At 39.9% G+C, this 71,409-nt stretch overlaps 8 protein-coding genes and 3 pseudogenes across 8 annotated transcripts in view; all 11 read left to right on the top strand.

The window, feature by feature from the left end:
* The window catches only part of LOC121570249, a 6,127-nt gene extending 5,903 nt beyond the window's left edge, over positions 1-224 (top strand). The window contains exons 9-10 of the mRNA XM_041881724.1: positions 1-12; positions 117-224. The exon at positions 1-12 is cut by the window's left edge and continues 81 nt beyond it. Of these exons, the coding sequence (XP_041737658.1) occupies positions 1-12; positions 117-224 (120 nt within the window). The remainder of the gene's footprint in view (positions 13-116) is intronic.
* Positions 225-4,732: 4,508 nt separating this feature from the next.
* Positions 4,733-5,710, top strand: LOC121570576 (interferon alpha-4-like). Its single transcript, XM_045221644.1, is given in 6 exon segments — positions 4,733-4,858; positions 4,955-5,011; positions 5,014-5,043; positions 5,157-5,306; positions 5,403-5,495; positions 5,600-5,710. Coding segments are annotated over 6 exon segments (564 nt in total). The 3' UTR covers positions 5,708-5,710.
* A 4,686-nt stretch (positions 5,711-10,396) lies between these two features.
* On the top strand, positions 10,397-11,390 carry LOC121570575 (interferon alpha-1-like). Its single transcript, XM_041882047.1, has 5 exons — positions 10,397-10,522; positions 10,619-10,705; positions 10,837-10,986; positions 11,083-11,175; positions 11,280-11,390. The coding sequence occupies exons 1-5, from the start codon at positions 10,397-10,399 to the stop codon at positions 11,385-11,387; spliced, it is 564 nt and encodes a 187-aa protein (XP_041737981.1). The 3' UTR covers positions 11,388-11,390.
* A 1,544-nt stretch (positions 11,391-12,934) lies between these two features.
* LOC121569710 lies at positions 12,935-13,931 on the top strand (annotated as a pseudogene).
* A 17,944-nt stretch (positions 13,932-31,875) lies between these two features.
* On the top strand, positions 31,876-32,565 carry LOC121570247 (interferon beta-like). Its single transcript, XM_041881723.1, has 4 exons — positions 31,876-31,914; positions 32,016-32,165; positions 32,262-32,354; positions 32,458-32,565. Exons 1-4 carry the CDS (start codon positions 31,876-31,878, stop codon positions 32,563-32,565), a joined length of 390 nt encoding a protein of 129 aa, XP_041737657.1.
* A 5,123-nt stretch (positions 32,566-37,688) lies between these two features.
* On the top strand, positions 37,689-40,811 carry LOC121569708. Its single transcript, XM_045221307.1, has 2 exons — positions 37,689-37,767; positions 37,924-40,811. Exon 2 carries the CDS (start codon positions 39,562-39,564, stop codon positions 40,726-40,728), a length of 1,167 nt encoding a protein of 388 aa, XP_045077242.1. The 5' UTR covers positions 37,689-37,767; positions 37,924-39,561; the 3' UTR covers positions 40,729-40,811.
* A 3,112-nt stretch (positions 40,812-43,923) lies between these two features.
* LOC121569702 (interferon alpha-1-like) lies at positions 43,924-45,040 on the top strand. The gene is made up of 5 exons (XM_041880845.2): positions 43,924-44,049; positions 44,146-44,232; positions 44,363-44,512; positions 44,609-44,701; positions 44,806-45,040. The coding sequence occupies exons 1-5, from the start codon at positions 43,924-43,926 to the stop codon at positions 44,911-44,913; spliced, it is 564 nt and encodes a 187-aa protein (XP_041736779.2). The 3' UTR covers positions 44,914-45,040.
* An 8,358-nt stretch (positions 45,041-53,398) lies between these two features.
* LOC121570574 (interferon alpha-1-like) lies at positions 53,399-56,108 on the top strand. The gene is made up of 5 exons (XM_041882046.1): positions 53,399-53,524; positions 53,621-53,707; positions 53,838-53,987; positions 55,677-55,769; positions 55,874-56,108. The coding sequence occupies exons 1-5, from the start codon at positions 53,399-53,401 to the stop codon at positions 55,979-55,981; spliced, it is 564 nt and encodes a 187-aa protein (XP_041737980.1). The 3' UTR covers positions 55,982-56,108.
* Positions 56,109-57,330: 1,222 nt separating this feature from the next.
* Positions 57,331-64,226, top strand: LOC121570572 (annotated as a pseudogene).
* LOC121570573 (interferon alpha-1-like) lies at positions 60,349-61,343 on the top strand. Its single transcript, XM_041882045.1, has 5 exons — positions 60,349-60,474; positions 60,571-60,657; positions 60,788-60,937; positions 61,034-61,126; positions 61,231-61,343. The coding sequence occupies exons 1-5, from the start codon at positions 60,349-60,351 to the stop codon at positions 61,336-61,338; spliced, it is 564 nt and encodes a 187-aa protein (XP_041737979.1). The 3' UTR covers positions 61,339-61,343.
* Positions 64,227-65,558: 1,332 nt separating the features above from the next.
* LOC121569706 lies at positions 65,559-66,547 on the top strand (annotated as a pseudogene).
* The last annotated feature ends 4,862 nt before the right edge of the window (positions 66,548-71,409 follow it).

Here is a 71,409-nt window from a genome sequence, read left to right as displayed (position 1 = left end):
CTAAAAGAAAAGGTAGGCTATAGGGTAAAAACAAAAAGACACATTGTTTTGATAATATCTCTATATTGGACAATATTACCCTATATTGCCCTAACAGTTTATTTTTATTTTCACAGAATTTCAGTTACTGCGCCTGGGAAGTGGTTCGAAAAGAACTCCTGTACACCCTACAGTTCATTCTGAAACACAACACTGATAGCCTTCTGTGGTCCAACAGAACATGAATTTGAACTTGCAGAACTTTTTTTACAATTGGGTTTTACAATTGTGCTTGATTTTAAAAGCCTACTATTCTACAATCATGTAATGTGCAATGTCAAACTGCAATATTGTACATGTATTTATTTATTTATCAAGGATATTTATTTATGTAGGCCTATTTATGAATGTATTTATTTATCTGTTTGAAAATCGTGCCTATATGTTAATATTCATCAAATGTTAAATTAATAAACTTTTTTATACTTTTGAATATTGTTAATCTGAGTGCTCATTCTGTAGCCAAGTCTTTCGGTGTGTGAACATTCAGATTTGGAATAAACATGCTCGGGACATATGCACGGATGGCAGTACAATTAATTGTATAGCCTACTAATCCATAAAGGAAAGCCATAAAAAACAAGTAAAATGTATCTTCTCAAAATGAAGTTATATTCAAAAGCCTTTTTTCAATTAAGTGTGTTTTAGTACTGGACAGGGTGGGCCTGTTTTGAACGTTGCACTTTGAGATCCTATACGAATTCCTTTCCTACCATAGAGTTCCTATTAAATTATTCGAATTCCTAATTCTATGGTTCCAACCCCCTCAGTGAAATTGGGTTCCAAAATCAATAACGTAATCGGAACAATATTAGCCGAATAGACTGAACAGGTGCACAGTGAATTCACAAGCAGTGAGGTAAAATGGTCGAACTTTAGCCTTCATTCAAAACTATCAGTCTCTCTATTAATAACATCTATTTTTATTTCAAGGATGTGCAATATAAACACTGAACAGCCATATGCTTCAGATTGCACTGCCTGATTAAAAGAGAGTCAACGGACTAAATGTGTGAGCAAAATGTGGTCTCTGTGAAACGCCTATTGAAACAATGGTTCTTGCTAACCCTACACAGAATCTGAAAAGTGTGGTGTGCAATGTCCACAATTTCAGCATATTTATATTGATCATGGCCCTCATTTAATAAGACAGAGCCATGCAACATTGTATTATAGAGTTATTCGTTTTTCATATTCAAAATTGCCTGCTGAATAACTGCTTAATGTTATCATTAAATGCATTGCTCCAATGCAATTATTAGCATAGACATGTATGAAAATGGTTCACTTGCATTATATTTTCCTGATTAATTTCACAATAGCATAATTAAGAATCACCCACTGAAAATTTGGGCTTATAAAGGGAAGCGAAAGCCTGAACCATGCTACCTTCTTCACCACGAAATATTTTTGTATACCTTCATGAAGCGATACTTGGGTGTATACTTCAGCAATGTAGGTATCATATCGAATCAAGATAATAGGTTGTTAATCATTTCTAATGTCTGTTGGACTCAATTTCTATCAAAAGAAACATGGCTGTATTGAAATTGTTGCGCATCTGTCTGACTATGTTCTGCCTAGACACAGCAGCATCCGATCCGTGCAGGTGGACGCAGTTTATGCACCAGTCCGCTATTTGGTGTGCACAATTTGATGCTCAATATATCTCATTTTTAGGCCTACATTTTAATGTATTTATTATAGCACATTTTATCTAACCAATGCTTTCACTCTCTGTACCACAATGTTTCATTTAAGGTTACTATCCCAATACAGTTCACTTATTTATATTGAAATGACTTTATTTCAGGGGTGGACAATTTCCAGCTTTGCGTCTAAAAGAAAAGTCGAGCGCATGTTTACAGCGCATGTTTACAAGAACACACGGGTAGGATACACTTCAGTATCATATAGCAAGATTTTGATAGCTTAAACTATAGTATATGATTTCTTGCAATTTCAAAGTGGTAAATTGGAAGTTTAACCATGTAATTTATGAGACACCCTAATGCCTAAAACTTTGTTTTCTTTTATCGAGGACGAGGACGTCTCTGTGGTTGCTTTAGAGGCTTTGGGATATATGGCCCAATTATTTAACAGCCCGACTTCTGTCACCTGGAACAAGGAAACACTGAGCCTGTTCAAAAACAGATTACCAGTTAAATTAAGAAATTAGAGGGATGCGTCAGTAAGATCCCTCATGGTGTAGCCTAAGCTATATTTGGGGGGCAGACAATAATTGGCATAGGTCTTTAATTTGTGATTTAATATCAACTATATATTTTCATAACCTGTCTTAAGACAGAATTAATTCACTCAGCACAATTTTATTTTGTCTCCAGGTCAGATGTGGTGTTGAGGTATCCTCTGGAGATGGAGGGTTGGTTACTTCAGGCAACGCGTCTTTGAAAACATATTTCGACAAGCTGAACACCGTCTTGAAACAGAAGGTGGGTCCAATATCAAATGCACTGGAAAAGAGGCTAAATTAATCAGAGGAAAAGTTATAGATCACCACAAATCGGATGAATTTCGCTGCCACAACTCACATATGCAACTTGGAACTTCCAAGCGCCGTTTTAGGGTCGTCGGATGCGCTGGTGCAGCACCTGCTGTGGTTGAGTTGAGTGAAAAAATGCATGGCTTGTATAAGTTCCAGGAACACAGTGCATGTGCATGGGAGATCGTATGAGCGGAGGTTCGCTACAAAATTGTGCAGTTTTAAAAATCCCTCGACAGCAGAGTCAAGCCGTGAGGAAGAAGCGGTCTGTTGGACAACCACAGAATCATCGTTGGAGACATGTGACATGATATATTTACTGACTGACTGATTTATATATTTATAATAGAATTAAATGAAAAATACATGCATCTATTATCATATTGTTTTTATTCATTCATTTATATATTCAGTCATCCATGCATTCATCCATTCAGTCTTTCATGCATTCATTTGTTTATAGACTTACTTTTTTAAAGGGGCAATCTGAAGTTCAAACAACACCATAGTGGACAGTCAACCACTATTTTGGTAAATAGCTGACGGATGGGGTTCAAGAAAAGTAACCACTGTCAGAGAGCTATTGATTCAAGTATTTACCGGTACCATCCAAGAGAACAAAATGATAGTTTTAACTAAATTTTGAAGCTATGCAGTGTTTGTTTAGATTTATATTGTTTCAAACAAAGTGTAGGCCTATTTGGGGTTCTGTTGAGGTAAAACAGTTGAACTAAGCTCATGAGGCTTTTAAAAGTTATATATTCTTCAAGAGTTGTCACGGCTGTCAGTGAGATGCGGTTGAAGAAGTCAGGCGCAGGACACGGAACTCTTGGAAACGTACTTTAATCCAAAATTGAAAAGATGAACACAGAATAACTCCACACAGGGAGGAAAATACCCGCTCACAAAACGACATACGTGAAGGGAAACAATCACACACAAGATAACGATGAGAGACAGGGGTAATTATAGGGCAACAATCAAACATAATGATGAACAGGTGTAAACAATACAGACAAGACAGACACCGATAACATCGATCGGCAGTAGCTAGTACTCCGGGGACGACGAACGCCGAAGCCTGCCCGAGCAAGGAGGAGGAGCAGCAGCCTCGGCAGAATCCGTGACAAGAGTCAATAGATAGCCTGTGTATCATTAATTTAAAAGTCCAAAATTTGATGTAGCAATCGCAGATATTGCCACTTTAACTAAGCATATCCAAGACGATGAAATGTAGTGCTATTAGGCATTAGGATTTAGGTCATTTTCTAATAAACCTACGATAATGTTATCACAACATATTGGCACATTGGTTTATTTATAGAAATGTGCCTGCTAGTCTCTCGTAAGGAATCACTAGTCAAATGTTAATGTTATCCTGATTATTCAGATACAGACTTCATAAAATGCCTGTTAATTTCTATTTAATCATTGTTATTATCAACAGTTTAATTCAAATGTATAGACATGAATGGGATTAAAGACAGAAGATGCAAACAGAAAGAGATCACATTAAATCCTCATCTCTCACTCCCTCTCTCTCACAGACACATACACACGCACGCAAACAAACAAACGCACGCACGCACGCAAACACACACACACACACACACACACAGAGAGAGAGAGAGAGAAACAAGCAAATAGCAGTTTTGTGATTAAAAAACAAACATTTCAGTAAGTGCCATTAGTTTAATATTGGTGTTAAAGGGTCGATATTCTCTCTCTCTCCCTCTCCTTCTCCCTGTCTTTCTTAGCAACGTTTCAGTCTTCACAAGGTCTGCTATGAGTTACACTTTTTAAACCTACTGAGGACAACGTGCCTCCCATGAACGATCACTCAAAACATGACGAGAGGGAAGTAGAGCACACGAAAAAGGAAATCCGGTCTTGCGGTTCACCAGGCAAAACTTTCCCAAATTCATTCATTTTAACTCTTAATTTAGTGAGACTCCCTTTCACTTTTTGTACATCCGTTCAATCCTCACTATTTAAGTGATAATCCGCAGATATGGGATCAGAACACAAACCACATTCTGACTGGAGGAAATTTGCAATATACTGGCAACAGGTGAGTCAACAACATGCTATCATTTGATAATTGCTTCAGGCTTCAATGAATGAATCATATTCAGGATTATATTCAACTAACAATGATTATCTGCTGCAGGTTATCTAACTACCCTAAGAATGGCACTTCAGGCTATTACTTGGATGAGCGCCTTCCTCTGCCTCGCACAAGTTTGCTCCATGCCCATGCCTTGCCACCTACAAGGAGAGCTGGTGCGAACAACCCACAACCTACTGAGAGACATGGTACATTTTTTAAATTACCTTTGACTTGAGATGTATTATCCAACTATGTTTAACTGAATAGCTCAACGTGAACACTATGTTTTCTCTTTCTTTCAGGGGGGTCATTTTCATCTGGAGTGCCTGCAGGAGAATGTCTTCATGACATTCCCGCAGCCGCTGCATTTGCAACCTCCGGCACGCCACAGGTAAGGGCAAGCGTTACAACATGAAAGAGTTTTTGCAACCGTTAGGATTAGAAAGTAGAAAACTTTAAACTGCCATTTATGTTATTTGAAATGATTGTTGTTGTCCGTTTCAGTTGAGCAGCAGTGGTGCTAAGGCTATTTATGATACATTGAAGAACATCGACTCATTGTTTGGAGCTGACGACCTGCCAACTAAGTGGGACCAACAGAAGTTGGAGAATTTTCAGAATATTATATACCGCCAGATTGAAGAGAGCAAATGTGTGAGTTGCTATGCCAACACAGATAGCTTAACTGTTTAATTGTGGTATGGTGGCATTTGAATGATTATTCATCACCTACCTCTTTCTTTCTGGCAGATGATGGGCAGTGTGGATACAAGTGATTATCCCATCAGGGCAGAGGGACTGAAGACATACTTTGGGAAGATTGCAGCAGTCCTAAAAGAAAAGGTAGGCTATAGGGTAAAAACAAAAAGACACATTGTTTTGATAATATCTCTACATTGGACAATATTACCCTACATTGCCCTAACAGTTTATTTTTATTTTCACAGAATTTCAGTTACTGCGCCTGGGAAGTGGTTCGAAAAGAACTCCTGTACACCCTACAGTTCATTCTGAAACACAACTCTGATAGCCTTCTGTGGTCCAACAGAACATGAATTTGAACTTGCAGAACTTTTTATACCATTGGGTTTTACATTTGTGCTTGATTTTAAAAGCCTACTATTCTACAATCATGTAATGTGCAATGTCAAACTGCAATATTGTACATGTATTTATTTATTTATCAAGGATATTTATTAATGTAGGCCTATTTATGAATGTATTTATTTATCTGTTTGAAAATCGTGCCTATATGTTAATATTCATCAAATGTTAAATTAATAAACTGTTTTATACTTTTAAATATTGTTAATCTGAGTGCTCATTCTGTAGCCAAGTCTTTCGGTGTGTGAACATTCAGATTTTGGTTAAAAATGCTCGGGACATATGCACGGAAGGCAGTACAATTAATTGTATAGCCTACTAATCCATAAAGGAAAGCCATAAAAAACAAGTAAAATGTATCTTCTCAAAATGAAGTTATATTCAAAAGCATTTTTTCAATTAAGTGTGTTTTAGTACTGGACAGGGTGGGCCTGTTTTGAATGTTGCACTTTAAGCTCCTATACGAATTCCGTTCCTACCATAGAGTTCCTTTTAAATTATTCGAAATCCTAATTCTATGGTTCCAACCCCATCTGTGAAATTGGATTCCACAATCAATAACGTAATCGGAACAATATTAGCCGAATAGACTGAACAGGTGCACTGTGAATTCACAAGCAGTGAGGTAAAATGGTCGAAATTTAGCTTTCATTCAACAATTTTAGTCTCTCTATTAATAACATCAATTTTTATTTCAAGGATGTCCAATATAAACACTGAACAGCCATAAGCTTCAGATTGCACTGCCTGATTAATAGAGAGTCAACGGACTAAATGTGTGAGCAAAATGTGGTCTCTGTGAAACGCCTATTGAAACAATGGTTCTTGCTAACCCTACACAGAATCGGAAAAGTGTGGTGTGCAATGTCCACAATTTCAGCATATTTATATTGATCATGGCCCTCATTTAATAAGACAGAGCCCTGCAACATTGTATTATAGAGTTATTCGTTTTTCATATTCAATATTGCCTGCTGAATAACTGCTTAATGTTATCATTGAATGCATTGCTCCAATGCAATTATTAGCATAGACATGTATGAAAATGGTTCACTTGCATTATATTTTCCTGATTAATTTCACAATAGCATAATTAAGAATCACCCACTGAAAATTTGGGCTTATAAAGGGAAGCGAAAGCCTGAACCATGCTACCTTCTTCACCACGAAATATTTTTGTATACCTTCATGAAGCGATACTTGGGTGTATACTTCAGCAATGTAGGTATCATATCGAATCAAGATAATAGGTTGTTAATCATTTCTAATGTCTGTTGGACTCAATTTCTATCAAAAGAAACAGGGCTGTATTGAAATGGTTGCGCATCTGTCTGACTATGTTCTGCCTAGACACAGCAGCATCCGATCCGTGCAGGTGGACGCAGTTTATGCACCAGTCTGCTATTTGGTGTGCACAATTTGATGCTCAATATATCTCATTATTAGGCCTACATTTTAATGTATTTATTATAGCACATTTTATCTAACCAATGCTTTCACTCTCTGTACCACAATGTTTCATTTAAGGTTACTATCCCAATACAGTTCACTTATTTATATTGAAATGACTTTATTTCAGGGGTGGACAATTTCCAGCTTTGCGTCTAAAAGAAAAGTCGAGCGCATGTTTACAGCGCATGTTTACAAGAACACACGGGTAGGATACACTTCAGTATCATATAGCAAGATTTTGATAGCTTAAACTATAGTATATGATTTCTTGCAATTTCAAAGTGGTAAATTGGAAGTTTAACCATGTCATTTATGAGACACCCTAATGCCTAAAACTTTGTTTTCTTTTATCGAGGACGAGGACGTCTCTGTGGTTGCTTTAGAGGCTTTGGGATATATGGCCCAATTATTTAACAGCCCGACTTCTGTCACCTGGAACAAGGAAATGCTGAACCTGTTCAAAAACAGATTACCAGTTAAATTAAGAAATTAGAGGGATGCGTCAGTAAGATCCCTCATGGTGTAGCCTAAGCTATATTTGGGGGGCAGACAATAATTGGCATAGGTCTTTAATTTGTGATTTAATATCAACTATATATTTTCATAACCTGTCTTAAGACAGAATTAATTCACTCAGCACAATTTTATTTTGTCTCCAGGTCAGATGTGGTGTTGGGGCATCCTCTGGAGATGGAGAGTTGGTTACGTCAGGCAACGCGTCTATGAAAACATATTTCAACAAGCTGAACACCGTCGTGAAACAGAAGGTGGGTCCAATATCAAATGCACTGGAAAATAGGCTAAATTAATCAGAGGAAAAGTTCTAGATCACCACAAATCGGATGAATTTCGCTGCCACAACTCACATATAAAACTTGGAACTTCCAAGCGCCGTTTTAGTGTCGTCGGATGCGCTGGTGCAGCACCTGCTGTGGTTGATTTGAGTGAAAAAATGAATGTATTGTATAAACTCCAGGAACACAGCGCATGCGCATGGAAGATCGTGGGAGTGGAGGTTCGCTACAAAATTGTGCAGTTTAAAAAATCCCTCGACAGCAGAGTCAAGCCATGAGGAAGTCGACTGCAGAGTCAAGCGGTGAGGAAGAAGGAGTCTGTTGGACAACCACAGAATCATCATTGGAGACATGTGACATGTTCCTGAGACTGGCTAATAGATTGATGGCTGATATATTTACTGACTGACTGATTTATATATTTATAATACATTTAAATGAAAAATCATGCATCTATTATCATATTGTTTTTATTCATTAATTTATATATTCAGTCATCCATGCATTCATCCATTCAGTCTTTCATGCATTTTTATTTATTTATTTATTTCACCTTTATTTAACCAGGTAAGCCAGTTGAGAACAAGTTCTCATTTACAACTGCGACCTGGCCAAGATAAAGCAAAGCAGTGCGATAAAAACAACAACACCGAGTTACATATGGGGTAAAACAAAACAAAGTCAATAATACAACAGAAAAATATATATACAGTCTGTGCAAATGTAGCAAGTTATGAAGGTAAGGCAATAAATAGGCTATAGTGCAAAATGATTACAATTAGTATTAACACTGGAATGATAGATGTGCAAGAGATGATGTGCAAATAGAGATACTGGGGGTACAAATGAGCAAAATAAATAACAATATAGGGATGAGGTAGTTGGGCGGGCTAATTTCAGATGGGCTGTGTACAGGTGCAGTGATCGGTAAGGTGCTCTGACAACTGATGCTTAAAGTTAGTGAGGGAGATAAGCATTCATTTGTTTATAGACTTACTTTTTTAAAGGGGCAATCTGAAGTTCAAACAACACCATAGTGGACACTCAACCACTATTTTGGTAAATAGCTGACGGATGGGGTTCAAGAAAAGTAACCACTGTCAGAGAGCTATTGATTCAAGTAATGACCATCCAAGATATCAAAATGATATTTTTAACTAAATTTTGAAGCTATACAGTGTTTGTTTAGATTTATTTTGTTTCAAACAAAGTGTATTTGGGGTTCTGTTGAAGTAAAACAGTTGAACTAAGCTCATGAGGCTTTTAAAAGTTATATATTCTTCAAGAGTCAATAGATAGCCTGTGTATCATTAATTTAAAAGTCCAAAATTTGATGTAGCAATCGCAGAAATTGCCTCTTTAACTAAGCATATCCAAGACGATGAAATGTAGTGCTATTAGGAATTAGGATTTAGGTCATTTTCTAATAAACCTACGATAATGTTATCACAACACATTGGCACATTGGTTTATTCATAGAAATGGGCCTGCTAGTCTCTCGTAAGGAATTAATAGTCAAACGTTAGTGTTATCCTGATTATTCAGATACAGACTTCATAAAATGCCGGTTAATTTCTATTTAATCATTGTTATTATCAACAGTTTAATTCAAATGTATAGACATGAATGGGATTAAAGACAGAAGATGCAAACAGAAAGAGATCACATTAAATCCTCATCTCTCACTCCCTCTCTCTCACAGACACATACACACGCACGCACGCAAACAAACAAACGCACGCACGCACGAACGCAAACACACACACACACAGAGAGAGAGAGAGAGAGAGAGAGAGAGAGAGAGAGAGAGAGAGAGAGAGAGAGAGAGAGAGAGACAGACAAGCAAATAGCAGTTGTGTGATTAAAAAACAAACATTGTAGTAAGTGCCATTCGTTTAATATTGGTGTTAAAGGGTCGATATTCTCTCTCTCTCTCCCTCTCATTCTCCCTGTCTTTCTTAGCAACGTTTCAGTCTTCACAATGCCAGCTATGAGTTACATTTTTTAAACCTACTGAGGACAACGTGCCTCCCATGAACGATCACTCAAAACATGACGAGAGACAAGTAGAGCAAACGAAAAGGGAAATCTGGTCTTGCGGTTCACCAGGCAAAACTTTCCCAAATTCATTCATTTTAACTCTGAATATAGTGAGACTACCTTTCACTTTTTGTACATCCTTTCAATCCTCACTATTTAAGTTAATCCGCAGATATGGGATCAGAACACAAACCACATTCTGACTGGAGGAAATTTGCAATATACTGGCAACTGGTGAGTCAACAATATGCTATCATTTGATAATTGCTTCAGGCTTCAATGAATGAATCATTTTAAGAGATTATATTCAACTAACAATGATTATCTACTACAGGTCATCTAACTACCCGAAGAATGGCACTTCAGACAATCACTTGGATGAGTGCCTTCCTCTGCCTCGCACAAGTTTGCTCCATGCCCATGCCTTGCCACCTACAGGGACAGCTGGTGCGAACAACCCACAACCTACTGAGAGACATGGTACATTTTTTAAATTACTTTTGACTTGAGATGTATTATCCAACTATGTTTAACTGAATAGCTCAACGTGAATACTGTGTTTTCTCTTTCTTTCAGGGGGGTCATTTTCCTCTGGAGTGCCTGCAGCAGAATGTCTTCCTGGCATTCCCAGCCGCCGCATTTGCAACCTCCGGCACGCCACAGGTAAGGGCAAGCGCGCATATCCAAGTGTTCTTTACAACATGAAAGAGTTTTTGCAACCGTTAGGATTAGAAAGTAGAAAACTTTAAACTGCCATTTATGTTATTTGAAATGATTGTTGTTGTCCGTTTCAGTTGAGCAGCAGTGGTGCTAAGGCTATTTATGATACATTGAAGAACATCGACTCATTGTTTGGAGCTGACGACCTGCCAACTAAGTGGGACCAACAGAAGTTGGAGAATTTTCAGAATATTATATACCGCCAGATTAAAGAGAGCAAATGTGTGAGTTGCTATGCCAACACAGATAGCTTAACTGTTTAATTGTGGTATGGTGGCATTTGAATTATTATTCATCGCCTACCTCTTTCTTTCTGGCAGATGATGGGCAGTGTGGATACAAGTGATTATCCCATCAGGGCAGAGGGACTGAAGACATACTTTGGGAAGATTGCAGCAGTCCTAAAAGAAAAGGTTGGCTATAGGTTAAAAACAAAAAGACACATTGTTTTGATAATATCTCTACATTGGACAATATTACCCTACATTGCCCTAACAGTTTATTTTTATTTTCACAGAATTTCAGTTACTGCGCCTGGGAAGTGGTTCGAAAAGAACTCCTGTACACCCTACAGTTCATTCTGAAACACAACTCTGATAGCCTTCTGTGGTCCAACAGAACATGAATTTGAACTTGCAGAACTTTTTTACAATTGGGTTTTACAATTGTGCTTGATTTTAAAAGACTACTATTCTACAATGATGTAATGTGCAATGTCAAACTGCAAGATTATACATGTATTTATTTATTTATTTATTTATTTATCAAGGTTATTTATTTATGTAGTCCTTTTTATGAATGTATTTATTTATCTCTTTGAAAATCGTGCCTATATGTTAATCTTCATCAAATGTGAAGTTAATAAACATTTGTATACTTTTAAATATTGTTAATGTGAGTGCTCATTCTGTAGCCAAGTTTGTCGGTGTGTGAAAATTCACATTTGGATTAAACATGCTCGGGACATATGCACGGATGGCAGTACAATTAATTGTATAGCCTACTAATCCATAAAGGAAAGCATTTGTTTATAGACTTACTTTTTTAAAGGGGAAATCTGAAGTTCAAACAACACCATAGTGGACACTCAACCACCATTTTTGTAAATAGCTGAGGGATGGGGTTCGAGAAAAGTAACCACGATCAGAAAGCTATTGATTCAATTAATGACCATCCAAGAGATCAAAATTATAGTTTTAACTACATTTTGAAGCTATACAGTGTTTAGATTCATATTGTTTCAAACAATGTCATAAAAAAAGTATTTTTGGGGTTCTGTTGAGGTAAAACAGTTGAACTAAGCTCATGAGGCAATTAAAATTGATCAATTCTTCAAGAATCAATGGGTAGCCTGTATATAATTAATTTAAAAGTCCATAAATGGATGTAACAATTGCAGAAAATTCCCCTTGAACGTAGCATGTCCAGGATGATACAATATTATAATATAAGGAATTATGATTTAGGTCATTTTCTAATAAACATACGATAATGTTATCACAACACATTGGCACATTGTTTTATTCATATTGGCCTGCTAGTCTCTCCTAGTGATGAAATACTTGCATGTTAATGTTAGACTGATTATTCAGATACAGACGTCGTAAAATGCTGGCGAATTTCTATTTGATTTCTATTTAATATTCAGTTATTATCAACAGTTTAATTCAACTGTATAGACATGAATGACATCCTATTAAGTTATTTGTGGCTCAGCTGGTAGAGCATGGTGCCTGCAATGCCAGGGTCGTGGGGTCGATACCCACGGGGGACAAGCAAAGAAAATAAATAAATGTATGCACTCACTAATGTAAGTCGCTCTGGATAAACGCGTCTGCTAAATGACAAGAATGTCAAAAAAGGGAAATCTGGTAGGCCTATTGCGGTTTTCACTAGGCCAAACTTTCCCAAATTCATTCATTTTTTACTCGAACCTAGTGAGACCCCCTTTCACTTTTATACATCCTTTAAATTCTCACAATTTAAGTTAAGCCGCAGATATGGGATCAGAACACAAACAATATTCGGACTCTGTAGGAAATGTGCACTATACTGGCAACGGGTGAGTCAATATATCATTTGTTCATTGCTTCAGGTTTCAACGAATGAATTATTTTCAGGATTAAATTAAAATAACAATGATACTCTGTTGCAGGTCATCTAAGAATTGCACTTCAGACTATAATTTGGATGAGCGCCTTCCTCTGCCTCGCGCAAGTTTGCTCCATGCCCATGCCTTGCCAGCTGCAAGAACAGCTGTTGCGAACAACCCACAACCTACTGAGCGACATGGTACTTTTTTAAAATTACTTTGGGCTTTTATTGTATTATCTAACAAAGTTTATTAACTGACTCAGCCTGACTTCTGTGTTTTCTCTTTCTTTCAGGGAGGTACTTTTCCTCTGGAGTGCCTGCAGGATAATGTCTTCATGGCATTCCCAGCCACTGCTTTCGCAACCTCCTGCGCCACGGGTAACCACATGGGCTCATATCCAAGTGTTCATTAGAACATGAAAGTATATTTACAACCCTTACAATAAATAAGACAATCTTACACTGTCATATGTTATTTGAAATTATTGTTGTTGTCCGTTTCAGTTGAGCAGCAGCGGTTCTAAGTCTATTTATGAGACATTGAAGAACATCGACTCGTTGTTTGGAGCTGACGACCTACCAACAATGTAGGACCAACAGAAGTTGGAGTATTTTAATTTCAGAACATTATCTACCGTCAGATTGAAGAGAGCAAATGTGTGAGTACCTACCTATGCCAATTCAGATAACTTAAGTGTTTAAGTGTGGTATGGTGACATTTGAATTATTTTTGTTCGCCTGCCTCTTTTCTTCTTGTGTCAGATGATGGGGATTGTGGACACAGGGGATTAGTATGGGCAAAGGTGTGGGCAAAGGTGCTGAAGACATACTTCGGGAACATCACAGAAGTCCTAAAAGAAAAAGTAGGATAAAAGCAAAAATACTATAATGGAAAACACTACTTTGATAATTTCTCTATGTCAATATTAGCCTACATTTCCCTAACAGTTTATTTGTATTTTCACAGAATTTCAGTAACTGCGCATGGGAAGTGGTTCGAAAAGAGCTCCTGTAAACCCTACAGTTCATTCTGAAACACAACTCTGATAGCCTTCTGTGGTCCAACAGAACATGAATTTGAACGTGCAGAATTGATTTACATACTGTACTTGATTTTGATTGCCTACCATTCTACAATTTTGTAATGTGCGATGTCAAACTGCAATATAATGGATTTATTTATGTATGTTTCAAGGTTACATATTTATTTACATATTTATTTATTTGAAAATCATGCATATTGTTGCTGTCAAGTCAATACACATTTTTATACTTTTAAATATTACTACTATGTGTGCTCATTCTGTAGCATCTTGATGCACTGTCTGTCGGTGTGTAAACGTTCAGATTTGGGTTAAACATGCTCAGGACATGCACGGATGGCAGTGGAATTTGGCCTATAGCATACTAATCTATAAAGGAAAGCCCTACAAACAAGTCAGATGTAACTTCTCTAACTATAGTTAGGCTATATTCAAAAGACTGTCTTCAATGAGGATAAGTAAATGGGTTTCAGCAGGGCTCTGTTTTGAACACAGTACTTTGAGCTCTTACGAATTCCGTTTCAACCCCCTCCATGAAATTGCATTCCACAATAACGTAATCAAAACAATATTCGTGGAATAGACAGAACAGATGCATAGTGAATTCACAAGCAGTGAGGTAAAGAGTTTTCCCTACTGTGTCCTTTTCCACTTTCAGTTTCAGTTTCCATTTCCTAGCGCATACAGTGCCTTCAAAAAGTGTTCATACCCTAAAACTTATTCCACATTTTGTGTTACAGCCTGAATTCAAAATGGATTAAATACAATAACCCCTCCCTCACCCATCTACACACAATACCCCATAATGACAAAGTGAAAATATATTTTTAGAATTTTTAGTAAATCTATTGAAAATGAAATAAGGAGTCCATGCAATGTATTATGTTAAGCAAATTTTTTGTCCTGAACTTATTTAGGCTTGCCATAACAAAGGGGTTGAATACTTATTGACTCAAGACATTTCAGCTTTTAATTCTTTATTAATTTGTAAAAATCTTGAAAAACATATTTCCACTTTGATATTATGGGGTATTGTGTGTAGGCCAGTGACAAAAAATCTAAATGTAATCACATTTTTAATTCAGTCTGTAACACAACAAAATGTGGAAAAAGTCAAGGGGTGTGAATACTTTCTGAACGCAATGTACATGCATGTAGCCTATTGCTGTATGATTCATGTAAGGTTACAGCTGTGTAGTCTGATCATGTCTAAATGGTGAGGTTTGACTGAGGGCCAGTTAAGCTCAGTGAGAATCAGAGGATTTGTGTCTAAAGGAGCCAGACTGTTAAACAGAAGGACACACCCTGCACCACTCATTACATAAACCTGAAATAGAAACATGGAGGTGAATCATATTGTATGGCATATGATTCACTTACTTGAGATTGAAACAGATCTATTCAAAACATCACGGCTAATCAACAGGTGTCAAGGTGTTAAGTGTTATGATTCACCACATAGACCTACAGTACATTATCATAGGTCTAATTTTTATCAACCGCTGGCTAAAACAGAAATATTGTGTCTGATTCACAGGGGATTATTACTGTGGAAGTTCATGAAGGGGCTATAAATGCTGTGGTATATCTGTATGAGAACTACACCCTAGAATATGACATGTTGGACGGGTCTGACAGTCTGAATTAGGGCAGAATGTCAACATTTGTCAGAACATTGCTAATCACTAAGGAAAAGTTATGGTATTAAATGTCAGTTTTTCATATTGCTTTTTCTCATCATCAGTTACCATTACATTTTTATTAACAATTAACTATTACATTTAAGGAAATAGTCTTACGCTATTGCAGGAGTAACATTTTAATGCTTTTTAATTCAAAGTTATGGATTAACCCTAGCGCAGCTCATTTGACTCAATAATTCACATGCAAATATATGAGAGTTTGGGTTATGATTGAGGTTAAAACCTTTCACAAGGTCAGGAAATAGCATCTGGTTTTGTAAACCTCAGTCTCTTATAGGTGATTTATTCATCTTCTTCTGAGGTCAAGTACTACTCATCATCCTTGGCCCAATAATTGTCTTCAAAATCCCCTCAGTCTGCCACTTCCACCGAATGTGTGTTATTAGTCGGTATTTAGCAGAACTAGTGTTATGAAGGGAGGTGTGTGAGCTGTGAAATGACTCACAACTTCAGCCCACACCTGTGAAACCAACAAGCTAACCCTGGAAGACACCACAGACATGAGGCTTTAGGCAACCGACCATAAACCACTTCTCTTCTAATCCTCAAATCAAAAGGTGTTGGCCAATACAGTCACGTCCATAATTATTGGCACCCTTGATAAAGATGAGCAAAAAAGACTGTATATAAAATACAGTAAATAATACAAATACTGAGCTACAGTATATTGTATGCTAAAAAAATTGGGAAATTATATTATTTTATACTCATACAATTGCTCAGAGAAAGAGATTTGAGAATATGTTGGGAGGGATCTTAGATCATTCCTCCATACAGAATCTTTCCAGACCCTTGATCTCCTTTGTCTGCTCTTATGGACTGCCCTCTTCAATTCAAAACACAGGTTTGAGGTATACCCGTAGATATGAGCTACTTTGCTCCCATACTTTGTTTCTGTTTTTCAGGCCAAAAAGCTCTATTTTCATGTCATCTGACCATTTGGAGTTTGATGGTCAGAAGACAGTGGTGGGTTTGGCGTGGAAAAACAGAAGCATATGCAGAAAATTACCTTATACATACAGTAAAATATGGTGGTGGATCCTTCATGTTATGGGGCTATTTTGCTTCCACTGGTCCTGGGGCCCTTGTTAATTGACCACAAAATCAACATTTTACAATGTCCATCTCAGTCTCTGGACTTGAACCCCATTGACAACTTGTGGTTTGGCTTGAAGAGGGCAGTCCATAAGAGCAGAAGAAGGATATCAACGATCTGGAAAGATTTTGTGTGGAGGAATGATCTAAGATCCCTCCCAACATGTTATCCAATCTCATAAAACATTTTAGAAAAAGGCTCAGTGTTGTTATCCTAGAGTATTGAAAACAGGAGTGCCAATAATTTTGACCCCCATCTTTAACAAAAAAAATGTGGTTACTTGTTAAACAAAATCTGTTTCTCTGAGCAATTGTATTAGTATAAAATTATATAATGTCCCAATTTTTTTGGAGCACACAACATAGCTCAGTATTTTTATACAGTATTTTTGCTAATCTTTATCAAGGGTACCAATAATTATGGACCTGACTGTATGTCTCCTCCCAAACCATCCATGGTTGCCTAGTTATCTCTCTCTTCATTGGGATTATTCATCATACCAGAGTGTGGATAAGTTCGAAGTTGATGCTGACTAATATAGATTACTGTAAATTGAACAGAGACAACAGATTGCAACTCCAACTTTCAACACATATTGTACCTCTCATATTGGGCTGCCAAAATGGCTGCCTGGTTATGTCTCCTCATTCAGATTCCAGGACTACTACTCATCATACCGGAGTGTGGATAAGCTAGGAGACGAGTCTAATGCTGACCAATATACATTACTGTTCATACATTTCACGACAACAAATTGAAACAATCTATACTTTTATGTGTTCGGCTGTCAATCACTAAAACCTGCTAATCAGGAGGGAAAACGTAATACTACTGGACGTGGCACTGACTGCACTTTGTTGTAATTCAAGAAATAACATTACAACTTAAAATATTTTACTTTTTTACACTTTCATCCTACAATAACATACATTATCATAAAATGACAGTGACCCACCACAGTGACTTACAGTAAAATAGTCTGCAATGCACTCATACACTTCTAATGATGCAGAGGCAGACTAGGATAGAGAGGAGTTCGGTATCCATGACTGCAGATGTTTAGATTAGAAAACGAAAACAATGAAAGGAAAAAAATCTAAACAAGATAAGACAACTCCCTTTGAGACGTTGTGATATGATGATCTCATGGCATGACAAATAGCACTGGTGAGACTGGCAGCGGTTTGAGGAAGCTAACACACACCGTGCCAGTGGTAAAGAGGCTCCCCTGGGGGGAGCACACACACGCACAGGCAAGCCAACGCTCAGTGCCTGCTTGCGGATTGTGACTCCTTTTCTGCCTCATTGCTCAATCATCTAATTGGACAATTTGACACATTTTACCACAAAACACAAACACTGACTGGCTGCTCTCGATTTCTCTCTCTAGGAGACACAAACACGATAAGGAAAGAAGAATTTGTGCTTTTAATAAAATATTGAGTTGTCAAAAGTTCATAAACATTTACAGAATTTCAAAAGCATGTTATATCCAGTAGTAGTACATCAAGAAATACAGTTTACGAGAGGTATGTTCCACAAAACATTAAATACAATTTCTCAGGTACATTCTTCTAAAAGTAACAGGAAATGCCAAGTTGTTCTTTGGCACTAACTTGAACACAGTGAGTGTAGGTGAACACAGGTGAACTGTCTCCAGGTACATGTCACATGTTGACACTGAGGTCCAACGGTATATCCTCATCCTCCTCCTGGCCGTCAGGGTCAAATTGGCTCCAGGGAACGTCATTCACCTGACAAAGAAATACAAAGAAAGGATATTAATTCCTGAGATCAGATTTGATTTAGATTTGATTAATGCTTGCAGTCAACAATACTGAGTTATGCAGAATACACAATGACATATAATCAGTTACATTAAGTTATAAAGTATACTACTAAACTTAATATTACATAAAGTTAACACCAGTGATTGTCCAGTAAAGTTACCAATAATTTAAAATGCACTGGCAATTTTTGTGAATACTACAATGGCCACAATACATACCGACTAAACATCCCATGTGGGTAGAAAACAATTTAAAGAATACAATGGTAATCTAAAGTGTGGAATAATTGCTGTAAGAGAACAGTGTGGTACCTTTATGAGTCCTTCCAGATCCTCGTCTTGTAGGACATCATGTCTTTCCATCCTGCATTCAACTACAACTTTCTCGTTACCTGGTAGACATTTTTTTGTGATTACATTTTTATTCCCTTATGTCGGAGAAAAATATGAAAATATGCTGAGCTGATATCTTCAAACTGATTCGCTCACTTAGAGTTCAGGGCCTCGTTTCCCAGAGCCTTCGTAGCGTTAAGAACCATCTTACAATGTATCTTTAGTAGCCGATCTGTTTCCCAGATCCTTTGTTAATAACGTTGATCTTAAAAACCTTTGCACATCTATGAGTGATCCAGACCACTTGTAGAGCAGCCAAAGTGCATTGTTAGATGTTCTTTGCCCTTCCGCGCCACTTTATTCACAGAAGATCTCCGCTAAACATAGATTTAAGATGTTTAGGGTATCTGTCTAACTGTGACCACTGATAACTTCAGAACGAGGTGAACTACAAATACAAAGTGGCCAAAGTATTTGCAATTGTTACAAACAAGTGAAAGATAAAACAATGCTTCAAATTAAAACCGAGATGACTGCATTAAAAGATAAATAGGCTACATGGGCCTATACATTTGAATCATTGAAATCATAGAGTTTTATTTTGCCACTAGGCTACGGTCTAATTTTTGCCTCAATATGTGTAATGATGAGTGACAAGATGTGGTCAACGATGTGCCCAATCAGCCGTATGGGAAAAAACTCAAGTGGTGGCGGGAGCTTGGACTGTCGTTTCCGCATCTCCCCAATTTAAATGAAGCTTTACTCACCCAGAACCAGCAGCAACACCTTCTCGAAAGCGTCAACTACTGCTTTGTCCCTGGCCCATCTCTGGAGCTTTCCTCTTTTTGGCCGGACAATGTCTGGACCTATGGCCCAAAACAATAGAGAGGCGTTTTAGTGAAATAAATGCAGAGCGTTATCTAGCATGTGTTGACAGACTAGAGCTTTCACTTTTGTTGCACAAGAAGTATGAGTTACAGTTGAAGTCGGAGGTTTACATACACTTAGGTTGGAGTCATTAAAACTCGTTTTTCAACCACTCCACAAATGTCCTGTTAACAAACTATAGTTTCGGCAAGTCAGTTAGGACATCTACTTTGTGCATGGCACAAGTAATTTTTCCAACAATTGTTTACAGACAGATTATCTCACTTATAATTCACTGTATCACAATTCCAGTGGGTCAGAAGTTTAAATACACTAAGTTGCCGGTGCCTTTAAACAGCTTGAAAAATTCCAGAAAATGATGTCATGGCTTTAGAGACTTCTGATAGGCTAATTAACATCATTTGAGTCAATTGGAGGTGTACCTGTGGATGTATTTCAAGGACTACCTTCAAACTCAGTGCCTCTTTGCTTGACATCATGGGAAAATCAAAAGAAATCAGCCAAGACCTCAGAAAAAATTGTGTAGATCTCCACAAGTCTGGTTCATCCTAGGGAGCTATTTCCAAACGCCTGAAGGTACCACGTTCATCTGTACAAACAATAGTATGCAAGTATAAATACCATGGGACCACGCAGCCGTCATACCTCACAGGAAGGAGATGCGTTCTGTCTCCTAGAGATTAACGTACTTTGGTGCGAAAAGTGCAAATCAATCCCAGTCTTATGAAAGGACTGTGTGCTGCACGTTGAGCTATATAATACATACTTTTGTCTAAAGTCATACAGGAATTGACCTCATTCATCCATTGACAGATATTAGGAGGCTCTTAATGATGCCACCTAAAAGTTATGTATATTTTTGATATAAGCTAAATTCATTGTTTATTTTTCTTTTATACCCAATCATAGTATGACATACAGTAGGTGTTTAATACAATGGACAGTCTTTATAAATAAACATCCCACAAATGGCAAGTGGGACTTAAAAGTTCCTGGAACCACAGATGATCCTCTGCTCCTCAACCAGATCTCCCCACCCACTTCAGCCCACTGCCTCAGTGTGATTGACAGCAAAAAAAACAAAAAAAAAACAATAAGAACAGTAACCCTTGCAAACTACAAAAACACATAAAAAATGATTTACACAAAGAAACAAAACAATAAGAATACATCAACTTAACGTATAATTATCATGTTACTGACAATCAGCAACAAGTTTAATCTGTATCACCTCTGATGGTTTGATGAAATCACTCAATATTATAAATCCACTCTCATCGGTTTTAGACAAGATTGAAATTTGGACAATTTATGGAAAATACATTTTTATTTACATTTTCAATATTCTTTTTTTTTACAGGATTTCCAAGTAGACCGGCAATACAGTTCAGTTCAACACAGCTACACAAGGAAATACAAAATATACTGAAAAAATATGAACATTTTACAATTTAAAAGATTTTACTCGGAAAGCATAGACCTTATACAATGCATTCGGAAAGTATTCAGACCCTTTGACTTTTTCCACATTTTGTTACATTACAGCCTTATTCTAAAATTGATTAAATTGTCCCCTCCACCCCATCAATCTGCACACAATACCTCATAATGACAAGCAAAAACAGGTTTTTAGATTTTTTTGCAAAAAAACAAACAAAAAACAACTGAAATATCACATTTACATAAGTAATCAGACCCTTTACTCAGTACTTTGTTGAAGCACCTTTGGCAGCGATTACAGACTTGAGTCTTCTTGGGTATAACGGTACAAGCTTGGGACACCTGTATTTGGGGAGTTTCTCCCATTAGTCTCTGCAGATCCTCTCAAGCTCTGTCAGGTTGGATGGGGAGCGTCGCTGCACAGCTATTTTCAGGTATCTCCAGAGATGTTCGATCGGGTTCAAGTCCGGGCTTTGGCTGGGCCACTCAAGGACATTCATAGACTTGTCCCGAAGCAACTCCTGCATTGTCTTGGCTGTGTGCTTAGGGTTGTTGTCCTGTCAGAAGGTGAACCTTCGCCCCATTCTGAGGCCCTGAGCACTCTCAAGCAGGTTTTCATCAAGGATCTCTCTGTACTTTGCTCCGTTCAGCTTTTCCTCAATCCTGACTAGTCTCCCAGTCCCTGTCACTGAAAAACATCCCCACAGCATGATGCTGCCACCACCATGCTTCACTGTAGGGATGGTGCAAGGTTTCCTCCAGACGTGACCCTTGGCATTCAGGCCAAAGAGTTCAATCTCGATTTCATTAAGACCAGAGAATCTTGTTTCTCATGGTCTGACTCCTTTAGGTGCCTTTTGGCAAACTCCAAGCGGGCTGTCATGTGCCTTTTACTGAGGAGTGGCTTCCGTCTGGCCAATTTACCATAAAGGCCTGATTGGTGGAGTGCTTCTGGAAGGTTCTCTCATCTCCACAGAATAACTTTGGAGCTCTGTCAGAGTGACCATCTGTTTCTTGGTCACCTCCCTGACCAAGGCCCTTCTCCCCCGATTGCTTAGTTTGGCTGGGACGGCCAGCTCTAGGAAGAGTCTCGGTGTTTCTAAACTTCTTCCATTTAAGAATGATGGAGGCCACTGTGTTCTTGGGGACCTTCAATGCTGCAGAATTTTTTTGGTACCCTTCCTCAGATCTGTGCCTCGACACAATCCTGTGTCTGAGCTCTACGGACAATTCCTTCGACCTCATGGCTTGGTTTTGCTCTGACATGCACTGTCAACTGTGGGAACTTATATTGACAGGTGTGTGCCTTTACAAATCATGTCCAATCAATTGAATGTACCACAGGTGGTCTCCAATCAAGTTGTAGAAACATCTCAAGGATGATCAATGGAAACCGGATGCACCTGAGCTCAATTTAGAGTCTCATTGCAAAGGGTCTGAATACTTATGTAAATAAGGTATTTCTATTTTTTATTTGTAACACATTTGCAAAAATGTCTCAAAACCTGTTTTCGCATTGTAAATCTGGGGTATTGTGTATAGATTGATGAGAATTTTTTTTTTTAAATCCATTTTAGAATACGGCTATAACATTAAAAAATGTAGATAAAGTCAAAGGGTCTGAATACTGTCGTGGAAATTCTAATCAATAATTAGGAGAGACAAGGTCAATCACCAATCAGGATCTTACTTTATTCAAAACGTATTAATAGGGTAGCAAGTGAGGCTGGTCGACCCAACACTCTTGAGTGTTGGGCTGAGAGCTCTGACATACAGACAATACAAATATATTTTATAGCAAAGATACACCCTCTCTGTCTACATGACAAACAGAAGATGTGTGAAATGAGTCAAAAGGTTAGGATTTGTATGAAATAAATGAATAATTCACAGCAGACAGTATCTGCGGTGAAGACTGTTCCCATTGTATGGAAACCAGGGTTTGGACCCCAAGACAAGATTCCTCTCATAATTATCCATACCCGAGCCATCTCTCTCTGGTACCTTACATTACACAAACACCAACTCATTCTATGGAATGCATGCTGTAGGTTTTATCTCCAATCCATTCATAAATCAATTGTCAGCTCCAGCTTCAGAGGCTCCTCTCACACTGTCTATAATAGTGCTGAAGTTGCCTATCTTATATAATAAACCCAAGTATCGCTACATGTGAAGGTATAAAACATTCCCTTGTGGTGAAGAAGGCAGCACGTTTCAGGCTTTCACTTCCCTTTATAAGCCCCACTTTTCAGTGGGTGATTGTTAATTATGCTGTTGTGAAATTAATCTGAATTTGTTTTGTACATCAAGTTAACAGTTTTCATACATGTCTATGCAGAGAATTGCATTGGAGCAATACATTTCATGAGAACAGAAAGCAGTTATTCAGCAGGCAATATTTAACATGAAATACTAAGAAAGCAGTATCCTATTTCTGCAATATTGCAGGGCTCTCTTAGCAAATGAGGGCCATGTTCAATATTGTGGACATTGCACACCACATTTTTCAGATTCTGTGTATGGTTAACCAGAATCATTTTGCTCACACATTGTCTGTTGTGACTCTCTTTTAATCAGGCAGTGCAATCTGAAGCATGACTGTTCAGTGTTAATATTGCACATCTTTGAAATAAAAACACATTTTATTAATAGAGTGACTGGTAGTGTTGAATGAAGGCTAAAGCCGACCAGCCTCTAAAGTCGAAAGTAGGGCCCAGCGGTGTTGGCTTTGCTGCCAGCATGCAGGGGAATTACTTCTCATTTTCTCTCAAGCGGTTCATTATTATTAAATTAAATCGGTAAATTCCAAGGGATCTTTTTGCTGTTTGTTAATTTCTGTTTAATAAAATAGTATATGTCCTAAATTAGCCTTTAGGCGCTTACCACGATGACGACAATGATGACGATGATGTGTGAGTTTGGCCTAATGTGAATGATGAAAACCTTGATTTAAGTAGGAAAGTCCCATTGAGATATAGAATCATAGAATGATGATGATGATGATGATGGTGATGATGACGACGTTAATTGGAGATGTAGGTTTCTGATTATGCAGTTTTTATATTAAGCATTTATATTATGCCACTTTGTAACAATAAACGGATCATGGCATTGATTGAGCAACATTGTATGCCTATCAACAAATGAATTATTATTTTCAAACGTGAGATGAATTCCACTTTATTTGTGCAGTCAATTAATTACAAATGTGTTAAATGGGTCAACATGTTTATTTTGGTAGCCTACAGTCAGTCATGTTATTAAATACACATATATCATCTGCTCATTCGTGGTGCATAGACTCGATTTCATTTCGAACAATCTCCGAAGCACAATAAACTGTTGTCCTGAAACGATAAAACCCCACAGTAAATTGAAATTAGTAAATGGAAGAACGAAACAGTGATTCAAATAAAACCGTCTAATATAAGCTACTGTTGTATTTTAATATTTTGCTTTAGAAGTTGCTTCTTTTTGCTGAAGTAGCGTTTTGTAGAACGACATAGTTTCTCCATGAAAACGTGTCCAATGGTAGAATCAGTGGCGATTTTAGCATGTAAATCTTTGCGGGGCAAACACCACAAACATTTTGGGGATGCATGCCAGCAAAGCCACTACACAACACAACACAACACTAAACAATACATTAATTGCACTTTAACGGTGACAAACGGTGCCCACAAACTGTTAGGGCCTACATAAATCTGCCCCAACAGCAGAGTCCAAACAGCAGTACCAATACCTTGCCACTGCTACACCTGGCTATAAGCGGAGCCTTGTCTGGCAGCGAAACAGTTCATTCAGCATCATTTACTGCCTTATTTTTTTTATAGCTGATATGGCTGACTTGCTTAAACAAATGTGGTTTCTGCTGACAATTGAGATGTACAAACTATGGCATAAGGGGACAACAAGCGGATAAGAGGCAATCCGTAATTTTGATATTGACATTAATGAGCAAGCTAGGACGGACGGAGTCAATATAACTATTTGTTCAGCACTTTTGAAATGTACAGCGACAGAATTCAGAACATGGGCCGTTCTTACAGTGTTCTCCCTGTACACGAAGTCAGAACCCTAGGATAAATAAAGGGGGCATATAAGCAGACAATGAAAGCTCTTACAATATTGGATGATTACATTGCTCTAAAACAGGCTATAGGATACATGTGCACCATCAAGTAGGCTAAGTTATGAGGGAGGAAAGGGACCAAATTATTAGGGTGAAGCAGATGGGCTACTAACAGCTTACTACACAACATACACTTAGTATTATTTTCTTGGCTACAGCAAACATATCTCCCTGACATATTACATCATTTATGCACCAGCATACAATACATTTTTGGACTCACTTTGTTGTGCTGTGCTCACTTGAACAGGAACGGTGGCGCGACGATCCTTCTTGTGGGCTCTAGAAAGAGGCCTGAAATCCCGACCTGTAATTCAGAGTTAGATGACATTTCAAATTTATTTTCCGTATTTTCCCAGTCGGAGCTAGTTTTATCAGAGTTCCCAGTCGTCTTGAACTTGCAGAAGTCTGAGATTTACCAGTTCTGAATTTCCAGTTTTTTTGAACGCGGCAGAAGTCATGCTGAATTGACAGCATGGCCAATGTATTCAAACTTTTCTGTCCCATGGCGTTACCCCCTTTTTCGTGATATCCAATTGGTAGTGAAGATCTTGTCTCATCGCTGTAACTCCCCTACGGACTCGGCGAAGGTCGAGAGCCAAGCCGCATTGCTTCTTGAAACACTGCTGGCTTAACCCGGAAGCGGAATGTGTCGGCGGAAACACGTTTGAACTGACGACCGAAGTCAGCTTGCAGGCGTCCGGCCCACCACAAGGAGTCGCTAGAGCATGATGCGACAAGGACATCCCGGCCGGCCAAACCCTCCCCTAACCCGGACGACGCTGGGCCCATTGTGCGCCGTCCCATGCGTCTCCCGGTCACGGCCGGCTGTGACACAGCCTGGGATCGAACCCGAGGCTGCAGTGGCGCTTTAGCACTCATTGTTGAATTTGCGATTTCCAAATTGTTTTGTAATATTTATGTCCAATGGCCGATGAGCACCGATGCGTTTTATCTATAATATCTCTTCATATGACAAGGATTGAAAAGCATATGCCAGAAGATTGCCAACTTGAAGCATGATGATGACTGCTTGTCTAGCTTGCTAGATAAGATTTTGAAAGTATGGATGTTGACATGATCTGTCCAATCAAAGCTATGGTAGATATAACGTGATTTGACGTTGTTTTATCTGCGGCCAATGACCTTGAGCCTTCTTGGATGGGCACTTCTAATGTAAGTCTATGGCAGTACCCAAGGGGCTTGAATTTTCGAGCTCTACCCGTAGATTTTGCAGTGACGTAGTGTCCCCATGAGTGACAGAACACTGAGCCAATCATGGCGCAACTAGAGAACATTACCAACCCCTACGCTCCGTATTATTTTCCGTTGGCTGCCCCACCACCACAGAAAGCACTTAGCTAGGCTGAAACACCTACATTTTGGAGCTGCTTTACTCAGGAAAGCAAAAAAGAGACCATGTTTGTATGCGGCTTTAACAACTCAACGATTTTATTTTTTTTACATTGTTTGCAAACTGATATGTGACACGTATTAAAGCAAAAATAAAAAGCACATTTTTTTTTTGAGCTAAACAGGCGGGGCTCTTCCCCACATGCCCTGAATGACACGTCGCCACTGTAAATGACTATCACCTCGTAGCACTCACTTCTGTCATCATGAAGTGCTTTGAGAGGCTAGTTAAGGATCATATCACCTACACCTTACCTGACACACTGGACCCACTGCATTTTGCATACCACCCCAATGGATCCATGGATGACGCAATCGCAATGCACACTGCCCTATCCCATCTGGACAAGATGAATACCTATGTAAGAATGCTATTGATTGACTACAGCTCAGCCTTCAACACCATAGTGCCCTCCAAGCTCATCACTAAGCTCGGAGCCCTGGGTCTGTCAAGTTTGAAGACGAAAAAACAGTGGTAGGCCTGATTACCAACAACAACGAGACAGCATAAAGCAGGGATCATCAATTAGATTCAGCTGTGGGGGCCGAAACATAATTAAGCAATAAGGCCCATTGCTTATGTACGACGCAACGCATGGTGCATGGACACAGCCCTTAGCCATGGTATATTGGCCATATACCACAAACCCAGAGGTGCCTTATTGCTATTATAAACTGGTTACCAACATAATTAGAACAGTAAAAATAAATGTTTTGTCATATCCGTGGTATACGGTCTGATATGCCAGACAATCAACATTCAGGGCTCGAACCACCCAGTTTATAATTACAATTATTTGTAGACTGCAGATTGACTGCAAGAAGCCCAAATATATATAATATTTGACTAAAACATAAGCATTTCAAACCGTGCTTACATTTGTATAAGATCACATGTCTCTCTATTATCTGTGGGAATAATTGGGAAAACATTTTTATATTAAAATCACTTGGAGCTCATTTCCTGGTGTTTTTACAATCTTTTATGTCCAGCAGTGAAAAAAGTAAAAAAGTAAAGAATAAAATATATACATAAACTCAGCAAAAAAAGAAACACCCTCTCACTGTCAACTATATTTATTTTCAGCAAACTTAACATGTGTAAATATTTCTATGAACATCACAAGATTCAACAACTGAGACATAAACTGAACAAGTTCCACAGACATGTGACTAACAGAAATTGAATAATGTGTCAAAATCAAAAGTAATAGTTAGTATCTGGTGTGGCCACCAGCTGCATTAAGGACTGCAGTGCATCTCCTCCTCATGGACTGCACCAGATTTGCCCGTTCTTGCTGTGAGATGTTACCCCACTCTTCCACCAAGGCACCTGCAAGTTCCCAGAAATGTCTGGGGGGAATGGTCCTAGCCTTCACCCTCTGATCCAACAGGTCCCAGACGTGATCAATGGGATTGAGATCCGGGCTCTTCGCTGGCCATGGCAGAACACTGACATTCCTGTCTTGAAGGAAATCACGCACAGAACGAGCAGTATGGCTGGTGGCATTGTCATGCTGGAGGGTCATGTCAGGATGAGCCTGCAGGAAGGGTACCACGTGAGGGAGGAGGATGTCTTCCCTGTAACGCACAGCGTTGAGATTGCCTGCAATGACAACAAGCTCAGTCCGATGATGCTGTGACACACCGCCCCAGACCATGACGGACCCTCCTCCTCCAAATCGATCCCGCTCCAGAGTACAGGCCTCGGTGTAACGCTCATTCCTTCGACGATAAACGCGAATCCGACCATCACCCCTGGTGAGACAAAACCGCGACTCGTCAGTGAAGAGCACTTTTTGCCAGTCCTGTCTGGTCCAGCGACGGTGGGTTTGTGCCCATAGGCGACGTTGTTGCCGGTGATGTCTGGTGAGGACCTGCCTTACAACAGGCCTACAAGCCCTCAGTCCAGCCTCTCTCAGCCTATTGCAGACAGTCTGAGCACTGATGGAGGGATTGTGCGTTCCTGGTGTAACTCAGGCAGTTGTTGTTGCCATCCTGTACCTGTCCCGCAGGTGTGATGTTTGGATGTACCGATCCTGTGCAGGTGTTGTTACAAGTGGTCTGCCACCGCGAGTATGATCAGCAGTCTCCCTGTAGCGCTGTCTTAGGCGTCTCACAGTATGGACATTGCAATTTATTGCCCTGGCCACATCTGCAGTCCTCATGCCTCCTTGCAGCATGCCTAAGGCACGTTCACGCAGATGAGCAGGGACCCTGGGCATCTTTCTTTTGGTGTTTTTCAGTCATTAGAAAGGCCTCTTTAGTGTCCTAAGTTTTCATAACTGTGACCTTAATTGCCTACCATCTGTACGCTGTTAGTGTCTTAATGACTGTTCCACAGGTGCATGTTCATTAATTGTTTATGGTTCATTGAACAAGCATGGGAAACAGTGTTTAAACCCTGTACAATGAAGATCTGTGAAGTTATTTGGATTTTTACGAATTATCTTTGAAAGACAGGGTCCTGAAAAAGTTTTTTTTATTTTTTTGCTGAGTTTTTTTTTTTTTTTTTGGGGGGGCAAATAAAACCACCCTTGGGCCGAATTTCGTTGAGGTGAGGGCCCTGGCGGAGTGGTGCCAGGAAAATAACCTCTACCTCAACTTCAACAAAACGAAGGAGCTGATCGCGGATCTCAGGAGACAGCAGAGGGAGCACGCCCCCATCCACGTCGACAGGACCTCAGTGGAGATTGTGAAACGCTTCAAGTTCCTCTGTGTACACATCACTGACAATATGAAATGTTCCATCCACACAGACAGTGTGGTGAAGAAAGCGCAACAGTGCCTCACAAACTTCTACAGATGCACCATTAAGAGCATTCTGTCGGCCTGCATCACTCCTTGCACCGTCCGCAATCGCAGGGTTCTCCAGAGGGTGGTGCGGTCTACCCAATGCATCACCGGGGGCACTCTGCCTGCACTCCAGGACATCTACAGCACCCGGTATGAAAGGAAGGCCAAGAAGAACATCAAGGAACTCAGCCACCCGAGCCACGGCTACCATCTAGAAGGCGGGGTCAGTACAGGTGCATCAAAGCTTTCCCCCTTCTGATAACCAGGTGATAACCAGGTGGCGAATCGCATCTCTGCATGTCTGGCAGACATATCAGTATGGATGACGGATCACCACCTCAAGCTGAACCCTGGCAAGACGGAGCTGCTCTTCCTCTCGGGGAAGGACTGCCCGTTCCATGATCTCGCCATCACGGTTGACAACTCCGCTGTGTCCTCCTCCCAGAGTGCGAAGAGCCTAGGCGTGACCCTGGACAACACCCTGTCGTTCTCCGCCAACATCAAGGCGGTGACCCGCTCCTGCAGGTTCATGCTCTACAACATTCGGAGAGTACGACCCCTGCCTTACACAGGAAGCGGCACAGGTCCTAATCCAGGCACTTGTCATCTCCCGTCTGGACTACTGCAACTCGCTGTTGGCTGGCCTCCCTGCCTGTGCCATTAAACCCCTACAACTCATCCAGAATGCCGCAGCCCGTCTGGTGTTCAACCTTCCCAAGTTCTCTCATGTCACCCCCCTCCTCCGCACACTCCACTGGCTTCCAGTTGAAGCTCGCATCCACTACAAGACCATGGTGCTTGCCTATGGAGCAGTGAGGGGAACGGCACCTCTGTACCTTCGGGCTCTGATCAGTCCCTACACCCAAACGAGGGCATTGCGTTCATCCACCTCTGGCCTGCTGGCTCCCCTTCCTCTGCGGAAGCATAGTTCCCGCTCAGCCCAGTCAAAACTGTTCGCTGCTCTGGCACCCCAATGGTGGAACAAGCTCCCTCACGACGCCAGGACAGCGGAGTCACTCACCACCTTCCGGAGACATTTGAAACCCCACCTCTTTAAGGAATACCTGGGATAGGATAAAGTAATCCTTCTACCCCCCCCCAAAAAAAATTGTAAAGTGGTTATCCCACTGGCTATAGGGTGAACGCACCAATTTGTGAGTGGATAAGAGCGTCTGCTAAATGACGTAAATGTGCCCTTGAGCAAGGCACTTTACCCTAATTGCTCCTGTAAGTCGCTCTGGATAAGAGCGTCTGCTAAATGACTAAAATGTAATGTAAATGTAAGCTGGGACCGAAAGACTGAAAAACACCTTCTATCTCAAGGCCATCAGACTGTTAAACAGTCACCACTAGCCGGCCTCTGCCCAGTACTCTGCCCTGAACGTTAGTCACTGTCACTAGCCGGCTCCCATCCGGTATATGTAAATGAATGAATGAAAACAATATGAGAATAGATGCATGTATTTTTCATTTTTCATAAATAAACAAATAAATAAATACATAGGATACACATACTATTCAACCAATATTTATTAATAAATAAAATCAGTCATTCAGTGAATCTAGCAGCCAGCCAGTAAGTAAATATCTCAGACATCAATCTATTAGCCAGCCTCAGGAATATGTCACGTCTCCATTGATGATTCTATGCATGGTTCTCCAAAAGACAGCTTCTTCCTCCCGGCTTGACTCTGCTGTCCACTTCCTCACGGCTTGATTCTGCTGTCCACTTCCTCACGGCTTGACTCTGCTGTTGAGGAATTTCTTGAACTGCACCAGGTTGTAGTGAACCTCATCTCACACGATCTCCCATGCACATGTGTTTTGTTCCTGTAGAGCATACGGTGCATTCTCTTTTAATTAGGCAGAACAATCTGTAGCATGACTGTTGAGTCTTAGTATCTTTCAAATAAAAACACATTTTATTAATAGTGTGACTGATAGTGTTGAATGAAGGCTACATTTTTGGTCCAATTCTGCCCATGTCACACCCTGATCGGTTTCACCTGTCTTCCCCATTATCCCCTGTGTATTTATACCTTTGTTTTCTGTTTGTCTGTTGCCAGTTGGTCTTGTCTTATCAGGTCTGACCAGCGTGCTTTCCCGTCTTCCAGTTCTCAAGTTTCTGTTTCCTAGTTTCCCCGGTTCTGACCATTCTGCCTGCCCTACCCCGAGCTTGCCTGCCGTTCTGTACCTGCCTGACTCTGACACGATTACGAACCTCTGCCTACTCTGACCCCGAGCCTTCCGTTAAGTACCTTACTGACTCTGCCCTGGATTACGGACCTGTCTTTTGCCTGCCCCCTGTTTGGTCAATGAACATCTGTGATTCTAGCTGTCTGCATCTGGGTCTTATCTTGAGTTCTGATAGTACGAACTGGCCATGACTGACCCAGCAGACTCAGACCAGCTCCACAATGCTGTCACAACATGAAAGAGTTTTTGCAACCGTTAGGATTAGAAAGTAGAAAACTTTAAACTGCCATTTTTGTTATTTGAAATGATTGTTGTTGTCCGTTTCAGTTGAGCAGCAGTGGTGCTAAGGCTATTTATGATACATTGAAGAACATCGACTCATTGTTTGGAGCTGACGACCTGCCAACTAAGTGGGACCAACAGAAGTTGGAGAATTTTCAGAATATTATATACCGCCAGATTGAAGAGAGCAAATGTGTGAGTTGCCATGCCAACACAGATAGCTTAACTGTTTAATTGAAGTATGGTGGCATTTTTATTATTATTCATTGCCTACCTCTTTCTTTCTGGCAGATGATGGGCAGTGTGGATACAAGTGATTATCCCATCAGGGCAGAGGGACTGAAGGCATACTTTGGGAAGATTGCAGCAGTCCTAAAAGAAAAGGTAGGCTATAGGGTAAAAACAAAAAGACACATTGTTTTGATAATATCTCTACATTGGACAATATTACCCTACAATGCCCTAACAGTTTATTTTATTTTCACAGAATTTCAGTTACTGCGCCTGGGAAGTGGTCCGAAAAGAACTCCTGTACACCCTACAGTTCATTCTGAAAAACAACTCTGATAGCCTTCTGTGGTCCAACAGAACATGAATTTGAACTTACAGAACATATTACAATTGTGCTTGATTGTAAAAGCCTACTATTCTACAATCATGTAATGTGCAATGTCAAACTGCAAGATTATACATGTATTTATTTATTTATCAAGGTTATTTATTTATGTAGGCCTATTTATGAATGTATTTATTTATCTCTTTGAAAATCGTGCCTACAGTGGGGAGAACAAGTATTTGATACACTGCCGATTTTGCAGGTTTTCCTACTTACAAAGCATGTAGAGGTCTGTAATTTCTATCATAGGTACACTTCAACTGTGAGAGACGGAATCTAAAACAAAAATCCAGAAAATCACATTGTATGATTTTTAAGTAATTAATTTGCACTTTATTGCATGACATAAGTATTTGATCACCTACCAACCAGTAAGAATTCCGCCTCTCACAGACCTGTTAGTTTTTCTTTAAGAAGCCCTCCTGTTCTCCACTCATTACCTGTATTAACTGCACCTGTTTGAACTCGTTACCTGTATAAAAGATACCTGTCCACACACTCAATCAAACAGACTCCAACCTCTCCACAATGGCCAAGACCAGAGAGCTGTGTAAGGACATCAGGGATAAAATGAAGGATGAGTACAACCCCAAGAACACCATCCCAACCGTGAAGCATGGAGATGGAAACATCATTCTTTGGGGATGCTTTTCTGCAAAGGGGACAGGACGACTGCACCGTATTGAGGGGAGGATGGATGGGGCCATGTATCGCGAGATCTTGGCCAACAACCTCCTTCCCTCAGTAAGAGCATTGAAGATGGGACGTGGCTGGGTCTTCCAGCATGACAACGACCCGAAACACACAGCCAGGGCGACTAAGGAGTGGCTCCGTAAGAAGCATCTCAAGGTCCTGGAGTGGCCTAGCCAGTCTCCAGACCTGAACCCAATAGAAAATCTTTGGAGGGAGCTGAAAGTCCGTATTGCCCAGCGACAGCCCCAAAACCTGAAGGATCTGGAGAAGGTCTGTATGGAGGAGTGGGCCAAAATCCCTGCTGCAGTGTGTGCAAACCTGGTCAAGACCTACAGGAAACGTATGATCTCTGTAATTGCAAACAAAGGTTTCTGTACCAAATATTATGTTCTGCTTTTCTGATGTATCAAATACTTATGTCATGCAATAAAATGCAAATTATTTACTTAAAAATCATACAATGTGATTTTCTGGATTTCTGTTTTAGATTCCGTCTCTCACAGTTGAAGTGTACCTATGAAAAAAATTATAGACCTCTAAATGCTTTGTAAGTAGGAAAACCTGCAAAATCGGCAGTGTATCAAATACTTGTTCTCCCCACTGTATATGTTAATTTTCATCAAATGTTAAATTAATAAACATTTTTATACTTTTAAATATTGTTAATCTGAGAGCTCATTCTGTAGCCAAGTCTGTCGGTGTGTGGATATTCAGATTTGGATTAAACATGCTCGGGACATATGCACGGATGGCAGTACAATTAATTGTATATCCTACTAATCCATAAAGGAAAGCCATAAAAACAAGTAAAATGTATCTTCTCAAAATGTAGTTATATTCAAAAGCCTTTTTTCAATTAAGTGTGTTTTAGTACTGGACAGGGCGGGCCAGTTTTGAACGTTGCACTTTAAACTCCTATACGAATTCCGTTCCTACCATAGAGTTCCTTTAAAATTATTCGAAATCCTAATTCTATGGTTCCAACCCCCTCTGTGAAATTGTATTAAGACAGAGCTCTGCAACATTGTATTATAGAGTTATTCGTTTTTCATATTCAATATTGCCTGCTGAATAACTGCTTAATGTTATCATTAAATGCATTGCTCCAGTGCAATTATTTGCATAGACATGTATGAAAATGGTTCACTTGCATTATATTTTCCTGATTAATTTCACAATAGCATAATTAAGAATCACCCACTGAAAGTTGGGGCTTATAAAGGGAAGTGAAAGCCTGAACCATGCTACCTTCTTCACCACGACTTATTTTTGTATACCTTCAGGTGTACACAGTGAAATTATTATATAAATAATGATTTACTTTTGTTTACACAAGCTTTTATCCCTGTTTTTTCTAGCATTTGCAAAGTTTGGTGTCCCAGCTGTAACAGAAGGTGTGAAAATTGTTGACAGTTCAGGGACTGAATTGGATGATGATGTTTTTGAGGATATTATAAAGGATCCCTCAACTGGGGTGCTAACCATCAAATATGACTCAAGTTTGTTTCAGTTAATTAGACTAATTAATGAATACGTTATTTCTTTGTTTTATGAAGTTCATGGTGTCTATTAAATAAGTGTCTTAGATTATGAGGGAACTATATATAATTCTTTTCTTCTAAAAATCATGGTTAGAATCTGTCTCCATGGTGGCCTCTTCTGAGCAATCCCAACCATCATCCCTTGATACCTTGGACTCTGAGGATACAGTCATTATTTCAGATAGCCCCTCCAGAAAACGCCAGAGGCTGGATACAGAAGCCAAGCAAGTAAGACAATTCTGACATTTTAAATTCTGTTCTTGAATCTGTTCTCAGAGAATTAAAATTACATTAATATACATTGTAAATTACATGGTTTCAAAACATTTTTGAAGTCCTGATTAGGGATGTCCCGATCAAGTTTTTTTAAGCGCCCTATCCGATTAAAAAAGTATCTGCTGATATTGAGTCCTGATCAGATACTTTTATTTATTTATTGATAATACAGTGCACACTTCGAGTACATTCAAGTTATTGTCGCTGTCTGGAGGGAGTTTCTTACCATTATTGGCTTTTTCATTGGATTTTTGTAGCACTTGCAATCTTTGAGATTGGATCGGGACATCCTCTGACATCATATTAGTTTATTTCCAGTTTATTTGCAGTGGACATAACATGCAGAATTGTTATGCATTTTGTTTTAAGTTGGTGGAATCAGCTCTTACCAACAAAACCGGTGGGGAACGTATAATAAATGAATACAACCGAACCAAGTCCTTGACGGATGAAACAAGACGCAAAATGGTGAACATGCTGGCAGCTGACATGACAGAAATGAATGGGTAATTTGTTAATAGTCCTTGTGTTCTCAATCTGTAAATCTAAATCTGAATCTAAGTGAATATGACTGCACAATCCTTTCTTCTTCAATTTTGCAGTACATCTCCACCCAGACAGGTGAAAGAAATGTATGCCAAAGGAATAGTGACCTTATTCCCGTACCTCAGTGACCCATTCTCTAAGAATGGCTATGTGAGTTGCACACAGTAATAGTTGTAATGTTAAATATTATTGGAAGTTTTTGAATCCTACCAGACCATGTTGTTTTCAATGAAGTATCCATTTTTGTTATCCTTTCATCCTTCAAGGAGCATTATTATGATGGCGAGAGTGGAACTGGGTACTTGGCCTGGAGGATTAAAACTATTCAGAGAGGCACCGCCAAAGACAGGCGATCATCATTCGGAGGTAATACTGGAAAATGTATGGAACAAAACAGTTGCTAGATCAATAATTGCATTTGTTGCACTATTTCTCAGACATATAGTATAATGTGTAACTACATCCTTCAATTCTGCTAGCTCCCTCCCTCTTAGCAAATTTAAAGAAAATATGCATCAGAGACCTACAAAGGACTGTGACATAGGGGGGGTTGCCTCGACACTGACTGGTCGAGGCAACCCCTGGCAAACTGGCCTTGCAAACTTTAGGGTGATTTAAACCAGTAGATGGCATTTTCATACATTTTTCAACCCACAAACTGCAGATTTCATAAATTGTGAAGAAATAATGTCAATATTAACACCAGCATTGATGCAGGGCTCCACACTAACTTTTTGTCTTGGTTGCACTTGTGCGCCTAACTTTTTTATTTAGGTGCACCAGCACAAAATGTAGGTGCACCAAATTTTTTCCTTGCGTCGCCATTAACGCCACAATTTCAAGGTCACCTTTTTATCACGCTCCATATACATTCATATATATCATGTAACCACCCCCCCCCTTTGCTGTCCTCTGCCCCTCAGATGGCCAACACCTGTAATTTGGCCTTCTTCCCATTTGGCCTTGGCTAAACCAGCTTGCCACACTCCCTAGCATCAAACATATCATTCATATCATTTAGTTTACAGCTCAAAAAGTATATTTTACAGTGGAGTACTTCCTTTAAAAGTTAGCCAGGCTACTAAAACTTTTGACATGATTGAAATTTTCCCGTGTTGTGTAGAATCAGCCAAAGGATCAACTGGTGAAGACATGTCTGGAGGACCGACTGTCAGACGAGAATCCCAGTTTGTTCCAGAGACTGCCCTGACTGATGATGAGTGCAACAAAGCAATCTCACTGATGAAACATTCTGCTGATGCAGACACAATCAAGAAGAAAATGGAACTGACGTTTGTGTATCGCCGCAAAATGATCCTCGACCCCCAGCAGTCAAGCAACATACTGTCTGAGTTTCCACGTTTTAAAGACGTCAAAAGCTTGGTAATTATGTTATTTTGAAAATACTATGACAAGTGAATTGTTTTGTAAGACATTGTAGTGATACTAGCTAGCTAAACTAGCACGCAATACAATTTGATTGGCTGTCAAATAACTGAAATTGTCACCAACACCACCCCACTCCAGGTTGAACAGGATTTTGTTCTAATGTTCGGAGAGGATACCTCAAGCAAGCTTCTGGAAAGGTGGCCGGTCACGTTCAAGAAAAAAGATCATCAAACAATGCAGAAAGCTTCCATCCACAAGTGAGCTTGAAGAACTCTTGCTGGCAGCTGATCCTCCTGAGGATGGCACTGAATTGGATGTTGACTTTGGTAAGATGCTTGTAAGCCTACCTTTTGTGTTGTATTGCAATATCAACATTATGTGTAAACATTTAAATATCAACATAATACTAAGAAGCTGGATCTGTGAAAGATTTACGAGTACGTTCTGTAGCAGTATATTGAACAAAACTTTTGAGATTTGACTCAGCCCTGTGGATGTTTTAGTTAGAGAACTTCTTGTGATGTAGAACTGCTGTCTGTCTGGGGGGTCTTTTGTAAAGAAAACAACGTAACTGAAGTGTGTTAACATTGAACTTGTGTTGTTACAGGTTGGGACAGTGATCTGTCATCGGTTTTACTGCTTATACACCTGATTCCACCCCTCCGCTCAGGGTCGGAAGAGACCAGGAAAGGTTTCCGCATCCCAAGCAGAGAAACATCTTGTGGTATTCAAGAAGGTTTGTATTTTTCTAATTTGTGGTATGAACACCTAATATTAGGCTACAAGTATTCATTCAATATTCATATTCAATAAGAGTAGTGTATTGGCTCTTTCTGCATATTCTACAACTACTTGGCCATTAACTACAGTTTTCCCTCATTTGTCTTCGCAGACCGGAACAAACATTCAAGAGCATCTCGATGCCATCACTACTAGCGCTCAGCCCTATCTCCTAGCTGTTGGAGTTAAGAAGAATGCAATCCACCAGTTCTTCATCATTATCGACAAGAATGCCATACCTTGCAGGTCAACCTCTTCTCTTGTTGCTTTTGACGAACTATTTAAGGCACATTTTGTGTTTGGCACATCCTACAACACCATGCTCCACAACATGTACACTTTCATCCAAACTACAGTGTACAGCATCGATGCTGGCAAGGTCAAAGAGAGCCCTCGTGTTGCTGAAATCAGGGCGAGGTTACTTCATTAGTGCTTGAAGTTTCTCCTCGAACATGAAGTGTTTTGTTTGTCAGGCTGAGTTATCGAGTTCAAATATGCTTGTTAGGCATTTACGATTAGTTCACGGTTACTTGCCTGGAAAAAATCTCCGGCTTAAATGTGCTCAGACTGGATGTGGCTGTGCGTTTGGTACGTTTTCTGGTTTTAGGAAACATTTAAACACAAAACACACTGAGTATATTGACCAACAGGTTGACCCTGATGTTTATTTAAGCAGCATTGGAGAGGCAGTGACCACTAATGTAGAGGAGACAGCTACAACGTCACGGACAGTTAATGAACACGAGGTAGCCACATCTACTCTGTTGAAAAAGTCCAACAGGAGCACTCTAGATATGTGTGCCTCTGCTGTTGCACAACTAAAAGCAGCTGGATTAAGTCAATCTACTGTAAATAGTTTTGTTTCCTCCATGGAAGAAGTGTTTTTTGAGATTCAAAGTCAAGCTACAGATGCAGCTTTGCAGTGCTTATCTCCACAGGAAACTGAAAATAAGAACAGAATAGAACAATCTTTGCAAAAGTTGGAAAACCCTTTCACACCCTTAAATTCAGAAGCTAAACGAAATAAACACTTCAAAGAGAAATGGGGAATCGTAGAACCTGTTGAAAAGGTGCTTGGCACAAGATTTGACAGCAGAAGAAACAAAACAACTGGGACATACGATCAGGTCGTTGTAACTGACAAGTTTGCATATATTCCTATTTTAGAAACACTAAAGGCCATTTTTCAAAACCCAGAACTTGCAGACATGTTCAAGCCCAGGCACATGCCCAAGGAAGGTGTGTATGCAGACTTGAGAGATGCCGCCTATTTTAAAAAAGTCCCTTATTCTCTATAGAAAAAGATGCCATACAGATCCAGCTATTTTATGACGACTTTGAAACAGCAAACCCCTTGGGGTCTAAAAAGGGTATACACAAATTAGGTGCTATATACTTTACATTAAGGAATTTTCCCCCAATCTTTAATTCATCATTGATAAATATTCATTTGGGTGCTCTTTTCCATGCGCAGGACATCAAGCGTTATGGTTTTAATTTGATACTTGAGCCACTTGTCAGTGATCTTAAAGTACTCGAGACAGAGGGACTTAAAGTTCCCAGATTGAAAGATGTGATTCACGGTACCATAGTTCAGGTCACTGGTGATAATCTTGGGTTGCATGGTTTATTTGGCTTTGTGGAGTCATTTGGGGCAAGGTATTGTTGTCGTTTCTGTCTCCTTGAGAAAGATTGTTTTCAAACTGTGTTCTGTGAAGATGATCCAAAAGTTGTACTACGAACTATCGAGATGCACAAACTGCACTGTCAAACTTTACAAACAGATCCTACACTACCTCATATCTATGGTGTCAAACGCATTTGTCTGCTGAATTCACTACAGTATTTTAATACAGCCAACAATTTTTCTGTAGATATAATGCACGATATTTTAGAAGGAGTTGCTCAGTTTGAAGTCAAACTTGTCCTGCAGTACATTAAGGAAAACTTCCTAAATGCTGAACAACTGGCTGGTAGAATACATGCTTTTGACTATGGATACAATCAGCAGCGAAACCGTCCACCTAGAGTAAAGTTGTTTGATGGAAGTAATGATTTGGGGTTGAATGCTATACAGTCTTGGTGCTTATTACGTAATATGCCTTTGCTATTTGGTGATTTAATACAGTCAGATGACCAGCACTGGCATCTTCTACTTTTGCTTCTACACATTGTTAACATTGTATTTTCCCCAGTCCTTACAGAAGGCATGACCATTTACCTCAAACATTTAATCATTGATCATCATCAGCTCTTCAAGCAGTTGTTTCCTGCAATCAATCTCTTACCAAAGCATCACTTCATGATTCATTACCCTCGTAATATAAAAAACATCGGCCCAGTTCTGCACATGTGGTGCATGCGTTATGAAGCTAAACATAATTTTTTTAAGAAGCAATTAAAAAGCTTTAAAAATGTAACAAAAACATTAGCCAAAAAGCACCAAAGTTGTATGGCAATGTATCGAGAGTCCTTTAGCAAGGAAAGATTAACTTTAGGTTCGGGGAAGATGGTAACACTTAGTGAGCTCAAAGAAGGTCCCGAGATTGCTTTAAAATGTGGGTCTGTATTGTCTACCAGTGTGTTTTCTGCCAAGTGGATCAAACATCATGGTACAGAGTACCGCCGTGACTTCATTATCTGTACTGAGGTAGCATTTGAGATGCCTGTATTTTGTAAAATCAAAATTATTGCTGTGAAAGATGACTGTGTATTGCTCTGTGGAAAACTGATGGAAACAGTGTGTTTTGATTACCATTACTATGCCTTTAAGGTCAGGATGCATCCAGACAGGGTTCAAAAGGTGATCAACATTACTGAACTGTGTTACTTTAAACCTTTTGATGTTCAAATGAAGTATGGAACGACAGATTCCTCCTTGTATGTTGTTCCCTATTGCCATTTTATGGAAACCTAAGGTCAATGTTTTAAAAAGGGATTTGTATTCTTAATATATTTTAGCCTGACATAGTTGAGCTGTTAATAAAAATTTGAAATGCATTATTTTGTGGTAAGTTGTGATTTTTACTCACTTAATGGAGTATTTGGTGTAATTTGACACTAAAAAAGTGTAAAATGAATACTGCTGAGATTTATTTCCGTGACACTATACGGTGTTAGAATTTGACTCTATTTGAGCTTGTTTTTCACTGCAAGATAGTCAATTATCAACACAATAGTGTGTAACATCAACACTTATCAGAGTTATTTTAACCTTGAGTGTCAACTCCATGCAGTGTTAAACTGGACTGGAATCAAACTCAATCAGAGTTGATTTGTTATTTTAGAAGAGTAAATGATTAACTCTTCCAAGGGTAATATTTACACTCTCCAGTGTTATTTAACCTTTAGTGTAAAATTAAAATAACACTATTCAGTGTAAGCGAGTGTTAAATTTTTACTCTATTTAGAGTTAATTTAACTCTAAAATGTTAACACTATGAAAAGAGTCAAATTAACACTATTTCAGGGTGGGACCATATACACTCAGAAATAGTGTTAAATTTAACTCTTTAAGTGTTACTTTAACACTTCAAAATTTACTGTGTAATTTATGAGACACCCTAATGCCTAAAACCTTGTTTTCTTTTATCCAAGGCGAGGACGTCTCTGTGGATGTTTTAGAGGCTTTGGGATATATGGACCAATTATTTAACAGCCTGACTTCTGTCACCTGGAACAAGGAAACACTGAGCCTCTTCAAAAACGGATTACCAGTGATGTTAAGAAATTAGAGGGATGCGTAAATATGATCCTTCATGGTGTAGCCTAAGCTATATTTGGGGGGCATACAATAATTGGCATAGGTCTTTAATTTGTGATTTAATATCAACGATATATTTTCATAACCTGTCTTAAGACAGAATTAATTCACTCAGCACAATTGTATTTTGTCTCCAGGTCAGATGTGGTGTTGGGGCATCCTCTGGAGATGGAGGGTTGGTTACTTCAGCCAACGCGTCTATGAAAACATATTTCGACAAGCTGAACACCGTCTTGAAACAGAAGGTGGGTCCAATATCAAATGCACTGGAAAAGAGGCTAAATTAATCTGAGGAAAAGTTCTAGATCACCACAAATCGGATGAATTTCGTTGCCACAACTCACATATGCAACTTGGAACTTCCAAGCTCGGTTTTAGTTTCGTCAGATGCGCTGGTGCAGCACCTGCTGTAGTTGAGTTGAGTGAAAAAATGCATGGCTTGTATGAGTTCCAGGAACACAGCGCATGTGCATGGAAGATCGTATGAGCGGAGGTTCGCTACAAAATTGTGCAGTTTTAAAAATCCCTCGACAGCAGAGTCAAGCCGTGAGGAAGAAGCGGTCTGTTGGACAACCACAGAATCATCATTGGAGACATGTGACATGTTCCTGAGACTGGCTAATAGATTGATGGCTGATATATTTACTGACTGACTGATTGATATATTTATAATACAATTAAATGAAAAATACATGCATCTATTATCATATTGTTTTTATTAATTCATTTATATATTCAGTCATCCATTCAGTCTTTCATGCATTCATTCGTTTATAGACTTACTTTTTTAAAGGGGCAATTTGAAGTTCAAACAACACCATAGTGGACACTCGAGCACTATTTTGGTAAATAGCTGAGGGATGGGGTTCGAAAAATGTAACCACTGTCAGAGAGCTATTGATTCAAGTAATGACCAGCCAAGAGATCAAATTATAGTTTAACTACATTTTTGAAGCTATACTGTGTTTGTTTTGATTTATATTGTTTCAAACCAAGTATATTTTGGGTTCTGTTGAAGTAAGACAGTTGAACTAAGCTCATGAGGCATTTAAAAGTTATATATTCTTCAAGAGTCAATAGGTAGCCTGTGTATCATTCATTTAAAAGTCCAAAATTGGATGTAGCAATCGCAGAAATTGCCTCTTTAACTAAGCATATCCAAGACGATGAAATGTAGTGCTATTAGGAATTAGGATTTAGGTCATTTTCTAATAAACCTACGATAATGTTATCACAACACATTGGCACATTGGTTTATTTATAGAAATGGGCATGCTAGTCTCTCGTAAGGAATAAATAGTCAAATGTTAATGTTATCCTGATTATTCAGATACAGACTTCATAAAATGCCGGTTAATTTATATTTAATCATTGTTATTATCAACAGTTTAATTCAAATGTATAGACATGAATGGGATTAAAGACAGAAGATGCAAACAGAAAGAGATCACATTAAATCCTCATCTCTCACTCCCTCTCTCTCACAGACACACGCAAACAAACAAACGCACAGAGAGAGAGAGAGAGAGAGAGAGAGAGAGAGAGAGAGAGAGAGAGAAAGAGAGAGGGAGAGACAAGCAAATAGCAGTTTTGTGATTAAAAAACAAACATTGTAGTAAGTGCCATTAGTTTATTATTCGTGTTAAAGACCCATGGGGCGGCGCACAATTGGCCCAGCGTAGTCCAGGGTAGGGGAGGGAATGGCCGGCAGGGGTGTAGCTCAGTTGGTAGAGCATGGCGTTTGCAACGCCAGGGTTGTGGGTTTGATTCCCATGGGGGACCAGTATAAAAAAAGAATGTATGCACTCACTAACTGTAAGTCGCTCTGGATAAGAGCATCTGCTAAATGACTAAAATGTAAATGTAAAGGGTCGATATTCTCTCTCTCTCCCTCTCCTTCTCCCTGTCGTTCTTAGCAACGTTTGAGTCTTCACAAGGCCTGCCATGAGTTACATTTTTAAAACCTACTGAAGACAACGTGCCTCCCATGAACGATCACTCAAAACATGACGAGAGGGAAGTAGAGCACACGAAAAGGGAAATCCGGTCTTGCGGTTCACCAGGCAAAACTTTCCCAAATTCATTCATTTTAACTCTTAATTTAGTGAGACTCCCTTTCACTTTTTGTACATCCGTTCAATCCTCACTATTTAAGTGTTAATCCGCAGATATTGGATCAGAACACAAACCACATTCTGACTGGAGGAAATTTGCAATATACTGGCAACAGGTGAGTCAACAACATGCTATCATTTGATCATTGCTTCAGGCTTCAATGAATGAATCATATTCAGGATTATATTCAACTAACAATGATTATCTGCTGCAGGTCATCTAACTACCCTAAGAATGGCACTTCAGGCTATTACTTGGATGAGTGCCTTCCTCTGCCTCGCACAAGTTTGCTCCATGCCCATGCCTTGCCACCTACAAGGAGAGCTGGTGCGAACAACCCACAACCTACTGAGCGACATGGTACATTTTTTAAATTACTTTTGACTTGAGATGTATTATCCAACTATGTTTAACTGAATAGCTCAACGTGAACACTGTGTTTTCTCTTTCTTTCAGGGGGGTCATTTTCCTCTGGAGTGCCTGCAGGAGAATGTCTTCCTGGCATTCCCAGCCGCCGCATTTGCAACCTCCGGCGCGCCACAGGTAAGGGCAAGCAACATATACAAGTGTTCTTTACAGAATGAAAGAGTTTTTGCAACCGTTAGGATTAGAAAGTAGAAAACTTACAACTGCCATTCATGTTATTTGAAATGATTGTTGTTGTCCGTTTCAGTTGAGCAGCAGTGGTGCTAAGGCTATTTATGATACATTGAAGAACATCGACTCATTGTTTGGAGCTGACGACCTGCCAACTAAGTGGGACCAACAGAATTTGGAGAATTTTCAGAATATTATATTCCGCCAGATTGAAGAGAGCAAATGTGTGAGTTGCTATGCCAACACAGATAGCTTAACTGTTTAATTATGGTATGGTGGCATTTGAATTATTATTAATCGCCTACCTCTTTCTTTCTGGCAGATGATGGGCAGTGTGGATACAAGTGATTATCCCATCAGGGCAGAGGAACTGAAGACATACTTTGGGAAGATTGCAGCAGTCCTAAAAGAAAAGGTAGACTATAGGTTAAAAACAAAAAGACACATTGTTTTGATAATATCTCTACATTGGACAATATTACCCTACATTGTCCTAACAGTTTATTTTTATTTTCACAGAATTTCAGTTACTGCGCCTGGGAAGTGGTTCGAAAAGAACTCCTGTACACCCTACAGTTCATTCTGAAACACAACTCTGATAGCCTTCTGTGGTCCAACAGAACATGAATTTGAACTTGCAGAACTTTTTTTACAATTGGGTTTTACAATTGTGCTTGATTTTAAAAGCCTACTATTCTACAATCATGTAATGTGCAATGTCAAACTGCAATATTGTACATGTATTTATTTATTTATCAAGGATATTTATTTATGTAGGCCTATTTATGAATGTATTTATTTATCTGTTTGAAAATCGTGCCTATATGTTAATCTTCATAAAATGTTAAATTAATAAACTTTTTTATACTTTTAAATATTGTTAATCTGAGTGCTCATTCTGCAGCCAAGTCTTTCGGTGTGTGAACATTCAGATTGTGGTTAAAAATGCTCGGGACATATGCACGGATGGCAGTACAATTAATTGTATAGCCTACTACTCCATAAAGGAAAGCCATAAAAACAAGTAAAATGTATCTTCTCAAAATGTAGTTATATTCAAAAGCATTTTTTCAATGAAGTGTGTTTTACTACTGGACAGGGCAGCCAGTTTTGAATGTTGCACTTTAAGCTCCTATACGAATTCCGTTCCTACCATAGAGTTCCTTTTAAATTATTCGAAATCCTAATTCTATGGTTCCAACCCCCTCTGTGAAATTGGATTCCACAATCAATAACGTAATCGGAACAATATTAGCCGAATAGACTGAACAGGTGCACAGTGAATTCACAAGCAGTGAGGTAAAATGGTCGAAATTTAGCTTTCATTCAACACTATCAGTCTCTCTTTTAATAACATCTATTTTTATTTCAAGGATGTCCAATATAAACACTGAACAGCCATATGCTTCAGATTGCACTGTCTGGTTAAAAGAGAGTCAACGGACTAAATGTGTGAGCAAAATGTGGTCTCTGTGAAACGCCTATTGAAACAATGGTTCTTGCTAACCCTACACAGAATCTGAAAAGTGTGGTGTGCAATGTCCACAATTTCAGCATATTTATATTGATCATGGCCCTCATTTAATAAGACAGAGCCCTGCAACATTGTATTATAGAGTTATTCGTTTTTCATATTCAATATTGCCAGCTGAATAACTGCTTAATGTTATCATTTAATGCATTGCTCCAATGCAATTATTTGCATAGACATGTATGAAAATGGTTCACTTGCATTATATTTTCCTGATTAATTTCACAATAGCATAATTAAGAATCACCCACTGAAAATGTGGGCTTATAAAGGGAAGCGAAAGCCTGAACCATGCTACCTTCTTCACCACGAAATATTTTTGTATACCTTCATGTAGCGATACTTGGGTGTATACTTCAGCAATGTAGGTATCATATCGAATCAAGATAATAGGTTGTTAATCATTTCTAATGTCTGTTGGACTCAATTTCTTTCAAAATAAACATGGCTGTATTGAAATGGTTGCGCATCTGTCTGACTATGTTCTGCCTAGACACAGCAGCATCCGATCCGTGCAGGTGGACGCAGTTTATGCACCAGTCCGCTCTTTGGTGTGCACAATTTGATGCTCAATATATCTCATTTTTAGGCCTACATTTTAATGTATTTATTATAGCACATTTTATCTAACCAATGCTTTCACGCTCTGTCAAGGGTGCTGTAGGTGGGTGTGGTGCAGGAATCAAGCGCAGGACGCAGAAACTAAGTCCAAAAGACTTTAGTGAAATATTCACGTAGTACACGAGCTCAACAAGCCCGGAGGCGAAATAAAGGCGCACACAGGCGTCAAAAAAAAGGCGCACTAACGTGTGCGAAAAACCCTCTCCTAGACAACGGACACACAAGGATAACTAAATAGGACACTAATGAGCACTAACTGGAAACAGGTGTACAACATCAAGACAAAACCAAACGAACATGAAACATCCAACGGTGGCAGCTAGTACTCCGGGGACGACGACCGCCGAAGCGGAGAGAGTTTTGGGCCATCTCCGCCCAGGGAATATACCGAGCCCACTCCTCCGGCCGGTCCTGGCAATACGACCTCAGAAACCTACCCACATCCTGGTTGACTCGTTCTACCTGCCCATTGCTCTCCGGGTGGTACCCCGAGGTAAGGCTCACCGAGACCCCCAAACGCTCCATGAACGCTCTCCAGACTCGGGAGGTAAACTGGGGGCCTCGATCAGACACTATATCCTCGGGTACCCCGTAATGCCGGAAGACGTGGGTAAATAGTGCCTCTGCAGTCTGTAGGGCAGTAGGAAGACCCGACATAGGGAGAAGACGACAGGCCTTAGAGAACCGGTCCACAACGACCAGGATGGTGGTATTCCCCCTGCGAGGGGGAAGGTCTGTCACAAAATCCACTGAGAGGTGGGACCAGGGTCGTTGTGGAACGGGCAGGGGTTGTAACTTACCCCTGGGCAAGTGTCTGGGCGCCTTACACTGGGCGCACACCGAGCAGGAGGAGACATAAACCCTCACATCCCTGGCTAACGTGGGCCACCAGTACTTAGCGATAAGACAATGCACTGTCCGGCCAATACCCGGATGTCCAGAGGAGGGTGACGTGTGAGCCCAGTAAATGAGTCGATCCCGAACCTCGAGCGGAACGTACTTCCGACCCACAGGACACTGTGGAGGGCTAGGGTCGGTACGCAACGCCCGCTCGATTTCAGCATCGACCTCCCACACAACCGGTGCCACTAGACAAGACGCCGGTAGTATGGCAGTAGGCTCAACGGACCTCTCCTCCGTGTCATACCGCCGGGACAGCGCATCTGCCTTACCGTTCTGGGACCCAGGGATGTACGTGATTTTAAATACGAACCTGGCGAGAAACATACTCCATCGAGCCTGGCGAGGGTTCAGTCTCCTCGCTGCCCGGATGTACTCCAGGTTCCGATGGTCAGTCAAAATGAGGAAAGGGTGTTGAGCCCCCTCAAGCCAATGCCTCCACACCTTAAGGGCCTGAACTACAGCTAACAGCTCCCTGTCCCCGACGTCATAATTTCGCTCCGCCGGGCTGAGCTTTTTAGAGTAAAAAGCACAGGGGTGGAGTTTAGGTGGCGTGCCGGACCGTTGAGTGAGTACGGCCCCTACACCGGCCTCAGACGCGTCCACCTCGACCTGAAAGGGTAAGGCGGGATCCGGATGCGCCAGCACCGGAGCCGACGTAAACAGGTCCTTCAGTCTCCCAAAAGCCCTGTCCGCCTCAGCTGACCACTGCAGGCGCACCGGACCCCCTTTCAGAAGGGACGTGATGGGAGCTGCCACCTGTCCAAAACCCCGGATAAACCTCCGGTAGTAATTCACAAAGCCCAAGAACTGCTGCACCTCTTTGACAGTGGTTGGGGTTTGCCAATTACGCACGGCTGACACACGGTCCACCTCCATTTTCACCCCTGACGCGGACAACCGATAACCCAAAAAGGAGACCGACTCCTGGAAAAACAGACATTTCTCTGCCTTGACATACAGGTCGTGCTCCAACAGCCTCCTCAATACACAACGCACCAGGGCTACATGGTGGACTCGGGTAGACGAGTACACTAGAATGTCATCAATGTACACGACCACCCCTTGCCCCTGCATATCCCGGAAAATCTCATCCACGAAGGATTGGAAGACTGACGGAGCATTCATCAACCCGTATGGCATGACGAGATACTCGTAATGACCAGAGGAGGTACTAAATGCTGTTTTTCATTCGTCGCCCTCCCTAATGCGCACCAAGTTATACGCGCTCCTGAGATCCAGTTTTGTGAAAAACCACGCGCCGTGCAATGACTCCGTCATGGTCGCAATCAGAGGGAGTGGATAACTGTATTTCACAGTAATCTGATTGAGACCACGGTAATCAATGCACGGGCGCAACCCTCCATCTTTTTTCTTCACAAAAAAGAAGCTTGAGGACGCAGGAGAAGTGGAGGGCCGTATGTATCCCTGTCTCAAAGATTCGGCTATGTAAGTCTCCATAGCTTTTCTCTCCTCTTGAGACAAAGGATACACGTGGCTCCATGGGAGCGCTGCTCCTGCCTGGAGGTCTATCGCACAATCCCCCTGTCTGTGAGGAGGCAACTGCGTCGCCCTAGCTTTACTAAACACAATAGCCAAATCCCCATATTCAGGCGGAATGTGCAATGCGGGCACTTGGTTTGGACTTTCCACCGAAGTCGCCCCACGGAAACACCCAGACATCGCCCCTCACACTGAGCAGACCACCCATTGAGAACTCTCTGTTGCCACGAAATGGCAGGGTTATGGGTACTTAACCAGGGAATTCCCAGCACCACCGGGTACGCAGGAGAGTCGATCAGATATAGCTGTATAGTCTCCTCATGACCCCCCTGCGCACACATCCTAAGTGGCGCTGTGATTTCCCTAATCAACCCCGACCCCAACGGACGGCTATCTAAAGCATGAACGGGAAAAGGCTTGTCAACAGGCAGGAGGGGAATCCCTAAATCTATACAAAACTTCCGATCAACAAAATTCCCAGCTGCGCCTGAATCTACTAGCGCCTTATGCTGTGAATGAGGTGCAACCTGTGGAAAACGAACAGGTATACAAAAGTGCGCAACAGAGAGCTCTGGGTAAGTGGGGCGTCTACTCACCTGGGAATGCTCCCCAGTGCGTGGCCTGTTGTCTCCTCCTCCTGGAGACCCTCCCCAGCACCTGGCCGCAGTGTGCCCTCCACGACCGCAATTGGTGCAGGGGACAGGCCCCCTCGGGCTCCTTCTCCTCCTTTCTCTAGCGCCAGCACCCCCGAGCTCCATAGGGCTTGGCTCGGAGGTGCTGGAGGGTGGAATGGACGGACCCCACTCGGGACGTCCACGGGTGGCCAGCAGGGTGTCCAGACGGATGGACATGTCGACCAACTGGTCGAAGGTGAAATTGGTGTCCCTGCAGGCCAACTCACGTTGAACGTCCTCCCGTAGGCTACATCGAAAATGATCGATGAGGGCCCGTTCATTCCACCCTGCCTCTGCCGCTAGAGTCCGGAACTCCAGTGCGAACGCCTGTGCGCTCCTCTTCCCCTGACTAAGGTAGAACAGTCGCTCCCCCGCCGCTTTGCCCTCAGGTGGATGGTCGAACACGGCCTTGAAGCGACGGGAGAACTCCGCGTAGGAGATGGTGGTGGCGTCTATCCTCCTCCACTCGGCGTTGGCCCATTCCAACGCCTTGCCCGTGAGACAGGAGATGAGGGCGGAAACGCTCGTGTCCCGAGGGCACCGGGTGTACAGTGGCCAGGTAGAGCTCCACCTGCAGGACGAACCCCTGACACCCGGCAGCTGTGCCGTCATACGCCCTCGGGAGCGAGAGCCGAATCCCACTGGGTTCCGGACCTGGGACTGGTGGACCGACCGATGGTGGTGGCAAGGTAGGTGGAGGTGTGGGTACCCCTCTGGACTCCCATCGGTGCAGGGTGTTGATGACATCCTGTAGAGCGGTCCCCAGTTGTCTGATCTGGTCATCCTGGCCGCGGACATGCTCCTCCAGCGACTCAGGTGCGGCTGTTGCTCCTGCTGATTCCATTTATAAGGTGTGTGATTCTGTCAAGGGTGCTGTAGGTGGGTGTGGTGCAGGAATCAAGCGCAACGCAGAAACTAAGTCCAAAATACTTTAGTGAAATATTCACGTAGTACACGAGCTCAACAAGCCCGGAGGCGAAATAAAGGCGCACTAACATGTGCGAAAAACCCTCTCCTAGACAACGGAGGGAAACACGTAGCACAGAACACCAAACAGAAGCGCAATCACACACAACACCTGACACACACAACGAGAACTAAATAGGACACTAATGAGCACTAACTGGAAACAGGTGTACAACATCAAGACAAAACCAAACGAACATGAAACATCCAACGGTGGCAGCTAGTACTACGGGGACGACGACCGCCGAAGCCTGCCCGAGCAAGGAGGAGGAGCAGCCTCGGCCGAAACCGTGACACTCTCTGTACCACAATGTTTCATTTAAGGTTACTATCCCAATACAGTTCACTTATTTATATTGATATGACTTTATTTCAGGGTGGACAATTTCCAGCGTTGCGTCTAAAAGAAAAGTCGAGCGCATGTTTACAGCGCATGTTTACAAGAACACACAGGTAGGATACACTTCAGTATCATATAGCAAGATTTTGATAGCTTAAACTATAGTATATGATTTCTTGCAATTTCAAAGTGGTAAATTGGAAGTTTAACCATGTAATTTATGAGACACCCTAATGCCTAAAACCTTGTTTTCTTTTATCCAGGGCGAGGACGTCTCTGTGGTTGCTTTAGAGGCTTTGGGATATATGGCCCAATTATTTAACAGCCTGACTTCTGTCACCTGGAACAAGGAAACACTGAGCCTGTTCAAAAACGGATTACCAGTTAAGTTAAGAAATTAGAGGGATGCGTAAGTATGATCCCTCATGGTGTAGCCTAAGCTATATTTGGGGGGCAGACAATAATTGGCATAGGTCTTTAATTTGTGATTTAATATCAACGATATATTTTCAGAACCTGTCTTAAGACAGAATTAATTCACTCAGCACAATTGTATTTTGTCTCCAGGTCAGATGTGGTGTTGGGGCATCCTCTGGAGATGGAGGGTTGGTTACTTCAGCCAACGCGTCTATGAAAACATATTTCGACAAGCTGAACACCGTCTTGAAACAGAAGGTGGGTCCAATATCAAATGCACTGGAAAAGAGGCTAAATTAATCTGAGGAAAAGTTCTAGATCACCACAAATCGGATGAATTTCGTTGCCACAACTCACATATGCAACTTGGAACTTCCAAGCTCGGTTTTAGTTTTGTCAGATGCGCTGGTGCAGCACCTGCTGTGGTTGAGTAGAGGGAAAAAATGCATGGCTTGTATGAGTTCCAGGAACACAGCGCATGTGCATGGAAGATCGTATGAGCGGAAGTTCGCTACAAAAATATGCAGTTTTAAAAATGCCTCGACAGCAGAGTCAAGCCGTGAGGAAGAAGCGGTCTGTTGGACAACCACATAATCATCATTGGAGACATGTGACATGTTCCTGAGACTGGCTAATAGATTGATGGCTGATATATTTACTGACTGACTGATTGATATATTTATAATACAATTAAATGAAAAATACATGCATCTATTATCATATTGTTTTTATTAATTCATATATATATTCAGTCATCCATGCATTCATCCATTCAGTCTTTCATGCATTCATTCGTTTATAGACTTACTTTTTTAAAGGGGCAATTTGAAGTTCAAACAACACCATAGTGGACACTCAACCACTATTTTGGTAAATAGCTGAGGGATGGGGTTCGAGAAAAGTAACCACTGTCAGAGAGCTATTGATTCAAGTAATGACCAGCCAAGAGATCAAATTATAGTTTAACTACATTTTTGAAGCTATACTGTGTTTGTTTTATTTTATATTGTTTCAAACAAAGTATATTTTGGGTTCTGTTGAAGTAAGACAGTTGAACTAAGCTCATGAGGCATTTAAAAGTTATATATTCTTCAAGAGTCAATAGGTAGCCTGTGTTGGATGTAGCAATCGCAGAAATTGCCCCTTTAAATAAGCATATCCAAGACGATGAAATGTAGTACTATAAAGAATTAGGATTTAGGTCATTTTCGAATAAACTTCCGATAATGTCATCACAACACATTGGCACATTGGTTTATTTATAGAAATTGGCCTGCTAGTCTCTCGTAAGGAATAAATAGTCAAACGTTAGTGTTATCCTGATTATTCAGATACAGACGTCATAAAATTCCGGTTAATTTCTATTTAGTCATCAGTTATTATCAACAGTTTAATTCAAATGTATAGACATGAATGGGATTAAAGAGAGAAGATGCAAACAGAAAGAGATCACATTAAATCCTCATCTCTCACTCCCTCTCTCTCATAGATGCACGAACGCACGCAAACAAACACACGCACGCACGCACGCACGCAAACAAACACACACACACACACACACACACACACACACACACACACAGAGAGAGAGAGAGAGAGACAAACAAGCAAATAGCAGTTTTGTGATTAAAAAACAAATATTGTAGTAAGTGCCATTAGTTTAATATTGGTGTTAAAGGGTCGATATTCTCTCTCTCTCTCTCCCTCTCCTTCTCCCTGTCTGTCTTAGCAACGTTTGAGTCTTCACAATGCCAGCTATGAGTTACATTTTTTAAACCTAATGAGGTCAACGTGCCTCCCATGAACGATCACTCAAAACATGACGAGTGTGAAGTAGAGCACACGAAAAGGGAAATCCGGTCTTGCGGTTCACTAGGCAAAACATTCCCAAAATCATTCATTTTAAATCTGAATATAGTGAGACTACCTTTCACTTTTTGTACATCCTTTCAATCCTCACTATTTAAGTTAATCCGCAGATATGGGATCAGAACACAAACCACATTCTGACTGGAGGAAATTTGCAATATACTGGCAACAGGTGAGTCAACAACATGCTATCATTTGATCATTGCCTCAGGCTTCAATGAAATAATCATTTTCAGGATTATATTCAACTAACAATGATTATCTGCTACAGGTCATCTAACTACCCGAAGAATGACACTTCAGACTATCACTTGGATGAGCGCCTTCCTCTGCCTCGCACAAGTTTGCTCCATGCCCATGCCTTGCCACCTACAGGGACAGCTGGTGCGAACAACCCACAACCTACTGAGAGACATGGTACATTTTTTAAATTACTTTTGACTTGAGATGTATTATCCAACTATGTTTAACTGAATAGCTCAACGTGAATACTGTGTTTTCTCTTTCTTTCAGGGGGGTCATTTTCCTCTGGAGTGCCTGCAGCAGAATGTCTTCCCGGCATTCCCAGCCGCCGCATTTGCAACCTCCGGCGCGCCACAGGTAAGGGCAAGCAACATATACAAGTGTTCTTTACAGAATGAAAGAGTTTTTGCAATCGTTAGGATTCGAAAGTAGAAAACTTTAAACTGCCATTTATGTTATTTGAAATGATTGTTGTTGTCCGTTTCAGTTGAGCAGCAGTGGTGCTAAGGCTATTTATGATACATTGAAGAACATCGACTCATTGTTTGGAGCTGACGACCTGCCAACTAAGTGGGACCAACAGAAGTTGGAGAATTTTAAGAATATTATATACCGCCAGATTGAAGAGAGCAAATGTGTGAGTTGCTATGCCAACACAGATAGTGGGGAAAAAAAGTATTTAGTCAGCCACCAATTGTGCAAGTTCTCCCACTTAAAAAGATGAGAGAGGCCTGTAATTTTCATCATAGGTACACGTCAACTATGACAGACAAATTGAGGAAAAAATATCCAGAAAATCACATTGTAGGATTTTTTATGAATTTATTTGCAAATTATGGTGGAAAATAAGTATTTGGTCACCTACAAACAAGCAAGATTTCTGGCTCTCACAGACCTGTAACTTCTTCTTTAAGAGGATCCTCTGTCCTCCACTCGTTACCTGTATTAATGGCACCTGTTTAAACTTGTTATCAGTATAAAAGACACCTGTCCACAACCTCAAACAGTCACACTCCAAACTCCACTATGGCCAAGACGAAAGAGCTTTCAAAGGACACCAGAAACAAAATTGTAGACCTGCACCAGGCTGGGAAGACTGAATCTGCAATAGGTAAGCAGCTTGGTTTGAAGAAATCAACTGTGGGAGCAATTATTAGGAAATGGAAGACATACAAGACCACAGATAATCTCCCTCGATCTGGTGCTCCACGCAAGATCTCACCCCGTGGGATCAAAATTATCACAAGAACGGTGAGCAAAAATCCCACAACCACACGGGGGGACCTAGTGAATGACCTGCAGAGAGCTGGGACCAAAGTAACAAAGCCTACCATCAGTAACACACTACGCCGCCAGGGACTCAAATCCTGCAGTGCCCCCTGCTTAAGCCAGTACATGTCCAGGCCCGTCTGAAGTTTGCTAGAGTGCATTTGGATGAGCCAGAAGAGGATTGGGAGAATGTCATATGGTCAGATGAAACCAAAATATAACTTTTTGGTAAAAACTCAACTCGTCGTGTTTGGAGGACAAAGAATGCTGAGTTGCATCCAAAGAACACCATACCTACTGTGAAGCATGGGGGTGGAAACATCATGCTTTGGGGCTGTTTCTCTGCAAAGGGACCAGGACGACTGATCCGTGTAAAGGAAAGAATGAATGGGGCCATGTATCGTGAGATTTTGAGTGAAAACCTCCTTCCATCAGCAAGGGCATTGAAGATGAAACGTGGCTGGGTCTTTCAGCATGACAATGATCCCAAACACACCGCCCAGGCAACGAAGGAGTGGCTTCATGAGAAGCATTTCAAGGTCCTGGAGTGGCCTAGCCAGTCTCCAGATCTCAACCCCATAGAAAACCTTTGGAGGGAGTTGAAAGTCCGTGTTGCCCAGCGACAGCCCCAAAACATCCCTGCTCTAGAGGAGATCTGCATGGAGGAATGGGCCAAAATACCAGCAACAGTGTGTGAAAACCTTGTGAAGACTTACAGAAAACGTTTGACCTGTGCCATTGCCAGCAAAGGGTATATAACAAAGTATTGAGAAACTTTTGTTATTGACCAAATACTTATTTTCCACCATAATTTGCAAATAAATTCATTAAAAATCCTACAATGTGATTTTCTGGATTTTTTCTTCTAATTTTGTCTGTTATAGTTGACGTGTACCTATGATGAAAATTACAGGCCTCTCTCATCTTTTTAAGTGAGAGAACTTGCACAATTGGTGTTTGACTAAATACTTTTTTTCCCCACTGTAGCTTAACTGTTTAATTGTGGTATGGTGGCATTTGAATTATTATTCATCGCCTGCCTCTTTCTTTCTGGCAGATGATGGGCAGTGTGGATACAAGTGATTATCCCATCAGGGCAGAGGGACTGAAGACATACTTTGGGAAGATTGCAGCAGTCCTAAAAGAAAAGGTAGGCTATAGGTTAAAAACAAAAATACACATTGTTTTGATAATATCTCTACATTGGACAATATTACCCTATATTGCCCTAACAGTTTATTTTTATTTTCACAGAATTTCAGTTACTGCGCCTGGGAAGTGGTTCGAAAAGAACTCCTGTACACCCTACAGTTCATTCTGAAACACAACTCTGATAGCCTTCTGTGGTCCAACAGAACATGAATTTGAACTTGCAGAACTTTTTTTACAATTGGGTTTTACAATTGTGCTTGATTTTAAAAGCCTACTATTCTACAATCATGTAATGTGCAATGTCAAACTGCAATATTGTACATGTATTTATTTATTTATCAAGGATATTTATTTATGTAGGCCTATTTATGAATGTATTTATTTATCTGTTTGAAAATCGTGCCTATATGTTAATCTTCATCAAATGTTAAATTAATAAACTTTTTTATACTTTTAAATATTGTTAATCTGAGTGCTCATTCTGTAGCCAAGTCTTTCGGTGTGTGAACATTCAGATTTGGAATAAACATGCTCGGGACATATGCACGGATGGCAGTACAATTAATTGTATAGCCTACTAATCCATAAAGGAAAGCCATAAAAACAAGTAAAATGTATCTTCTCAAAATGAAGTTATATTCAAAAGCCTTTTTTCAATTAAGTGTGTTTTAGTACTGGACAGGGTGGGCCTGTTTTGAACGTTGCACTTTGAGCACCTATATGAATTTCTTTCCTACCATAGAGTTCCTATTAAATTATTCGAATTCCTAATTCTATGGTTCCAACCCCCTCAGTGACATTGGGTTCCACAATCAATAACGTAATCGGAACAATATTAGCCGAATAGACTGAACAGGTGCACTTTGAATTCACAAGCAGTGAGGTAAAATGGTCGAAATTTAGCTTTCATTCAACACTATCAGTCTCTCTTTTAATAACATCTATTTTTATTTCAAGGATGTCCAATATAAACACTGAACAGCCATATGCTTCAGATTGCACTGTCTGGTTAAAAGAGAGTCAACGGACTAAATGTGTGAGCAAAATGTGGTCTCTGTGAAACGCCTATTGAAACAATGGTTCTTGCTAACCCTACACAGAATCTGAAAAGTGTGGTGTGCAATGTCCACAATTTCAGCATATTTATATTGATCATGGCCCTCATTTAATAAGACAGAGCCCTGCAACATTGTATTATAGAGTTATTCGTTTTTCATATTCAATATTGCCAGCTGAATAACTGCTTAATGTAATCATTTAATGCATTGCTTCAATGCAATTATTTGCATAGACATGTATGAAAATGGTTCACTTGCATTATATTTTCCTGATTAATTTCACAATAGCATAATTAAGAATCACCCACTGAAAATTGAGGCTTATAAAGGGAAGCGAAAGCCTGAACCATGCTACCTTCTTCACCACGAATTATTTTTGTGTACCTTCATGTAGCGATACTTGGGTGTATACTTCAGCAATGTAGGTATCATATCGAATCAAGATAATAGGTTGTTAATCATTTCTAATGTCTGTTGGACTCAAGTTCTATCAAAAGAAACATGGCTGTATTGAAATGGATGCGCATCTGTCTGACTATGTTCTGCCTAGACACAGCAGCATCCGATCCGTGCAGGTGGACGCAGTTTATGCACCAGTCTGCTATTTGGTGTGCACAATTTGATGCTCAATATATCTCATTATTAGGCCTACTTTTTAATGTATTTATTATAGCACATTTTATCTAACCAATGCTTTCACTCTCTGTACCACAATGTTTCATTTAAGGTTACATTCCCACAACAGTTCACTTATTTATATTGATATGACTTTATTTCAGGGTGGACAATTTCCAGCTCTGTGTCGAAAAGAAAAGTCGAGCGCATGATTCCAGAGCATGTTTACAAGAATAATAATATGCCATTTAGCAGACGCTTTTATCCAAAGCGACTTACAATCATGCGTGCATACATTTTTTTGTGTTAAGTGGTCCCGGGGATCGAACCCACACCTTGGCGTTACAAGCGCCGTGCTCTACCAGCTGAGCTACAGAGGACCACAACACACAGATAGGATACACTTCAGTATCATATATCAAGATTTTGATAGCCTAAACTATAGTATATGATTTCTTGCAATTTCAAAGTGGTTAAGTGGATTTTTACCCATGTAATTTGTGAGACACCCTAACGCCTAAAACCTTGTTTTCTTTTATCCAGGGCGAGGACGTCTCTGTGGTTGCTTTAGAGGCTTTGGGAGATATGGACCAATTATTTAACAGCCTGATTTCTGTCACCTGGAACAAGGAAACACTGAGCCTGTTCAAAAACGGATTACCAGTTAAGTTAAGAAATTAGAGGGATGCTTAAGTATGATCCCTCATGGTGTAGCCTAAGCCAAATTTGGGGGGCAGACAATAATTGGCATAGGTCTTTAATTTGTGATTTAATATCAACGATATATTTTCAGAACCTGTCTTAAGACAGAATTAATTCACTCAGCACAATTGTATTTTGTCTCCAGGTCAGATGTGGTGTTGGGGCATCCTCTGGAGATGGAGGGTTGGTTACTTCAGCCAACGCGTCTATGAAAACATATTTCGACAAGCTGAACACCGTCTTGAAACAGAAGGTGGGTCCAATATCAAATGCACTGGAAAAGAGGCTAAATTAATCTGAGGAAAAGTTCTAGATCACCACAAATCGGATGAATTTCGTTGCCACAACTCACATATGCAACTTGGAACTTCCAAGCTCGGTTTTAGTTTCGTCGGATGCGCTGGTGCAGCACCTGCTGTGGTTGAGTTGAGTGAAAAAATGCATGGCTTGTATGAGTTCCAGGAACACAGCGCATGTGCATGGAAGATCGTATGAGCGGAAGTTCGCTACAAAAATGTGCAGTTTTAAAAATCAAGCCGTGAGGAAGAAGCGGTCTGTTGGACAACCACATAATCATCATTGGAGACATGTGACATGTTCCTGAGACTGGCTAATAGATTGATGGCTGATATATTTACTGACTGACTGATTGATATATTTATAATACAATTAAATGAAAAATACATGCATCTAAAATCATATTGTTTTTATTAATTCATTTATATATTCAGTCATCCATGCATTCATCCATTCAGTCTTTCATGCATTCATTCGTTTATAGACTTACTTTTTTAAAGGGGCAATTTGAAGTTCAAACAACACCATAGTGGACACTCAACCACTATTTTGGTAAATAGCTGAGGGATGGGGTTCGAGAAAAGTAACCTCTGTCAGAGAGCTATTGATTCAAGTAATGACCAGCCAAGAGATCAAATTATCGTTTAACTACATTTTTGAAGCTATACTGTGTTTGTTTTGATTTATATTGTTTCAAACAAAGTATATTTTGGGTTCTTTTGAAGTAAGACAGTTGAACTAAGCTCATGAGGCATTTAAAAGTAATATATTCTTCAAGAGTCAATAGGTAGCCTGTGTATCATTAATTAAAAAGTCCAAAATTGGATGTAGCAATCGCAGAAATTGCCTCTTTAACTAAGCATATCCAAGACGATGAAATGTAGTGCTATTAGGAATTATGATTTAGGTCATTTTCTAATAAACCTACGATAATGTTATCACAACAAATTGGCACATTGGTTTATTCATAGAAATGGGCCTGCTAGTCTCTCGTAAGGAATTAATAGTCAAACGTTAATGTTATCCTGATTATTCAGATACAGACTTCATAAAATTCCGGTTAATTTCTATTTAATCATTGTTATTATCAACAGTTTAATTCAAATGTATAGACATGAATGGGATTAAAGACAGAAGATGCAAACAGAAAGAGATCACATTAAATCCTCATCTCTCACTCCCTCTCTCTCACAGACACATACACACGCACGCACGCAAACAAACAAACACATGCACGCACGCACGCACGCAAACACACACACACACACACACACACACACACACACACACACACACACACACACACACACACACACACACACACACACACACACACAGAGCGAGAGAGACAAACAAGCAAATAGCAGTTTTGTGATTAAAAAACAAACATTGTAGCAAGTGCCATTAGTTTCATATTGGTGTTAAAGGGTCGATATTCTCTCTCTCTCCGTCTCCTTCTCCCTGTCTTTCTTAGCAGCGTTTGAGTCTTCACAAGGTCTGCTATGAGTTACACTTTTTAAACCTACTGAGGACAACGTGCTTCCCATGAACAATCAGTCAAAACATGACGAGTGTGAAGTAGAGCACACGAAAAGGGAAATCCGGTCTTGCGGTTCACTAGGCAAAACATTCCCAAAATCATTCATTTTAACTCTGAATATAGTGAGACTACCTTTCACTTTTTGTACATCCGTTCAATCCTCACTATTTAAGTTAATCCGCAGATATGGGATCAGAACACAAACCACATTCTGACTGGAGGAAATTTGCAATATACTGGCAACAGGTGAGTCAACAACATGCTATCATTTGATCATTGCTTCAGGCTTCAATGAAATAATCATTTTCAGGATTATATTCAACTAACAATGATTATCTGCTACAGGTCATCTAACTACCCGAAGAATGACACTTCAGACTATCACTTGGATGAGCGCCTTCCTCTGCCTCGCACAAGTTTGCTCCATGTCCATGCCTTGCCACCTACAGGGACAGCTGGTGCGAACAACCCACAACCTACTGAGAGACATGGTACATTTTTTAAATTACTTTTGACTTGAGATGTATTATCCAACTATGTTTAACTGAATAGCTCAACGTGAATACTGTGTTTTCTCTTTCTTTCAGGGGGGTCATTTTCCTCTGGAGTGCCTGCAGCAGAATGTCTTCCCGGCATTCCCAGCCGCCGCATTTGCAACCTCCGGCGCGCCACAGGTAAGGGCAAGCAACATATACAAGTGTTCTTTACAGAATGAAAGAGTTTTTGCAATCGTTAGGATTAGAAAGTAGAAAACTTTAAACTGCCATTTATGTTATTTGAAATGATTGTTGTTGTCCGTTTCAGTTGAGCAGCAGTGGTGCTAAGGCTATTTATGATACATTGAAGAACATCGACTCATTGTTTGGAGCTGACGACCTGCCAACTAAGTGGGACCAACAGAAGTTGGAGAATTTTCAGAATATTATATACCGCCAGATTGAAGAGAGCAAATGTGTGAGTTGCTATGCCAACACAGATAGCTTAACTGTTTAATTGTGGTATGGTGGCATTTGAATTATTATTCATCGCCTGCCTCTTTCTTTCTGGCAGATGATGGGCAGTGTGGATACAAGTGATTATCCCATCAGGGCAGAGGGACTGAAGACATACTTTGGGAAGATTGCAGCAGTCCTAAAAGAAAAGGTAGGCTATAGGGTAAAAACAAAAAGACACATTGTTTTGATAATATCTCTACATTGGACAATATTACAATACATTGCCCTAACAGTTTATTTTTATTTTCACAGAATTTCAGTTACTGCGCCTGGGAAGTGGTTCGAAAAGAACTCCTGTACACCCTACAGTTCATTCTGAAACACAACTCTGATAGCCTTCTGTGGTCCAACAGAACATGAATTTGAACTTGCAGAACTTTTTTTTTACAATTGGGTTTTACAATTGTGCTTGATTGTAAAAGCCTCCTATTCTACAATCATGTAATGTGCAATGTCAAACTGCAAGATTGTACATGTATTTATTTATTATCAAGGTTATTTATTTATGTAGGCCTATTTATGAATATATTTATTTATCTCTTTGAAAATCGTGCCTATATGTTAATTTTCATCAAATGTTAAGTTAATAAACATTTTTATACTTTTAAATATTGTTAATCTGAGTGCTCATTCTGTAGCCAAGTCTGTCGGTGTGTGAACATTCAGATGTTGGTTAAAAATGCTCGGGACATATGCACGGATGGCAGAACAATTAATTGTATAGCCTACTAATCCATAAAGGAAATCCATAAAAACAAGTAAAATGTATCTTCTCAAAATGTAGTTATATTCAAAAGCCTTTTTTCAATTAGGTGTGTTTTAGTACTGGACAGGGCGGGCCAGTTTTGAACGTTGCACTTTAAGCTCCTATGCGAATTCCGTTCCTACCATAGAGTTCCTTTTAAATTATTCGAATTCCTAATTCAGGCTTTGATCAGACCCTACACCCAAACGAGGGCACTACGTTCATCCACCTCTGGCCTGCTAGCTCCCCTACCTCTACGGAAGCAAAGTTCCCGCTCAGCCCAGTCAAAGCTATTCGCTGCTCTGGCACCCCAATGGTTGAACAAGCTCCCCCACGACGCCAGGACAGCGGAGTCACTGACCACCTTCCAGAGACACTTGAAACCCTACCTCTTTAAGGAATACCTGGAATAGTATAAAGTAATCCTTCTACTCCCCCCCATAAAAAGAAGAAGAAAAAAGTAGTTTTCCCACTGGCTATCATAAGTTGAATGCATCAATTTGTAAGTCGCTCTGGATAAGAGCGTCTGCTAAATCATGTAAATGTAATTGTAAATGAATAGACTGAACAGGTGCACAGTGAATTCACAAGCAGTGAGGTAAAATGGTCGAACTTTAGCCTTCATTCAACACTATCAGTCTCTCTATTAATAACATCTATTTTTATTTCAAGGATGTCCAATATAAACACTGAACAGCCATATGCTTCAGATTGCACTGCCTGATTAAAAGAGAGTCAACGGACTAAATGTGTGAGCAAAATGTGGTCTCTGTGAAACGCCTATTGAAACAATGGTTCTTGCTAACCCTACACAGAATCTGAAAAGTGTGGTGTGCAATGTCCACAATTTCAGCATATTTATATTGATCATGGCCCTCATTTAATAAGACAGAGCCCTGCACCATTGTATTATAGAGTTATTCGTTTTTCATATTCAATATTGCCTGCTGAATAACTGCTTAATGTTATCAATACATGCATTTATCCAATGCAATTATTTGCATAGACATGTATGAAAATTGTTCACTTGCATTATATTTTTCTGATTAATTTCACAATAGCATAATTAAGAATCACCCACTGAAAATTGAAGCTTATAAAGGGAAGCGAAAGCCTGAACCATGCTACCTTCTTCACCACGAATGATTTTTGTATACCTTCATGTAGCGATACTTGGGTGTATACTTCAGCAATGTAGGTATCATATCGAATCAAGATGATAGGTTGTTAATCATTTCTAATGTCTGTTGGACTCAAGTTCTATCAAAAGAAACATGGCTGTATTGAAATGTTGCGCATCTGTCTGACTCTGTTCTGCCTAGACACTGCTGCATCCGATCGGTGCAGGTGGACCCGGTTGGGCAGACTGAATGATCTGAGCATAGATCTGATATTAGATATGGTGATTAATTTTAATTGCACCAGTCCACTATTTGGTGTGCCCAAATTGATGCGCAATATTCGCAATGATATTCACATTTTACTTTGTATTATAGCTCATTTCATGTAACATGCGATTTCAATATCTGTACCACTTGATATTAATTTGACTTCTATTTCAGGGTGGACACTTTCCAGTTCTGTGTCTAGAAGAAAATGTCAACGCATGTTTCCAGAGGACGTTTACAAGAACACACAGGTAGCATACACTTCAGTATCATATAGCAAGATGCTGATAGCCTAAACTACGTCTATTCCACTTTGGTTCAAAGTAATTTAATTGAAAGTACCTGGAAACAACGTCGAGTCAACCAGTGTGGATAATGCCTAAACCCCTGTTTTATTTTATCCAGGTCGAGGACGTCTCTGTTTTTGCATATGTGGCCCAATTATTCAACAACAGCGTGACTGCTGTCACTTAGAACAATAAACAACTGAACCTGTTTAAAAACATATTATCTCGTCAAGTTGAGAACTTAGAGGAATGAGAATATGATCCCTCTTGTGTAGCCTAGAGGTTATATTTGGGGGGCAGACAATCGTGGGCATTGGTATTTAATTTAGACACTACAGTTATTTATTCAAATATTGTATTAATCTTACACAAGACAGAACTAATGCACTCACCACCATCTTATATTGTCTCTAGGTCGGAGGTGGTGTTGGGGCATCCTCTGGAGATGGAGGGTCGGTTACTGAAGCCAACGCGTCTCTGAAAACATATTTTGACAAGCTGAACCCTGTCTTGAAACAGAAGGTCGGGCCAATATCAAATGCACTCGAAAAGAGACTAAATTAATCTGAGCAAAAGTTCTAGATCACCACAAATTGGATGCATTTCTCTGCCACAACTCACATATGAAACTGGGAACATGCAAGCGCCGTTGTAGTGTCGTTGGATGCGTCGGCGCAGCACTTGCTGTGGTTGAGTTGACTGAAATGTTTGTATTTATTGTATGCTCTCCAGGAAAACAGCACATGCGCATGGGAGATCGTGAGAGAGGAGGTTCGCGACAACCTGATGCATTTCAATAAATTCCTCGATAGCAGAGTTAAGCCGTGAGGAAGTCGACTGCAGAGTCAAGCCATGAGGAATAAGCGGTCTGTTGGACAACCACAGAATCATCATTGGAGACATGTGACATATTTCTGACGCTGGCTAATAGATTGATGGCTGATATATTTAATGACTGACTGATTTATATATAAACATTGATTGACTGATATGTATATGTGAAGGCTATGTATTTATGTATTCCTTTATTTATTTATAATACAATTAAATGAAAAATACATGCATCTATTATCATATTGTATTTATTCATTAATTTATATATTCAGTCATCAATGCATTCATCCATTCAGTCTTTCATGCATTCATTTGTTTATAGTCTTACTTTTTTAAAGGGGCAATCTGAAGTTCAAACAACACCATAGTGGCCACTCAACCACTATTTTTGTAAATAGCTGAGGGATGGGGTTCGAGAAAAGTAACCACGATCAGAAAGCTATTGGTTCAATTAATGACCATCCAAGAGATCAAAATTATAGTTTTAACTACATGTTGAAGCTATACAGTGTTTAGATTCATATTGTTTCAAACAATGTCATAAAAAAAGTATTTTTGGGGTTCTGTTGAGGTAAAACAGTTGAACTAAGCTCATGAGGCAATTAAAATTGATACATTCTTCAAGAATCAATGGGTTGCCTGTATATAATTAATTTAAAAGTCCATAAATGGATGTAACAATCGCAGAAAATTCCCCTTGAACGTAGCATGTCCAGGATGATGTTAATGTTAGACTGATTATTCAGATACAGACGTCGTAAAATGCTGGCGAATTTCTATTTGATTTCTATTTAATATTCAGTTATTATCAACAGTTTAATTCAACTGTATAGACATTAATGACATCATATTAAGTTATTTGTGGCTCAGCTGGTAGAGCATGGTGCCTGCAATGCCAGGGTCGTGGGGTCGATACCCACGGGGGACAAGCAAAGAAAATAAATAAATGTATGCACTCACTAATGTAAGTCGCTCTGGATAAGCGCGTCTGCTAAATGACAAGAATGTCAAAAAAGTGAAATCTGGTAGGCCTATTGCGGTTTTCACTAGGCCAAACTTTCCCAAATTCATTCATTTTTTACTCGAACCTAGTGAGACCCCCTTTCACTTTTATACATCCTTTAAATTCTCACAATTTAAGTTAAGCCGCAGATATGGGATCAGAACACAAACAATATTCGGACTCTGTAGGAAATGTGCACTATACTGGCAACGGGTGAGTCAATATGTCATTTGTTCATTGCTTCAGGTTTCAACGAATGAATTATTTTCAGGATTAAATTAAAATAACAATGATACTCTGTTGCAGGTCATCTAAGAATTGCACTTCAGACTATAATTTGGATGAGCGCCTTCCTCTGCCTCGCGCAAGTTTGCTCCATGCCCATGCCTTGCCAGCTGCAAGAACAGCTGTTGCGAACAACCCACAACCTACTGAGCGACATGGTACTTTTTTAAAATTACTTTGGGCTTTTATTGTATTATCTAACAAAGTTTATTAACTGACTCAGCCTGACTTCTGTGTTTTCTCTTTCTTTCAGGGAGGTACTTTTCCTCTGGAGTGCCTGCAGGATAATGTCTTCATGGCATTCCCAGCCACTGCTTTCGCAACCTCCTGCGCCACGGGTAACCACATGGGCTCATATCCAAGTGTTCATTAGAACATGAAAGTATATTTACAACCCTTACAATAAATAAGACAATCTTACACTGTCATATGTTATTTGAAATTATTGTTGTTGTCCGTTTCAGTTGAGCAGCAGCGGTTCTAAGTCTATTTATGAGACATTGAAGAACATCGACTCGTTGTTTGGAGCTGACGACCTACCAACAATGTAGGACCAACAGAAGTTGGAGTATTTTAATTTCAGAACATTATCTACCGTCAGATTGAAGAGAGCAAATGTGTGAGTACCTACCTATGCCAATTCAGATAACTTAAGTGTTTAAGTGTGGTATGGTGACATTTGAATTCTTTTTGTTCGCCTGCCTCTTTTCTTCTTGTGTCAGATGATGGGGAGTGTGGATACAGGGGATTATCTAGTATGGGCAAAGGTGCTGAAGACATACTTCGGGAACATCACAGAAGTCCTAAAAGATAAAGTAGGATAAAAGCAAAAATACTATAATGGAAAACACTACTTTGATAATTTCTCTATGTCAATATTAGCCTACATTTCCCTAACAGTTTATTTGTATTTTCACAGAATTTCAGTTACTGCGCCTGGGAAGTGGTTCGAAAAGAACTCCTGTACACCCTACAGTTCATTCTGGAACACAACTCTGATAGCCTTCTGTGGTCCAACAGAACATGAATTTGAACGTGCAGAATTGATTTACATACTGTACTTGATTTTGATTGCCTACCATTCTACAATTTTGTAATGTGCGATGTCAAACTGCAATATAATGGATTTATTTATGTATATTTCAAGGTTACATATTTATTTACATATTTATTTATTTGAAAATCATGCATATTGTTGCTGTCAAGTCAATACACATTTTTATACTTTTAAATATTACTACTCTGTGTGCTCATTCTGTAGCATCTTGATGCACTGTCTGTCGGTGTGTAAACGTTCAGATTTGGGTTAAACGTGCTCAGGACATGCACGGATGGCAGTGGAATTTGGCCTATAGCATACTAATCTATAAAGGAAAGCCCTACAAACAAGTCAGATGTAACTTCTCTAACTATAGTTAGGCTATATTCAAAAGCCTGTCTTCAATGAGGATAAGTAAACGGGTTTCAGCAGGGCTCTGTTTTGAACACAGTACTTTGAGCTCTTACGAATTCCGTTTCAACCCCCTCCATGAAATTGCATTCCACAATAACGTAATCAAAACAATATTCGTCGAATAGACAGAACAGATTGAATTCACAAGCAGTGAGGTAAAGAGTTTTCCCTACTGTGTCCTTTTCCACTTTCAGTTTCAGTTTCCATTTCCTAGCGCATACAGTGCCTTCAAAAAGTGTTCATACCCTAAAACTTATTCCACATTTTGTGTTACAGCCTGAATTCAAAATGGATTAAATACAATAATCCCCCCCTCACCCATCTACACACAATACCCCATAATGACAAAGTGAAAATATGTTTTTAGAATTTTTGTAAATCTATTGAAAATGAAATAAGGAGTCCATGCAATGTATTATGTTAATCAAATTTTTAGTCCTGAACTTATTTAGGCTTGCCATAACAAAGGGGTTGAATACTTATTGACTAAAGACATTTCAGCTTTTAATTCTTTATTAATTTGTAAAAATCTTGAAAAACATATTTCCACTTTGAATATTATGGGGTATTGTGTGTAGGCCAGTGACAAAAAATCTAAATGTAATCACATTTTTAATTCAGTCTGTAACACAACAAAATGTGGAAAAAGTCAAGGGGTGTGAATACTTTCTGAACGCAATGTACATGCATGTAGCCTATTGCTGTATGGTTCATGTAAGGTTACAGCCAGGTGTAGTCTGATCATGTCTAAATGGTGAGGTTTGACTGAGGGCCAGTTAAGCTCAGTGAGAATCCGAGGATTTATGTCTAAAGGAGCCAGACTGTTAAACAGAAGGACACACCCTGCACCACTCATTATGTAAACCTGAAATAGAAACATGGAGGTGAATCATATTTTATGGCATATGATTCACTTACTTGAGATTGAAACAGATCTATTCAAAACATCACTGCTAATCAACAGGTGTCAAGTTGTTAAGTGTTATGATTCACCACATAGACCTACAGTACATTATCATAGGTCTGATTTTTATCAACCGCTGGCTAAAACAGAAATATTGTGTCTGATTCACATGGGATTATTACTGTGGAAGTTCATGAAGGGGCTATAAATGCTGTGGTATATCTGTATGAGAACTACACCCTAGAATATGACATGTTGGACGGGTCTGACAGTCTGAATTAGGGCAGAATGTCAACATTTGGCAGAACATTGCTAATCACTAAAGAAAAGTTATGGTATTAAATGTCAGTTTTTCATATTGCTTTTTCTCATCATCAGTTACCATTACATTTTTATTAACAATTAACTATTACATTTAAGGAAATAGTCTTACGCTATTGCAGGAGTAACATTTTAATTCCTTTTTAAGTCAAAGTTATGGATTAACCCTAGCGCAGCTCATTTGACTCAATAATTCACATGCAAATATATGAGAGTTTGGGTTATGATTGAGGTTAAAACCTTTCACAAGGTCAGGAAATAGCATCTGGTTTTGTAAACCTCAGTCTCTTATAGGTGATTTATTCATCTTCTTCTGAGGTCAAGTACTACTCATCATCCTTGGCCCAATAATTGTCTTCAAAATCCCCTCAGTCTGCCACTTCCACCGAATGTGTGTTATTAGTCGGTATTTAGCAGAACTAGTGTTATGAAGGGAGGTGTGAGCTGTGAAGTGACTCACAACTTCAGCCCACACCTGTGAAACCAACAAGCTAACCCTGGAAAACACCACAGACATGAGGCTTTAGGCAACCGACCATAAACCACTTCACTTCTAATCCTCAAATCAAAAGGTGTTGGCCAATACAGTCACGCCCATAATTATTGGCACCCTTGATAAAGATGAGCAAAAAAGACTGTATATAAAATACAGTAAATAACACAAATACTGAGCTACAGTATATTGTATGCTAAAACAATTGGGGAATGATATAACACAGGTATGAGGTATACCCGTAGATATGAGCTACTTTGCTCCCGTACTTTGTTTCCGTTTTTCAGGTCAAAAAGCTCTATTTTCATGTCATCTGACCATTTGGAGTTTGATGGTCAGAAGACAGTGGTGGGTTTGGCGTGGAAAAACAGAAGCATATGCAGAAAATTTCCTTATACCTACAGTAAAATATGGTGGTGGATCTTTCATGTTATGGGGCTATTTTGCTTCCACTGGTCCTGGGGCCCTTGTTAATTGACCACAAAATCAACATTTTGCAATGTCCATCTCAGTCTCTGGACTTGAACCCCATTGACAACTTGTGGTTTGAATTGAAGAGGGCAGTCCATAAGAGCAGAAGAAGGATATCAACGATCTGGAAAGATTCTGTGTGGAGGAATGGTCAAAGATCCCTCCCAACATGTTATCCAATCTCATAAAACATTTTAGAAAAAGGCTCAGTGTTGTTATCCTAGAGTATTGAAAACAGGAGTGCCAATCATTTTGACCCCCATCTTTAACAAAAAAAATGTGGTTACTTGTTAAACAAAATCTGTTTCTCTGAGCAATTGTATTAGTATAAAATTACATAATGTCCCAATTTTTTTTGGAGCACACAACATAGCTCAGTATTTTTATACAGTATTTTTGCTAATCTCTATCAAGGGTACCAATAATTATGGACCTGACTGTATGTCTCCTCCCAAACCATCCATGGTTGCCTACTTATCTCTCTCTTCATTTGGGATTATTCATCATACCAGAGTGTGGATAAGTTCGAAGTTGATGCTGACTAATATAGATTAGACTGTAAATTTAACAGAGACAACAGATTGCAACTCCAACTTTCAACACATATTGTACCTCTCATATTGGGCTGCCAAAATGGCTGCCTGGTTATGTCTCCTCATTCAGATTCCAGGACTACTACTCATCATACCGGAGGGTGGATAAGCTAGGAGACGAGTCTAATGCTGACTAATATACATTACTGTTCGTACATTTCACGACAACAAATTGAAACGATCTATACTTTTATGTGTTTGGCTGTCAATCACTAAAACCTGCTAATCAGGAGGGAAAACGTAATACTACTGGACGTGGCACTGACTGCACTTTGTTGTAATTCAAGAAATAACATTACAACTGAAAATATTTTACTTTTTTACACTTTCATCCTACAATAACATACATTATCATAAAATGACTGTGACCCACCACAGTGACTTACAGTAAAATAGTCTGCAATGCACTCATACACTTCTAATGATGCAGAGGCAGACTAGGATAGAGAGGAGTTCGGTATCCATGACTGCAGATGTTTAGATTAGAAAACGAAAACAATGAAAGGAAAAAAAATCTAAACAAGAGAAGAAAACTCCCTTTGAGACGTTGTGATATGATGATCTCATGGCATGACAAATAGCACTGGTGAGACTGGCAGCGGTTTGAGGAAGCTAACACACACCGTGCCAGTGGTAAAGAGGCTCCCCTGGGGGGAGCACACACACGCACAGGCGAGCCAACGCTCAGTGCCTGCTGGCGGATTGTGACTCCTTTACTGCCTCATTGCTCAATCATCTAATTGGACAATTTGACACATTTTACCACAAAACACAAACACTGACTGGCTGCTCTCGATTTCTCTCTCTAGGAGACACAAACACGATAAGGAAAGAAGAACTTGTGCTTTTGTCAAAAGTTCATAAACATTTACAGAATTTCAAAAGCATGTTATATCCAGTAGTAGTACATCAAGAAATACAGTTTACGAGAGGTATGTTCCACAAAACATTAAATACAATTTCTCAGGTACATTCTTCTAAAAGTAACAGGAAATGCCAAGTTGTTCTTTGGCACTAACTTGAACACAGTGAGTGTAGGTGAACACAGGTGAACTGTCTCCAGGTACATGTCACATGTTGACACTGAGGTCCAACGGTATATCCTCATCCTCCTCCTGGCCGTCAGGGTCAAATTGGCTCCAGGGAACGTCATTCACCTGACAAAGAAATAAAAAGAAAGGACATTAATTCCTGAGATCAGATTTGATTTAGATTTGATTAATGCTTGCAGTCAACAAGACAGAGTTATGCAGAATACACAATGACATATAATCAGTTACATTAAGTTATAAAGTATACTACTAAACTTAATATTACATAAAGTTAACACCAGTGCTTGTCCAGTAAAGTTACCAATAATTTAAACTGCACTGGCAATTTTTGTGAATACTATAATGGCCAAAATACATACAGACTAAACATCCCATGTGGGTAGAAAACAATTTAAAGAATACAATGGTAATGTAAAGTGTGGAATAATTACTGTAAGAGAACAGTGTGGTACCTTTATGAGTCCTTCCAGATCCTCGTCTTGTAGGACATCATCTCGCTCCATCCTGCATTCAACTACAACATTCTCGTTACCTGGAAGACATTTTTTTGTGATTACATTTTTATTCCCTTATGTCGGAGAAAAATATGAAAATATGCTGAG

This window comes from Coregonus clupeaformis, chromosome 7 (genome assembly GCF_020615455.1).
Source record: "Coregonus clupeaformis isolate EN_2021a chromosome 7, ASM2061545v1, whole genome shotgun sequence".
Classification (NCBI taxonomy): Eukaryota; Metazoa; Chordata; class Actinopteri; order Salmoniformes; family Salmonidae; genus Coregonus; species Coregonus clupeaformis.
The sequence above is the reverse complement of the archived record's forward strand: the minus strand, read 5'-3'. Positions and strand labels throughout refer to the sequence as shown.

What these genes read in the sequence shown, in the direction of transcription:
- LOC121570575 (XM_041882047.1), top strand. Translation starts at nt 10,397, where the DNA reads ATGGCACTTCAGACAATCACTTGGATGAGTGCCTTCCTCTGCCTCGCA. An exon ending in ACAACCTACTGAGAGACATG is followed by an intron (nt 10,523 to 10,618) that starts GTACATTTTTTA and finishes TCTTTCTTTCAG; the next exon opens with GGGGGTCATTTTCCTCTGGA. An exon ending in CAGCAGTCCTAAAAGAAAAG is followed by an intron (nt 11,176 to 11,279) that starts GTTGGCTATAGG and finishes TTATTTTCACAG; the next exon opens with AATTTCAGTTACTGCGCCTG.
- LOC121570247 (XM_041881723.1), top strand. Translation starts at nt 31,876, where the DNA reads ATGACTGACCCAGCAGACTCAGACCAGCTCCACAATGCT. An exon ending in CAGACCAGCTCCACAATGCT is followed by an intron (nt 31,915 to 32,015) that starts GTCACAACATGA and finishes TGTCCGTTTCAG; the next exon opens with TTGAGCAGCAGTGGTGCTAA. An exon ending in CAGCAGTCCTAAAAGAAAAG is followed by an intron (nt 32,355 to 32,457) that starts GTAGGCTATAGG and finishes TTATTTTCACAG; the next exon opens with AATTTCAGTTACTGCGCCTG.
- LOC121569708 (XM_045221307.1), top strand. Translation starts at nt 39,562, where the DNA reads ATGCACAAACTGCACTGTCAAACTTTACAAACAGATCCTACACTACCT.
- LOC121569702 (XM_041880845.2), top strand. Translation starts at nt 43,924, where the DNA reads ATGGCACTTCAGGCTATTACTTGGATGAGTGCCTTCCTCTGCCTCGCA. An exon ending in ACAACCTACTGAGCGACATG is followed by an intron (nt 44,050 to 44,145) that starts GTACATTTTTTA and finishes TCTTTCTTTCAG; the next exon opens with GGGGGTCATTTTCCTCTGGA. An exon ending in CAGCAGTCCTAAAAGAAAAG is followed by an intron (nt 44,702 to 44,805) that starts GTAGACTATAGG and finishes TTATTTTCACAG; the next exon opens with AATTTCAGTTACTGCGCCTG.
- LOC121570574 (XM_041882046.1), top strand. Translation starts at nt 53,399, where the DNA reads ATGACACTTCAGACTATCACTTGGATGAGCGCCTTCCTCTGCCTCGCA. An exon ending in ACAACCTACTGAGAGACATG is followed by an intron (nt 53,525 to 53,620) that starts GTACATTTTTTA and finishes TCTTTCTTTCAG; the next exon opens with GGGGGTCATTTTCCTCTGGA. An exon ending in CAACCTCCGGCGCGCCACAG is followed by an intron (nt 53,708 to 53,837) that starts GTAAGGGCAAGC and finishes TGTCCGTTTCAG; the next exon opens with TTGAGCAGCAGTGGTGCTAA.
- LOC121570573 (XM_041882045.1), top strand. Translation starts at nt 60,349, where the DNA reads ATGACACTTCAGACTATCACTTGGATGAGCGCCTTCCTCTGCCTCGCA. An exon ending in ACAACCTACTGAGAGACATG is followed by an intron (nt 60,475 to 60,570) that starts GTACATTTTTTA and finishes TCTTTCTTTCAG; the next exon opens with GGGGGTCATTTTCCTCTGGA. An exon ending in CAGCAGTCCTAAAAGAAAAG is followed by an intron (nt 61,127 to 61,230) that starts GTAGGCTATAGG and finishes TTATTTTCACAG; the next exon opens with AATTTCAGTTACTGCGCCTG.